Here is a 72089-nt window from a genome sequence, read left to right on the forward strand (position 1 = left end):
TCTTTTATGCATAAATTTATGTTTATTATTTATATCTATAGTTTTATTGTTTTTGATATTACAATGATCACCATTAGTAGCACTACCACCACCTTCATCAGAACAATTAAATCACTCTAAAAATCTAATTTGAGAAAATCAATCACAATAAAAATACCATTTCGAATACTCAGTCACCACCCAACCCCCTATTCCCACTCAATCCAATTCAATCAATGAAGTTTAAGCTGAAAGTCTAACCCATTTACGTTTAATCTTATAATAATTTTCAACGGCCCATTATAGTGCAGGCTTTAGTTTCCAACTTCTCATGGCCTCCAGGATCCGATATATCTCCTAGAAAATGGGTTTCATAGCAATGACACATTCTGATTCCTCATCTCACTTGTGAAGCAGCAAGATCAAACTTCTAATTCCTCTTGTTATAGGTCCAGTCGTCCCTGAGCCTGGAATTCGAAAGCTAAGTCATGCGTTGGTTTGGCAGCAAGTAGCCTGGCCATTTGCCTTTGAAAAACAAGATTGACTTGGATAATGTGTCTTGGTAATTGTGGCCATAGGAACAAGAAAAGGTAAGTCAATAAGAATGGTGAAAGTAAAGAGCGTTATTGTTTGTGAGTTTGTTGAATAGGGGAGGATGAGATGGCAAAGATAATTGTCGTTGAACCCATTAGCTCTATGGTTACACGACATTCATCAACAACGAAAACATTGTTTAAAATTTTAAAAATAAACATACAAACAGTACATAACCCTAACTAGGATCACTCTCTTAAAAATATTAAATCACAAACATTGCAATCAACCATAGGGAGTTCTATGAACCCGTGCATGTGTTTGGTGGCTTTTTCACTTTGACAACCTTCAAGGTTGATTACAATCACCCTCGAACCCAAGAGTAGCGATGCATCTTGGTATCCACATAAAACACAAACTTCGGGAGGCTTTGATCAACGCACCAATGCTTGTTGGAGTGTGATGCACAACTAGGTGTTTGAGACGCATGGGCATGCACTTTATATGTGAGTCAACGATTACAACATTACAAAATTACGTTTCTTTATATATAGACCATGTACAACCATACATCTATAATATACACCGGTACATCATTTAAATCCAATCCTATATGATTCGTGATTCATTTGGACTTTTGGGTGGATAAAGATATAAGATAATCCTTATCCAAGAGTACACCCATACATGGTCCATGTACGGTTGTACATCAATTCAAGTTTATCCAAACAGGTTTATCTTTATCCATTTGGATAATGCTTAATAACCGCAATTTCCTTTATACACAAACACCTCAATATTATTACAGTTTGGTTTCTAAGTGCAATAATTTACACTTTGAGCCCAAAAACTTTTCCAAGACTCAAAATCCTCAACTTGGGTTTAAACTAGATTCAACTCAGATAATCTTATGTCTCCAAAGTTTAATAAACTTTTTTGTGTATGTGACTTATAGACTCTTCATTAGGATAATAGTGATTAGATTCATTTCGAGTTTTTTGACTAGACATCTATTTGGGCACAAACCAAGATTGACATATAACAAGACATCACGACCAACCAACTAAAGGAGTGTCAGTACTGATTAACTTGTAACTTTTAACAATACAATCACTTGTATAATTTGATCTTTTTGTTATATAATATCTCTTTAAAGTTGAGACATAGATTCAATGTCTACCTTAGGGTATCCTCAATACATATAAACTGATGTTTGCATCAACATCTAGACAAAATTAGATTGAGCAACAACTTAGTCCTATTGTGATCGCAAGTTTTATAAATTATTGATATTAATTAGAATTGGCCTATCAAAGATATTAGCTTTTATGCTCAAAAAGTAAGGAATCCTATGTTGATTCATCATAACCTTCGTACATATCTCAATATGGTCAATTACCATCTTTTTGACAATTTTATATAACGATTACGTTGGGCTCATGTCAAACCATACCGATCCTTGCATAAGACGGTCCAGTGATCGCAAATCTAAGGATCACATGTATCTTTATTTGCTAAAGAGAATTTATTCCAAAGACACTAAAGCAACCATCCATGTGAATCTTCTTGGCAAGTCGTCTAAGGAACACGTCTATAAGGTGTATCTATATGTCATACTAAGTTGTTAACGAAAAACTTTAACACGTGAGATTTGTTATCATCTTTCAATGTGATCATTCAATACTATGATATTTTTTATCACTATCACTTGTGTCCTTGGTCATGGTAACATCAAAATTACGATGTTTGTAGAATGACCATATAATATGAGCATAAGGTCATCAAGATTAGTTGTCATGCATTGATTCTTTCATCACTGTTCAATCATTCTAAGGACATTTAACTAGACATAAATAAATGGTCTTATAGACAAAGAAAGTCACAAAATATTACAAATATGACCTTCATTAATGAACTTGTATCGTTATGAGGATTGACTCTAGGGCAACAAACCCAACACTAATATTTGGTCAAGCTAGATCAAAGTTGTTATCGATAAGGAAGAGGATGGAGATGGCAAAGATCATTGTCCTTGAACTCGTCAGAAGGCTACCAACAAATATAATTTGTCAAAACCGTTTGATCAAGCTGGATTGAAGATGTTGTCAATAGCAAAGAGGATAGAAATGACAAAGATGATTCTAGCTATTAGGATGGTAATGGTAGTGATGATGATGGATATGGAAATGATGAAGAAAGTGGTGGCGATGATGTTGTTGGAATTGATGATAAAGATAAAACTGGAGAATAAGGTGGTGGTAAGGATAACAACTAAAGAGGTGGCAAAAAATCAAAGTTTTCACACCACTCATAGGCACTGTGACTAGGGAGAGAGAAAATGACAACAAATAAAAGGAAAAGAATGAAAAGAAGGTAATATGAGATTTTGTAACTAGATTTTTATTTTAAAGTATTAAAGTTTGAATGAAAAATTGTAATTAGTGAAAAAGTGTTCAAGTTTAGTTTATTAAAATTTTCAGGATTGGTCATGTCTCTGGCCAAAACTAGACTTGTAATAGAAAACTTATAACACGTAATTACTTCAACCAAAGAATTTCATTTAGGAAATTGAAATAAGAAAACAAAACCAATAACAATTGTATTCAAGAAACAAGTAAAACTGTATTCAAGATCCTTTGATTTGAGATCATTGAAGTGTCTGTGTGTCAATCGACCTAATTTGATTCTAGGCTTATGTATATTTTTTAAGAGCTATTAATATGGCAGTTGTTGACTATGTTGAGAAATGTATTAGGGTTATTGTGCATTGACATGAGATTCATCACTCTCTAGCACAAGAGTAAATATCTCAACACACAATTTGGTTATGACAACATACTAAATCTATAGCCATAATAGGAACAAGTTGGTGTTTAATCCAATATTAATTTGGTCATCGCTTTAATAATCAAACACTAATATCAAGGATGATATAGGTAAACACTATTATGTGTCTTAATCTTGATGAGATATCGATTAATAGAAGGATTTGATTGCATGATAATTGTACCATTGAGAGGTATTATCAGTTTAACATTAATTCCCTATAAGTTAGATAGTCATGATGTTTTGTTATAGGTTGTTTATGGATTGGGAATAAAGAGATGATTAACATAGCAAGAGGTTATTGCTATGACTCAAAAAGTTTGAGTTTATTGCATATAGAGTGAATCACCTCAAGTTTTTTCCCAAACATTGTGAATTTAGATCTCTATTAATGTGTCTTGATATTTGGAATAAACATAAAACACGTTGTCGAGCTTAATTGTGAGAAACTAAAAGTTTAGAGCTAAAGTGTAATATCTCAAAAGTTAGGGGTATAAGTGTAATTTCTGTAAATTAGGGTTATGAGTGTCATATAAATTGGGCCAAAAGACTTATTCCCACCCAAGTTTTGGTGAAATCCTAAACTTCTACTCGTTAACTTTGAAAAACTTAAATACCCACCATTCTATTAAAATTCACTATTAGGGTTAAGCGTAAAAATATTTTAAAAACTAAAAATTTATCATTTTCCTCCTTTAGTTTAAAAATCTTACAATTTCTCTCTATCTAAAGTTTAAAAAGTGATCATTTCTTCTTAGAAATTTTTTTATCACCATTTTCGCCGAACATTGTAATTATCGGTGTGCTTTTACTCCCTCCTAGTCTCTCTCCCTCCTTTCTTAACAGTTTGTTTTCATCTCTAATTAAGTCAACTAGGGAGGAAAAGAGATAGAGCATGTCAATGATAGTTGAAAATAGTGATGAAAAAAACTCTATAGAAGAAATAGTCACTTTTTAAACTTTAGGTGAGGGGGAAATTGTTAGATATTTAACTAATTGGAAAAATGTGATAATTTTTTAGTTTTTTAAAATATTTTTAGCTCAATAACATTTTTATCCTTACCTCTAACACTGAATTTTAACATAATGATTGATATTTAAATTTTTGAAAGTTAATAGGTGAGAGTTTGGGATTTCACCAAACCTTGGGTGGGAATAAGTCTTTTGCCTATAGATTAAGACTATTCTCATAATCTAACAAAAACAGTCTAGTTGATTTTCTTAAGATATACTTTAGATAACCAAGTTCAGATGGAATATGAGCATGATTATAGAAAATGATAACTATTAGAAGCAAAAGATTAAGTTCTCGTACTTATTGAGTGACTTATCACTGTCTCCCTTTTCTTTTATATTTTGCAGATAACATGTTAGGATAGTGGCTACAATACAAGAGAGTCACCGCAAGTATGAACATGAGGACACTATAGCCATTTCAATTATGTTTATATATTTGTTTTGTCTTATGTATTGATGACAAACTCTTTATGAATGACTTATTACACACATTTGTATTATTTTGTTTTAAGGACATCATTTGACATTTTCGTTGGATGTTTAATAAGAAAGGTATCTAAGTAATATTATATGAGTTTTAATTTCTGTTTTACTGATCAAGTGTATGATGCTAAATTAGTCAAGTTTGCTAGCACTTCTCTTCAGAAGACAATATTTTTGGAGAGGAGTGTTAAAATCTTGACCATGTTTTCTCTCCTCTTCATATACCACTCCAACACCATAATGCTTCTATCGCATTTTAACATTATTTCGATCACATAACAAAAAAAAACCAAAATTCATAATATCTTCTTTAGATACAACAAGCATTCATTAGTGTGATCTTCATTGTAAATTCATAATCCTAATTCACATAACAATCAATGGGCAAACCAAAAATCAACTCCTACTTACCTTGAATCAAAGTTGTAAAGTTTAAAGCAAAACCTTCCTCTTTCCCTTGTTGTTAGAAATTCTCTAAAATTGACTATATTTGCACTATTAATCGAATAGGATTGATATTAAGTTTTAAAAATAGAAAATGAAACTTTATGGTAAATGAGCAACGTGTGTCAAGGGTGTTCAAAATTTTCCTAAAATTAAACCACGTTGGTATCCAAATCAAAAGATAGGGTATGTGTAAAACAGTTCAGTTATTGGTCAGAATATTATGAAAATAAAAAATTTGATTCGAATTTCAGTTTACTAGAATTTGAAAATCAGTTACCCGATAACCAATTTGGCTTTTAAATTAAAAAATTAATAAAATTTAAACATGCAATTATGCTTTTAATGTTTAAATAAAAGTCAAATACCTATTTAAGGAAAACATGTTTTTCATAATAGAAAACCTAATTTTGTAAGGTTATTTTAAATGTGACTTTCTCTTTTCCTTTCTTTGCACACCTTAACTTTAGCCTTGTGTCTAGATTGCACACTGCAGAGTTATAGGCTTGCAGATTACAACAAGCAACGAACACTCAACATGTGGTTTTTTATCTTCTCTTCTCTATTCTTGCAACAACATTCACCTTAGTAGTAAACAAACAACATTGTAAACTTACAACAACAAATTAACTTCTAGCTTCATCTTCTCTATTCTCATTCAGAATAATTTTCATTATAAGCCGACACTCATTGTAATAACCAATCTCTTGCCATTTTTTAACGACAATTATCTTACCTTTTTTTTACGACTGATAATTTGCCATTTTTTGACGACATTTATCTTGCCTTTTTCCAATGACATCAACAACGATCTCTTTCTCAAATCATATAATATTCACTTACTTTATTAGTGCCTTTAAGACTATTAGAACATTTTTTATGTTATAAGGAAAATAAGAGAGTTTGGATTCGTAATTTGATTCTTGGTTAAACTTTAATTTATAGAATTATAATTTTATGCTTATAGCCCTTAAAAATAATAATAATTCAACAATGTTAGTATTTAAGAATGAATTTGATAGTCTGATCCTTGTCGTATCATGTGTAGTTTATTTGGGTATAAGTTTGGTATTTGATAAATGTAAGAATAACGTTTGTAAAATCAAAGAATTTAGTAACTAATGTTAATTTTAAACAAGAAGTATCTGTTGCAAGCAATATTATTGCAAGTGCAAGGTAGTGTTGGCATGTTTATTATTTAAGTGAAGATTATGCCCAACTATAGTATTTAATTATACGATATAAGCTCTGGGGTTATCTGAATTCTTAGCTTTGGACAACCAATATGATATTAATGATAACTAAGATTGATCCAAATGTTGTCCTTGCAATTATGTGCCTTTTGTTATACTTTCAATGTAAAGCTTGGACAAAAATTTGATGGTTATATAATTTTTCACTTTGTCTCTACAAAGTTTGCATTTTGGTATATAATTATTACCTTAATGTCTAAGAGTGTAACAGATTGTTTAAAACATGTAATGTTTTTCATTTTCCTGATGATGTTGCTTTGTTGTGTTATATTATCATGATACTATTTCTATTGCATACTCACATGATATTTGTTGGTATTGTAGATGTTATCCATCGATGACAATAGTGGGAGTTTTGTGGCTCCACTACTAGCTAAAGACCTTAAACATGTAAGTTCTACAAGTATTAGGAAAAATGCTTCTGATATGTGGGATCATTTCACCAAAAAGGATTGTGAAAATAAAGATAATGTTACAACATCATATAATTATTGTGGGTCTATCCTTGTTTGTCTTAGCAAAAGTGGTACTAGTTCTTTACATACCTATAAGTAGATGCAAAAAATATCCTTTGAATGTGGCAGAAAAGAAACAAAAGATTTTAATATTTCAAAAAGACACACATGATCCCTTAAATGGTGTTGAAACTACTTCCACACATCCTTAACTTTATTCTTGGAAATTTGATCAAGATTCAATTAGATATATTGTAGCAAAAATGTTCATTATAGATGAGTTACCCCAGGTTTGTAGAGTGAGAGCGGTTTCATGAAATGATGAGTGTGGCATAACCTAGGTTTCAAGTTTCTTCACATATTTATTCATTTAAAATTTTTGTTAAGAAGAAAGAAAAGTTGAAGAATTTCTTTGTTAAATTCCCTTATAAAGGTTGTCTCACAACAAATACATGGATATCTTATCAAAACTTCAATTACATGTGTCTTACAACTTATTTTATTGATAAGCATTGGAAACTAAACAAAAAAATTCTCAATTTTTGTCCAATTTTGAGTCATAGAGGTTTAACTATTGACAAGATAGTTGAGAGTTATTTGTTTCAAAGGAAAATTTCTAAGATTTTTTTTCATAACTGTTGATAATGCAAGCTCTAATGATACAAGACTAAATTATCTTACACAAAGGTTAGAACGTTGGAATAGTAGTGTATTGAATAGTGACTTCTCCATATGGGATGTTGTGCACATATATTGAGTCTAACTGTAAAAGATAGTTAAAAGAAATGGATGAATCCATTTTTAAAATTCGTTCTGCTATGAGGTACGTAAGGTCTTCTCCAATAAGATTGAAAAAAATCTAAGAATTATGTGGAACAAGAAAAAATTGAAAGTTAAAAGTTAGTTGGCTCTTGATAGTGAAATAAGATGGAACTGAATTTACTTGATATTGGATGTGACTATAAAATTTCAAAGAGCATTTAACTTGTTAAAGCTTCAAGATAGTAAGTATAAAGCTAAGTTTCATAGAGATAAGTTTAAAGGTGTGCTGCCTATGTCATAGATTAGGAATATTCTCGTTATTTGTTGTCTTTTTTGAAAAATTTTTATGATGCAACTTTATGTGTGTCTAGTTCTTTTTATGTTACAGGTAACGCATATATGCAAGAAATATATGGCATTGGGTTGAAGATTATGACATGTTCTAAAAGCAATGATCCTAAATTATATCAAATTGTTATAAAGATGAAGAGAAAACATGATAAATATTAAGGAAATATCAATAATATTAACCTAATATTGTTTATTGTAGTGGTACTAGATCCTATGTTCAAGTTAGAGTATGTTAATTGGGTTATTAATCATTCCTTTAATATTGTTGATGCTGATAAGCTGAAAACAAAAGTGAAGGAGACTTTGTAAGCTTTATTTGAAGAATACAGTTTGTTTAATATTTCTCATAGTATCTAATCAATTGAAGAATCTCATGTTATAACCAATATTGATATTGGTAAAGTAAATCTTGATCTTGAAGATGTTATGATGGTTATATATAATGAGGAAAAGGTTGGACAACAAGCTATGCAACCTAAATCTGAGTTGGATAAATATCTAGCCAAAGGCATTAATGATGATGGAGATAAGAAGTTTGATATCTTGAATTGGTGGAAGATAAATTCACCAAGATATCAAATTCTCTCTTTGGTAGCACAAGATATCTTGGTTATGTCTGTTTCAACTGTTGCATCCAAGTCAACTTTTAGTATCGAGGGTCGTGTATTAGATCCATTTTGTAGCTCTCTTACTCCTAAAATGGTAAAGACTTTTATTTGTACACAAGACTGGATCCTAGGTACACATGAACTATTCATGATTGAAGAGAGCTTGCAAGAGATAACAGACATTCAATCAGGTAAAAGTTTTATTTCAATTGAAATGATCTATTTATATCTTATGTGTTGATTATATTTAATATTTTTAACCATAGTTAATATTATCTATTTTCCATGTTTTGAAGAAATTTCACCTTTGGCAATGGAAACTATCACTATTCATCTAAAGCATGATTGATACAATCGTTGTAGTCTCAATGCCATTTTGTTATCTTCTTAGTGAGGTGCTCAATTCAATCTCATACTCTAATCTCAAGTTTTTATTTCCTTATTTTTCTTTTGATTTGTGTGTTGTTCTTTCAGTTACATAATCATTGTTTTCCTTTACCTGGTTATTTGCTTTAGACACGATTACACGATACATTTGTTGTTGGTTTTTATTATTAACTACATCAAACTTTATGTTTTGTTTATTAGAGAATCTAATGTATTGACCATTGAGCTAGCTATGTCCTATTTTAGTGATGTTACTATTTGGAAAATTTTTTGAATACATGTGCAATTTCTTAGTATGTGAAAAGATATTGGATGTGTATTTAGGTTTAAGAGGATTTTCTAATGCAACAAGTTGAAGATGTTGTCGCAAAGTGCAAAAAGAATATATTTGGTAGTTCATGTCATCGGGTCATATTCATGTCGTTTCAGTTTGGGTTTCGTGTCAAAGACTTTCAACTCTAATCTAACTTGAATTAGAATCGTATCAAAAATTTTTAACTCAAACCCAACCCTTAAATATTTGAGTTGACCCAACTCGACCCAAATTGACCAAAAACTATTTAATGTTTTCACTCTCTAAAATGTTTTTACTATTTTAATTTATTCACTAAATTACCCCAACATATTATTAATAAAACATACAATATAATATTTTATCTTGTTTATAAATAGTTTAAAAATTACATACTAAAACCTTAAAATGTGTCAATAATCTAACTAATCAAATTACATTCTTAATTCGTACTATTTAATAATAAAATAAAATATTTAAATAAAAAAATAATATGAGTAATTACAATTATATAAAAATACAACTATATGTAATTTGTAAAGATTTCAACTGTTGTTGATCTTATCTTTCAACTTTTTTATGATTTATCTATAAAACTATGCATATACACTTTTGGTACACAATTTGGGTATATAGATGATATATCATCATATGATTGAATGATTTTAAATTAAAGATAAAGTAATACTCAATTACATAATAACACATCATTTGTGTACTCAAATTGTGTACTAAAAGTATGTACACATAATAGTGCTTATAATTTATCTCTAACGAATTCTATTAAGGTAACATTTCTTTAAAATATTTGAGCTAATTTGTCTTGTGTTGGGTTACTTTTGTGTAAACTTTAACACTATCCAATTTAATTTTGGGTCGTGTCAGGTTGATCCAAAATAAATTTTGTGTTAGAAAAATTTAACTCTAACATGATTTTCACATCATGTCTTGTCAAGTTAACAGGTCGTGTCGAAAATTGTCAACTTAAAAAATGAACATGTTACCGATCTATGCCAATTACTGTAGTTTTTTAATTTATATATATTAGTTAATTATCCTAATTTGTACTCATTTTGTAAATTAATTTAATAGTTGATTGAGTCATATTGTATGTATTTATATTAAACATAGTGTCATCTAAAATTCACTTAATTTTAATCTCAAATTATTTTAATTAATAAGTTTAGTGAAAGCAAAAATTACAAAAAAATGCAATTAATTAAAGTTATTAAATATTAGAAACTTAATTAAAAATTAAAATATTAATGTTAAAATTCAATTCAAAACCGGATAATCGAAAATTTGGTTTGGGTATCCGATAATTTTTGTTCGATTATAAATTGATTCAATTTCAACTCAAAATTTTGATAAAATTGAAAATTCAGATTGGTTTACCAAACCAATTAACTAGTTTTGTACATTTTTAATGTGCGTGATTAAGCCTCACATGTAGATTTCAATAAAATAATCATTGGAGTAGTCATGCATAATTGATGAATAGTCATTCAACCGATTAAATTATATGATATGACATAATATCCATATTATCCACCTAGCAAAGAAACAAGGGTCCATCATTCATGCACAACTTTTCAATAAAGCAAAGTTTAAATCTTTCAACAGTTAGCCAGTTTCTTAAATTCAAAAGCATAAATACAATGATTAAGATAACCCTATTACATGTCTGTGGGTGTTACAGAAGCATACAATATACATAATTAAAATGTAGAAAACCTAAACTAAACTAAACTAAATGTGTGCAGTATATTAAATAGACAGATGATCATAAAGAGACTAATCCCTAAAAAAAATTCAATTTATGGTTAATTAAATGAAATTAATCAAATTATAACTCAAATTACAAAAATATCCAAATAAAATCATTAAAAATAGAGAAACCTTGAAATTTTCTCAAATCACAATTTCACTTGAAAGTTCACACTTATTGCAACTTGACCACATCTAATGAAAAATGTTAATTAACCCCCTCAACATTGTCGCCCAGGCAAATTAATAAAAAAAAAAAACCATCATACCTATTATAAAATATCAATTAACAAGTACTAGGCATTAATACCTAGTATAATACTATATAACCCCCTCATTTTGCCAAAAGATGTTATATACCCCCAAGGCAAAAAATTGTCTTGTACAATTTCATTATATCCCCTAAAAAGCCTGCCTGTCAATAGGTGTTTCGTTCCCAAATATCGAAGTCAGATTGGTGTGGGAGATTGGCACACGAGACTTGAACGCAAGGCCTGGAGCGACATGTCGTGGCATGATTGGACAAGGTGTGAGATCTTGACAATACTGTTTTGCTAATGAGCCAAGTGTCGGGAGGAGATACTTATGACGTTGTTGGATGAGTCTAGCCTTGGGGGAGGCCAACGGAGATGGTGTTGGTGAGTTGACTTAGGGGAGTCAAACAACTAAAGTGTAGGTAGGCAGGATTGAGTGTGTAGGAACGGCGCACAACTGGGGAGTCGACATACGTGTAGAGCGGCACGTGATATTCTAGGAATGGGCTTTGAAAATGGCAAGGTATGCAAGTGATTGATTTATTAGAGAGCGTGAAATGAGTGGGTGTTTGTCATGCAATTGTCATTGAGGTACCGTGTGTGGGGGCAAACAGTGAAGTTTGTGGGACAATTGCCAGAGTTGGACGGCTCTGAGAGTGTGTCGGATAGCTGAACTTTGATAAAAAGTTGTGTTGATAAGTTGCCAAAGCGGTTGACGTTGTCTTGGATAGGGAAGTTATTTGGACAAAACTAATGAAGGGTGGCTTAAAGCGGTTAAGGAAGATAACTACCGGTTTGAATTTGAATATTGGATGGCTGTCGTACAACTATAAAAGGGCTGGAGATTTACATGGAATGATGATGCACAAGTGAAGTCACAAAGGCACAAGTGTGGGAACAAGTGTCACGAGAGAGTGCATCAAAGTGCATGTACTTGAGTGGTCTGCATGTGGGTTGTGCGGGACAAGTTAATGGGACAACATACAAATGGGAAAATATGTGTTTGAGTGAGTAAAAATGTGACTGCATACACACACACTAATCCTTCCTAAGTCATCTTTTCATCAACATTGAACCAACATGGTTTTATTGTAGGAAAAAACTCTCTTATATATTAGGATAAAATGGTCCTATTTTAATCGTTATATTTTATTATTTTTAGAGTATTAACTAATATCATTTAGATCCCTCTCAAATAAATTGAATTTAATTAACTAACGAAAACATTGTGTATAAAAGAGTGAATGGAAGAATAACACCAATATGTATATTTATTTATTTATTTATTTATTTATTTATGAAATATTAAAGAATGAATTCTAATTAGTAAATATGTATATTAAAAATGTTCAAAAAAATTTTTGAACCAAAAATATATTAAACAAATATTTTACATCATTCCTGTATTAAACATAAATTATGCATCGTATTTTATATTTGTTATATTTTTGCCATATTTTTGAAATTTTGACTAAATTTAAAATACAAAAATTGTCTATTCTATTTTTAATTATTTATAAAAATATCACTGTTATGAAAAAAAAAAACCCAACAACATACATTTCTTAATTTTTAGACTTAATTTTGTATTTTCCTTCTCTGTGACCTATATAAAGATTCACTTTAATTTAAAATCTAAAATTTAAATTGATTAATTTATTTATTTTTTCTAATTGATTGATATATTACTTATCGTATAAAATTTTTTGATTATATATTATATTATATTAATTTTAATAATTAATTAAATATCTTATATTTAAATCGTTATATTAATTTTTAATAAGAGATTCGTACTTTATATTTTTAAAAATATATTATTAATAGAGTAATACTATGTGTATCCACTTTGGTTACATAAATATATACATACTCATATGTGTCCTCATATGATTGATTATTGTTTTATTCTTAATTCAAAATCATCCAATCACATGATGACACATATAAATATGTATATATTTATGTACTCAAAATAAGTACATATAGTTTTATTGTTATTAATAATGTGGTATATTAACTTGTATATATATATATATATATATATTTTCATACGTAAATTTGGAAATTTTTTTATAATTATATTTTTTATTATTTATTATGTTATAGTTATATAATTTATCTAACGTTTTTTTCTCATTTTCTCATTTTCTAATTATGGTATGAATTCATATTTCGGGAACAGCGTACTGAAAACGACAAATATTTTTTGGATACTTTTGGTATTAACTGGCGAGTAAAAAGATATTATAAAAAAATGAATTGGGGATAATGTACGTGGACAGTAAAGATCACTCTCTATTTCCACACGTCACTGTCAAAGACTCAGTAAGAGTATTATTTTCTGGGCCCTACATCATGTCCCCTAACATGGTGAAAAAACAAGGGCGAAAAGACTGAGTCCCACCCAAAGTTTAGTGAAAATTTAAAAACTTGAATACCCACTCAAAATTTTAATTTTATATATATATATAAATTTTTTATTAAAATTAAAATTAAAATTATTATTTTATTAATAATATTAAAATAAATAAAATTACTTTAGTTTCTTTTTTAATTTAAAAAATTAATAATTTTTTTATAAAATTAAGTTTTAAAAAATTTACTTTTCTCTCTAAGGTTTGAAAAACAAATTTGGCCAACTAATCCGATGAATAATGACCTCGCTCTCCTACATTTCTTTCTCGACAACACTCTTTTTGGACGACTTTCTCCCACAACAACAAAGAACAAAATGTTCGTCTGTCAAATAAAGATATCATCTCCAAACAAGATGACAGTTCATTGTTCAAATTTGAAAGATGAACATCATCATTCATTGTCTTTTCATTTGCATTAAACGACAACGATAGAAGAAGAGAGAGATGATGACATAAATAATGGTTGGGTTTAGAGTGAAAAAAGACGGTCACCGATGGCCAAAGAAATGAAGTAAAAAATTTAGGGTTGAGGAGAAAATGTGAGTTTTTAAAAATTAAAAACTTTATATAAAAATAAAGTTATTAGTTTTTAAAATTAAAAAAAAAATAAGATAAAATTATATATTTTTTAATAATATTATAATAATAATAATTTTAATAAAAATTTAAAAATTAGTGAACGTTTAAATTTGTGGAGCCTCATGACCTTTGCAGCAAGCTTTGGATGGAAAAAGTCTTTGGCAAAAAAGAAAAAAAAAAATGATAATAAAAGTTACCTAGATTCCTTGAGAACGACTTTTCAAATTGTATTAAATTATTATATCCACAGCCTACCAACTCTTAATTCCAAAAGCGCATTTCCTACGAAAATTTAGAATCATTTTTCCACCTTTGACCAAGTTGAGAGCTCAAAAACAAAATTCTTCTCCAGGGTGATTCCCTTTGACAAGGTTACATGGGCAGTTGGCTGGTCGCATCTACCAAAACTCACAAAATATTATTAAGAATAACATTTTAATTATAATTTTCCCTAAATTATAGACTAAATGAAGGTCAAAAGACTTGTTTCCACCCAAGATTTTGTTTATTATTAAAGTGATATTTATTAATTTTAAAAAATTTAAATATTTATTTATTATCTAACTCTATTAAAATTTTATTTTAGTTATAAAAGTAAAAATATTATTTAGGAAGTATTTGGTTTTATAAATATTTTATTACTAAAATTGAAAGATTACTTTGAAGATAGATTACTTTAAAAATTACTGAATATAAATTATTATTATTATATTTGATAAAAATATTTGGTATAAATAATTATTGTATTTTATTAGAGATAATAAAAAAATACTAATATATTATTTTACTTAAATACCCTTAAGTATAATTATTCTAAAATATTTTTATATTAATTGAAAATAAGATTATTTTTGCCCTAAAAAAATTAATAAATAAATTATATATTATAATAAAATCAAGATTACCTTTATAATTTTTTAATACCTAAAGTGGAGGTGATAATCAAATTATCTCTTATATTATCTGTCACATCACTATTGATAATAGAAGATTATTGAAATATTTTATTATTTATAAACCAAATAAAGTAATGTAAGTAATAAAATATAGATTAACAGAGTAATCTTTAATTTTTCTCAACCAAACACACCTTTAGGGTGTAATATTAAAAAAAATAAATTTTATCCTCTTTTTTTAATCTTAATTTTGAAAACTGGTAATTTTTCTCTAATTTAATTTTAAAAACTTACTTTTTCCCTTTTCTTCTAGGGTTTTATTATTTTAGCAATAATGTAGTCCCCCTCAAATTTTAGAATATTGCATTACACCCCCACAAAATGCATTCTCTCTTTTCGATGAATATTCTTTCAGGTAATTCACTCCAATGTGTTGTCAACCATCTTGCCAGCATTGTGCAGCCTCCTCAATGGTTTTTTGATGCAAAAATCCAATCGAAATCCAAAGGGAGAGTACTCTCTCGCTTGATTTCGCGACATTGTCGACTTGCTCCTTCGGTGATTGATAATGTCACAACCCCCTCCTTTCTCTTTTGTTGTGACGTTATCAACCACCAAAGAATTAGGTCAATGACATCGCAAAATCAAGCAAGAAAGTTGAATCTCTCACTTGATTTTGGTTGAATTTTTGCATGGTTTCTAACCTAGAAAACCATCGAGGAGGATGCACGATGTCGACAAGATGGTTGATAATGTGCTGGAGTGAATTGTTAGAAAGAACGATTATCGAAAAAAGAGAATACATTTTATAAGGGTGAAATTGTAATTTTTTTAAATTTGAGGGGCCGACATTAGTACTAAAATAATAAAGCCTTAGAAGGAGAAGAAAGAAGTAAGTTTTTAAAATTAAATTAAGAAAAATTATTAGTTTTCAAAACTAAAATGAGGAGAAAGGAGAAATTTTTATTTTTTTAATATTACACCTTAAATAATGTTTTTACTCTTATAATTAATAAAAAATTTAAATAGAATTTTATAATAGATGAATAATTTAATTTTCGAAAGTTAGCAAATGTCATTTTAACAATGGATAACACCTTAGGTGGAAATAAGTCTTTTGGCCAAAATGAATAAATAAATCTAGCAATTATAAATTGGTTTTACATTTTAGTAATTATTTTCAAGCTCGACTAACTATTTTGCGATACAAAATTTCATCCCCTTCCACCTTTAGTTTTCTTTCAAGTGAATTTGTCGAAAATGGTTGATTATCCAATTTTTCTTACAAATCCTTAATACCATAATAAATACTTTTTAACCCAAAAACTAACAAAAATAGTAAAATAATAATCCGAATCTTAAAATTTTTATCAATACCTCTTTAATATCCATATCATAGTAAACACAACATGTGATAATTTTATTTTCACATTAAACATTGAAAAAGATCAAACTCGAAATTAAATATACAAAAAAGGGGAGTGGTGTTGGAAGTTTTGAGCAATGCTTTAAAACTTAGATTAAACCGATTGATTTAATCAAGAATTGGTGACAAATTCAATAATAAATTATAATTAAAATCTATTTTAGTTATTGTTGGGAAAACATATCAATTCTGCAAACTAAATACAATAAATAGACATATCTAGATTGTGATTTTGTATTCGAGATAAATGCAATCCGAAACGTGATTAGTTAATATCCACAACACAATTTGCCTATTGTATTGTGTTTCTTGATTTTGTGATTTTTGCTTTTCGAGGTTCTGCAACCTTTTATGTATTTGGTGTTTGTAGATTTTGTGCATTGAAGAAGAGAAAAATATTTACATTATATTCCATCGATGACAGTTTTGAGATATCAAATATGTCTTCAATTGCTTTAACTGTTCATTGATAGTTAATTGCAAACGAGTCAGGCTGATCTATTATGAGTGAACCTAAACCTAATATCTCTCGCTTACACAAGATGAGAGAATTGAATCAAATACCCAAACCCAATAGCTATCAAATTAGATTAATTCAGGGTCAAACCCAATGAATTGTGTTATGTGTGGTTCAATTATTGGATTAGATTGGTCCAACTTTCATATTAACATTAACATGACTAAAATTTATTTTAAAATTTTAATTATAGGCCAAGAGACTTGCTTCTACCCAAGGTTAGGTGTAATTTCAAACTCATACCTTTCAACTTTTAAAAACTTAAAGCCCCACCTATGAACAAAAATCTGTTAAATTTCTCAATTAAAGTTAAAGGTAAAACCATCTTTTAACAAAAAATTTTAAAAGCCAAAGTTTTATAATATTTTTCCTCTTAGTTTGAAAATCTAACAGTTTTTTCCCTACTCAAAGTTGGAAAAGTGCTTATTCCCCTCTCTCAAACCTAGGGTTTTTTCCTCTTCTCATCTCCAACAATCGACGACTTCCTTTTCTTTCTTTTTTGCCAACAAAGGAATACCTATAAACTAAGACGTCGATGATGATTAAGAACGAAGGTGAAGAATCGAAGTCCAATCTTCATTGAGTTGAGTTGACATTGATCGACAAGAATCGACCTCGTTTTTTGTCGGTTCTACTTCGAGAGGAGATGAATCGAACAATGAAAGCTTCGTCTGAAGTCAATTCTCATTGTTGACACCAATTCGATGAAGATTTGTCTTTGATTGTTCATTATCGTTCACCGATCATCGACATTTTGGTTCATAAGCCTTCCTTCGTCGGTGGTAGAACAAGAAAAGGAAGTTGTTGGTGGCTAGAGATGGTGACTGGAAAGGAGAAGAGGAAAAAACCCTATGTTTGGGGGGGAAATACCCACTTTTCAAATTTTAGACGAGGAGAAATTGTTTGATTTTCAAACTGAGGGAAGAAAATATGATAAAACTTTGGATTTAAAATTTTTTTTGTTAAATAATAAATTTATCCTTAATTTTAACTGAGAAATTTAATAAAATTTTATTCATAAGTGAAACTTTGAGTTTTTAAAAATTGAAAATTATGAGTTTGAGATATGATGTTCCGTCATCTAGTGAAAGATGATGAGCATCCTCTAGATCTAAATAACGCTCGTCATTTAGTAAATTTTGTGGCCTTCGGCCACCGTCGGTGGTCGAAGGGAAAGGTGAAAAAAAAAACCGAAGGATTTGAGGGGGAGTTAACTCACTTTTCAAATTAAGGTCTAGAGTTGAAATATTAATTTTCAAAATTTGAAAGAAAAAATGAGACAAAATTATGTATTTTTTAAAATTATTATTAAATGATAATTTTATCCTTATATGTAATGACAATTTTAAACAAAGTTTAAGAAATGGATAGGATTTATTGTTTTTATCAATTATGAGTGTGTTTTAAGGTTTAACTACAACTTAAATGGGAAATAATCCTTTGGCAACAAGGTGCAATCACATTTTCAGATCTCACCAAATTTTCAAGTTCCAATTTCAATTCAAACGCTACAACTGACGGTCAAAGAAAATTTTGGTCTTTTTATATAGCATATTTAGCTTCTAAAAGGGAAAACCTTTGGAATTCTAATCTTTTGGACAGCCATCTCATACCAAAAAAAAAATTCATGAACACGTGTTAAGTGTCTCACACTCGATAACCATAAAAAAAGACGCAGCCTTTTTGAAAGTCAGATTATTTCTATTTTGGTGGTCTCCTTTACACGCAGTAAACTAAACGTTCAAAACGTGGCGGCTGCAGGTTTTTATTATTGTCAAATGTATGGATAAGTTTTATATATAATTTTTTATATAAATAATAATATATTATTATAAGATTAAGTAATAAAAAATTAAAGATAAAATTATTTTTAATTATATGATGATATGTTATTATTTATATATAAAATTTTATATATTATTTGTGTATATAATTTTATTGTAAATAAATATATATGAAAATAAAATAAAATGTACTATTCTAGTATGGATTCTTTTAATATCTTTTATGTAGGGCCGAGTAAATTTTGTTGATATGTATAATTTAGTTTAAACTTTAAAATCAGATCGAATCACTTAAAAATTATGGTTTATAAAATTATGGTTTGGTTTAGTTTATAAAATGATTTAGTTTGAGTTGATAAATTTTTTAAAAACAATTTTTAGTTTGAGTTACGATTTAAGTGATTTTCAAATAGGTCTAAATCGTAAACCGTATTTTAAAAAAATACATTTATATAACTATATTTTACAGAATTTATTAATAATCAATTAGGTGTACAATTTATTTTTCATATATATATTTTTATTATTTTTACAAATATATTATATCTATATATATATACATATTTTATATTTGTTTTATATGTTTAAATTATATTTTAGAAAATTATAATTCAATTAATTTTATTAAATAATATATATTTAAAGGTGAATAATTATAATAAATTTAAATTGTAATTAAAATTAAATTAAACTATATTTTTTTAGTTTGATTTGATTAAAAAAAAAATTTTAACTTTTTTTTAAATTCTATTTAAAAAATCTCTTAAATTGTATCGAATCATACTATACAAACCTCTAATTTGCCTTATCTTGAAAGAACAATTATCCACCAAAACACAATGTCATTTCTATTTGAGTATTTTATACTCCTAAATGTTGGAAATTAACAATTAAAGGGTCAAGAATGAGTCTGCCTTCATGTTTTTGTGGTCACCATTGGGGTTGGCGAAACTACAATGTTGGAAAATGGAAACCTCGTTGGGGGTCATGTTGAGTGCCGTTGGTTTAGGGGACAAAAAATAATTGGTCATATCTTTAGGATAAGGAAACATCAAAACCTAGTCAAAACCTAGGCCACATACTTTTCATTTAAAATAGGGGTAGATCTCAATCTAATTAACTTGATTTAGCTCCATGTTTAATTTAATTCAAATTGAATTTAAGTTAGAATTTTAGTTTGACAGTTTGAATTCTCTTTCGATAATATTATTTATTTTATTAGTAATATTTTTTATCTTATCAGTAATATTATTGATTTCATTAACAATTATATGATAATTTTTTTTATCAATTTAAATGAATTTAAATTTGAATTGAAATTATATATTTAAGTAAGCTTAAACTAATCCATATTTAAGCTCAAGATGACTCAAATCCACCCCTAATTTAATATACAAGGGAGGATCGTGTCTTTATTGACATAGGAAGAGTCATCTTCATTTTTTTTAAAACATCGATTATTAAAAAAATAAATAAATTTAATTATAAATTGAGCCTAGTGTATATATATTATTGTAATACTTCAACATATATCTCAAGGGTAAAAACATCTTTTCACATGTTTTATGATTGAATATCAATGAGGCAAAAGTCAAGAGTTATAATAAGTGTTGACAATGAATTTTTAAAATGATAAATGAATGTATATGAAAGGTGTATACTCGTTTATCTAATGTTATATCAATAAAGTGAATAACGTGTCATGTAAAAAATTTTAAAAGGGGTGCCATGAAGGGCGCCTATACTAATGGAAAGATTGATATAGTATGTTGTTAATGTAATACTAAACTTGTCATATATGTGAGGTCTTCGTAGTTAGATCTAATTGATTTTGGTCGTTGATGAATGAATATATGATCAGTGATTGAGTCTTTTATGATAAGTTTGGTCAACAACGGTGATATATGATGAACAAGTTGTTGAGATGTTGATTATTATGATCGACAAAATGCTAAGCCTTATTTTCATGCACTTAGGCCTTTATTTTTAGAGCTTTACTATGTATGCATATTTTTTCTATATAATTTAAGTATATATATTATGTGTTATCATATGTTTAAGTGTTTATTTATCTTTAAATTAAAATTATCCAATCACATAACAACATAGTATTTATATAATCAAATTGTATAATAAAAGTGTGTATGTATAGTTTTATCATATTTTTATAAACTAATTGTGTATGTATCTTTTCTAGGGTTTAAGTTGGATATATCAATTTTTGTAAGTAGTGGATTTTGATTTTTAATCAATGATAATTGATTTAGCAATTGGGTTATAATTCATTTCCTGGTGTTAGAGCTTGATACCCTGCTTACTTATAGATTGATGTACGCTACAAAAAGATATATACATAATTAATTCATGTCTTTATTAAATCTAGAATTTTATTTTGAAATAAATAAAAATTCTTTGTGGATGAATTGATTATCATGGATCCTAATAGGTTTTGAATAACCTTATATCACGAAAGTATATATGCTTTTAATCTTTAAACATTTAATCAACTTTTATTTAACAACTAATCTTAATGAGATTGATATCTTTTTTATATTACTTAATTAACTTGTATAATTACGAATCAAAGACAATAGTAAGGTAGCATTACATATAACCATGTTCCACATTTTGCCGAAGATATACTCGTTTCAAATTTGGGGTGCAAAAGTATTGATAAATCTCTTCAGAAAGCAAGACATGTATAAGTCTATTTGCTCACATGTAAGAATTTGCTTCTTCAACCTTCTAACGACACAGTAGGAGAATTCCATCTCACACGTTAGCATAGTTTTTTTTTTTTTTTTATGTAGTTTTAGATAAATCAGATCAACTTGGGTCAAAAGGAAGGGTGTTATCTTATCTTAGGTGAGCCATGCATGTGCATTGTGCTCTTTGACCTCACATTGACCACTCACATACTTGTTATCACAAAACACTTATGAGATATCCCTACCACATTATGACTCTCATCTTCTATTGGCCATACACGTGTAAAAAAAAGTTATAGTAATAGTAAGATGCCTTTGAATCTATTGAACAACTTTTTGCTAACACCCATTGATTTTATGAACAATAGGTGTCGATAGAACCTTGTAGGAATGGGATCATGCCCTAGATTTGAATCTAATCAACAAGCAATCAACAAAGCTATGTTGGTTATAAAAACTAGCAAAATCAACAAGTAAACAAATTGCTTACAAAGTGAAGATTGATATGAAATGGTAATGGCAATAACTTGCTTCAGAGTTGCTCATATTTCACATGGCTCCAAAGTAAGTTATTTTTGACTTCATTAGTTGACATTGGTGATACTCTCTTCGTTAAGGTTTATAGTTCATCGTTAAAGTTAATATTAAGGTTAAGGTTTAGGGTTTAATGTCCAAGTTAAGGGTTTAGAGTTAAAGTCTACTACTTAGGTTCAAACATAATGTTTAATGTTAAGTTTTAGAGTTTAATGTTTACTGTTAGAGTTAAAGTTTACAGTTTTAAGTTAAAGTTAAAGTTTAATGTTAAGTTTAACACTTAATGACTCATACAAGTTAACTTGTAGTAGATTGATGAAATTTTCCTTCATCCGTTGTTCATTGACCTCCGAAGCCAACTAATATAGTAATATCTAACAATTTGATTAATCTTAAAATAATAATGTGATTTATTTAGAATAAATAAATATAATTTAAAAGAATTTGCAAAATCATGTCAAAATTTTATTACACATGAAATTTTGTATACACTTACCTTTCAAAACCTTACATTTACCTTCTAAAGTCTGTAAGTTATTCTTAGCTTTATAATCTTACAACTAGGCCCTTGAATGATCAGATTTAAAAGATATACGAGACTTTACTCAATTAGCATATTCAAAACGCTATAGTTTTTCAAATTTCATTCATCTCCAAAGTTATAAATCTTACAATTATCCCCCAAAAATCATCATAAGCCCTTGCTGGTTTTGAATTCATATAATTAAACCCTCGATTTGATACTTTGCATTCCAATACAAAGTTTGGTATAATCCCATATTATGAAATATTGCACTTATCCCTGGAATCGAAGTTTGGTATTCCTGTTATAAGTATTTTGGGAATACTAAGTTTCAGGAGAATATTTAGCTTTTCAAATTTTCACCTATGCCCCAAAAATGCTATTAATAATTCTTGTACACTTTATAGTTTTAAACCTTGCATTTACTCCCCCAAATCAAAGTTTAGTATTTCCCACGTGTATGCAAAACATTTGGAAAGTGTTTCATTTAGTCAAGATCTTGTAATCTTTGTCAATGTTTTTGACCACACAAATATCATTAAATTAAAATGAAAAAAAGTAAATAAATATTGACTTTTTTACATTGATTTAAAGATGTTTCTCATTTGAAATTGGCAACCTTTTGGTGAGATTCTGCAAGTTTGTTTTTCAATCAGAAGGAAATGATAATTATTTGACTATAGGTGTAGTTTTTTGACAAGCAGCATGTAATCTAGTTTTTTTTTTTTTTAATAATAAAATTATCCATACAAATTTTATATATAAATAATCATATATTATCCTATAATTAAATATTATTTTATTCTTAATTTTTAAATATTTAATTATATAATAATATTTTTTATTTGTATATAAAATTATTATGAATAAAAATTATGCACGTAACTCTTTTTTTTTTGTTTTTTTCCGATAGCCAAAACTCTGAAGGGGGTGAAGGTGGGAAAACAAATCTGTGTTTGACGTTTTCTCGTTCGTTCTTCCTTCCCATTAGTCAACAAACCAAAAAATAAAAAAGAGTATTTCTATACTCGCACTTCTACTTTCAACTTCCATCTCGATCTTCCTCACCCTTGGCCATTTCCTGCCTTTTTCACAAGTTATAATTTTTTTGATTGAATTTTCCATTCAAAAGCCGTAACCTTTCCTTCGTGGACTTTATTGTGACTGTTTGTATCTCTCTTTCATACCTCAACTTCATAATCTTCTTCTTCTTCATCATCATCCTATTGCCCTTCTTCCTTGTCTCTGCTCTTCAGGTCAGTTCTTCTCTTTTTTTTTTTTTTTGTCTCTCTTTTCTTTCCTTCATTTTCTGTTGTTTCTGCTTACGTTTTCTTTATGTTTTGAACCACCTGGGTGGAATTATGATCAGAATGAGATTAAATCCTTGTGGGAATTGGGATTATCAAATCCTTGTGGGATTTTTTTCTTGTCAAGTTCTTTGCTTTATCTCTGTTGTTGTTTAATTCTGGCTTCTGGGCTTTTTGGGTTTTCTTTATGTGTGTGATATGGTTTTTCTGTTCTGATATTTTGGTGCTTTTTTGGTATCTTGAACATTTCCCATAATTTGAATTCCTCTTGTTTTTGCTTATTGATTTTGATGTTTGAATGATTGTGTTTAGAATTATATGGGTTTGGTTTGACTGCAGAATCATTGCATTTGACCTGGATCTTATGAGTGTTTTAAAGACTGGTGCCGTTTTTCTTGTAGTTGATGAAATCGGAGTTTTGTGTATGTTGTATCAGTTGAATTCTCCGCCTAAACCCATTGGTTTATTGGGTCTCTGTAGTTTTTTCTTATTCATCATCAGTGACAATAGGAACATTAACAGAGCCAGAGTGTAGAATGAAAGACAATAACAGGTGGAGCCTTAGGAAAAGTACTATTCAGTCTTGTCCTTCTGTGAACTCAAATTCCTTAGACATTTTATGTGATTTTGTTGTTGTTATTATTCGCTGATTTAGTAATGCTGTGATCTGGGTGTTGCTGATTACTTGTAGTTTACATCTGCTTGCATTCTTTGGCATCTTTTTTAGGAAGAGTTATGTATCTGTATTGATATTTGTGTTTTCAATGATGCAATTTCACAGGGCGTAGAAGTGGCTTTATTTGAAGCATCAGCTTGACTGTTAGTAGATAAGCTGGTCACTGCTGTATCATAAAGTTATGACTTTATTTTCTTGCTTCTGCGGTGGGAGTGATTCTTCAAGAGAGCAGCCTTTTGAAGTTGATGATGGTAAATTGCAAAGCCTTTTATGTTTTATTTTCAATGTGTTTTATCATGCCAATGCAAAACTTCTAATCAGGTTTATTTGTTAACAGAACTTACCAGCATACACAATGCTAAACTCTACACTTACAAAGAATTAAGAACCGCCACTGAAGATTTTAGTGTGACTAACAAAATTGGAGAGGGTGGTTTTGGTTCTGTATATAAGGTAACCTCGTTTTTCATTTTAATGTTGTGGTTTAGTTTTGAAATTCCTTTTTTCCTCTTGTTCAAAGAAATGACATTTGGAAAATATATATATTGTTTAGGGACAGCTTAAGGATGGGAAACTTGCTGCCATAAAAGTTCTTTCAGCTGAATCAAGACAGGGGGCCAAGGAATTCGTGACAGAGATTGAGGTGATTTCAGAAATAGAGCATGAAAACTTGGTAAAGCTCTATGGTTGCTGTGTCGAAAAAAATCACAGAATCTTAGTCTACAACTATCTTGAGAATAATAGCCTTGCACAAACACTTCTAGGTAATTTTCGAATATAGTTTTTAATCGACCATTATTTTATTTAAGCAATGTTGGATTCCTATACCATGAACATAGATGGAGCCAGAGGGGGCCAAGGAGGGTCAGTTGACACTTCTTGACCTTGGAAAATTGTTTATATGGTTCATGTAAATTATCAATAAAATCCAACTTGATCACCCTAGATTTCATTGTTATTCTACCTTGACCTCTAGACATTTTATTATTATTTGAACTTGACCCACTTACTTTTGGTTTCTGGCTCCATCCCTGACCATGAAGTTGCATCTTGTGAATATAGTTTTTATTCAGAAAATGCTTGTGCTAAATTTTTTCCCATTATTATTCAGTAGATTTCTTAATTTCCTTTTCTGTTAAATGGAACTTGAGTGTCTAGAACCATTTCACTTTCAGGTGTAGGCCATAGCCAGAGTAACATCCAATTTAGTTGGCGAACAAGAGCTAAAATATGCATTGGTGTTGCACGAGGGCTTGCATTCCTTCATGAGGATGTACAACCTCACATTATTCACAGAGATATTAAAGCAAGTAATATTCTCCTTGACAAAGACCTGACACCCAAAATTTCTGATTTTGGTCTTGCAAAGCTTATCCCACCCAACATTACTCATGTCAGCACCCGTGTGGCTGGAACAATGTAAGTTCCATCTTGCCAGTTACCCTGTTGAAATATTGGATTGCATCTTACAATTATTGATAGTTCTGAGATCAGGACTACTATGGGATCTATATCTCCAGTGTCTAAGCTGTTTGGAAATGTTTGATATTATGTGTTATTGTCCAATAGTATGATGGAAATTTAACATTTCTATATGTTAATAAAATATTATTGAAATTTATCCCTCTCTTTATGATATTCAACAAATATTAACATCATGGTTCACATTTGCTTTGTTGTTTCAGAGGTTATCTGGCACCAGAGTATGCTATAAGGGGGCAATTAACAAGAAAAGCAGATATTTACAGTTTTGGTGTCCTTGTTGTGGAAATAGTCAGCGGGAGATGCAACAAAAATGCACAGTTGCCTGCCGAAGAACAATATCTTTTAGAATGGGTATGGATTTTTACTGTCAGTGTATCATTGAAATAGAAAAACTCAGGGTTTGCAATGAATGGGCATTGACCCGGCACTACCTCATTGTGAGACCTTTTTCCACAGAGAATGTCCTTTTTCACCACTTATGAAGTAATCCTGGTACAAGTAATGACAAAGCATATGACTTGTTCAAAGTCAAGGTTTTGGCATATGTGTCTTGAAGTAGATCTCTAGATATGCATATATTAATAACTAGGCTGATTCTTGATGACAACTGGATTCGATTCATTGTAGAAATAATGGAAAGGAAAAACATATTTTTATGGAGGTCTATTAAGAAAATTAATATGTTCATTTTATTTGGGATGGCTTATTCTGAAGTCTTGCAAATGACAGATTACGCTTAAATGGCAGATTTTTTATGACCTGTGGATTCTTTTTTCTGTAGGCATGGGATTTATATGAGCGAAGGGAGCTGGTTGGATTGGTAGACACTGCATTGAATGGGGATTTTGACACTGAGCAGGCGTGTTTGTTCCTAAAGATCGCCCTTCTCTGCACTCAAGACACTCCAAAGCTCCGGCCATCCATGTCATCTGTTGTGAAGATGTTAACAGGTAAGAAAGGAATCAACAAAATCGAAATAACAAAGCCGGGGCTAATCACCGATCTCATGGACCTGAAAATAAGAGGTCACCAAAACACTAAGATAGAACCAAAGAATATTATCTCTCCTGATAATAGTCCAGACAACCCAGCTACGCCAAACTTGTTATCTGAAGCCACAAGTTACTCAACCTTTAATACAAATGATAGAAGCACTGATACCTGGAGTGAAGCAAAATTTGTCAAGTAATTTTTTTTTCTCATATTGAGGCTTATAACAAAGCCATGTAAATTTTACAACCTTGTGCTTGTTTATATTTCTTCATGGCTCAAACAAGTCATTTAGTCTGAAGTACTATCTTGTAAATGGAACAAGTTTGGTGAATTAGAGGAAATTTTTGCTGTAGGGATATTTTCAGCTGCTCTTCACTGTTTTAGGCTCCGTTTGCCAGGCAAGAAAGGGTTGGATTGTATTAATGTTTTGTGATAGTAGTAGTACTACATTTTGGGTTGTCTTACCATCGGCATAATAATAACCGAACTGAATAAGAAAAAATCAATTACGAACTTCGTTTTAAGATATTGAATGTCTTTAAAATTTAACTTATAAAGTTCTATTTTACATTAGTTAAAATTTTTTATTTTTGGTATGAATTAAGATTTTAAATTAGACTTCATAGTCTAAATAAATACAAAATAATTAATATTTGATTGTAATTTATATAATTATTCGAGCAATCAAATTATGTGCATTTATTTTAATTATATAAATCGATATATATTTTATGTTTATCATTACGGGATTAGTTGATTTTGAATTAAAGATAAAATAATATCCAATCATATGATAACATATATAAATGCGTATGTATTTATATATCTAAAATGAATATACATAGTATTATTCTTATTATTTTGTAATTCATGTAATTGTTGGAGTGGAAATAATTATTGTAATTATGACATATTATGTGATTGTTGACAGATCCAGGGTTTCAAGTGTTCTAATTATTAATGACAAAGCCAAAAGTTCAAATAATTGTAAAAAAATAGGCTGAAATTTCCCTTCCTTCCATTCATTCTATCAACATTACATACATTGAGAGTTTAACAATTACAATTTCATAATTTGGTAAAAGAAAAGTGGTTCTCACTTTATAACCAATTCTCTCTTATATATTTCGTACAACTAAATTTGTAATTCTGTTGTCCCGGCTATCACAACCTCCTCATGCTCAAGAGGTCTTGCTGCTTAAATTTGTTGTTCTATTGCCCTTGCTATCACAACCTTTTCCTTTTGCTCAAATGGTCTTACCATTATTTGCATATAATCTTTGCTCCACATGAGTGGCTCACACATTCAGCTGAAGTTCTATGGTTGTTATGCTTTAATGGTTCTTGTTCTCTTATCATTTCCTATGCCTTCCAACACCACCTTGTCCTAAATGTGAAAGTCTGGATATATGGAGTAAAAGTCATCTAAGGTAATCCATGAAGCTTTTTCTAGGGGTAAACGTTCTCATTACACAAGTAGTTGAGTGATGTCTTGAGCATTTTGCTTAATGAAGATTATCGATATAGTTGTAATTTGACCAAAACTGGATCACGTACTTCAAATTGTAATTCACTTTGATGATTGTGAGCCATTTGCTTCATGCGATTCTGAGAGCGATATAAGTTGTCTTTGAGCTCACACAAGATGACATCCTGTTGAAAGAGATGTTGTTGGACTACTTCAACAACGGTATTGCCCAGCTCAAAAGGCAAAAGAGTAGGAGGTAAAAAACCACGCATGATTTGAAATGAAGTAACCCAATGGAAGCGTGATACGAAGTGTTATATGAGTATTCTACCCATGGTAGAAATCAGATCCAATGGTTGGAGTTGTCCACTGCAAAACACCATAAATATTGTTCTAATTCTCGATTCGTCACCTTAGATTGGCCATTAGTTTGTGGATGGTATGAACTACTAAATTGGAGTCTAGTACCACTTAGATAAAACAATTCATGCGAAAAATTACTTAAGAATGTTGGATCACAATAAAAAACTATTGCCTTTGGTATTCCATGGAGATGACAAACCATATCAACAAGCACATCAACAACTTTAGTAGCAGTAAAGGATGTTGGCAAAACATGGAAATGGGTATACTTAGATAGGTGGTCGACAATAATGAACACTACAGTATATCCCTTGGATGATGGTAACCTAATAATAAAATCCATAGAGAATTCTCCCCAAATCGCTGCTAGTGTTGGTAAAGGTTAAAAAAGACCAATAGAACGTAGTGGTTGATATTTTGTTTATTGACAAATGAGGCATGCGCAAACAAGTGAATAATATCAAACTTCATATGAGGCTAATGGAATTGGGTTGAAATACGAGCTTAGTCTTGTGCGAGATAGGGAAAAACTTGAGATCTGACTCCTCATATGATTAAGATATCCTTAGCTTGAAGCTTGGTCCACAGTGTACATAGTGCACTTTTATGATAGATATTTGGGATATCGTATTCTTTCACCAAACATTTGAGATACTGATGTATATCGTTTGACATTAGTCATCCAGGATGATATGATCGATGAAGGTATGACATGAGTGTGCAAAAATAGTTTGGATGGATATTTGTGATGGTGGGGGAGACATTTGAGAGTACCACATTGTGATTGAGAATTGAAACACTTTGGTTATGAGTTATGTTATATGTAAAGTGTTAAGAGGTCATTTACTTATTGAGTATTTTTTAATCACTGTGTTCCTCGTTGTAGTTTTGTAGGTAGGCAAGATAAGCAACGAGATGGCAGGAGAGCTAACAAGTTAACTCTGGATGTTGCATGAGAAGAGGGGCATTTTGGTCATTTTATTATATGGACATTATTATGTATTTATGGATTTACATTTATGCTATACAAGGTTTATTTAGGGATTTTAGACACTTCACTACTTATGGATGATTTATTATGGATTTATTTATGATATGGATGTAATGAATAAATTTGTTTACACAGTTTTGCATGCTGCATGTTTGAATGAGTTTAATATCATGCTTTTAATTTTTGCTATATCTTTGAGGGAAGTTTAAATAAACATATCTTTTCGAATCCATATTTTGGGTAGAGTATATATTTGGAGATGAGTGTTATAAAATATGTATTATTTTTTACTTGTATCATATTGAATCATATGAAACATAAGATACTAATACCCATGAATTACACAATTGGGTATTTATTGGGATAATTATCCATGATGTTTATCTTTTAAGCACTCTAATATGAAAAGTAACATTTCGGTCCCTGAAATTGAAAATGTATCCACCAGAGACCAAAGTGTTATGTCCTAATCAGGGGTGGATTTGAGCTAAGTTGAGCTCGAACTCAACTTGGTTACTGTTCACGCGAGCCCGAATCAAGCTAAAAAACAACTCAAACTCAAGCTCGTTAGCTTGCGAGCTACTCGTGAACTGTTCACGAGCTCAACTCAAATAGGCTTAACTAGCCTGAGCCTCGCGAGCTATTCACGAGCTCAACTCGAATAGGTTTAACAAGCCTGAGCTAAGCTTGACGAGCTCTAGGTATCTTGGAATGGAAAAAAAATATTATATCATATGCATCATAAGATTAAGATAACAGAAGATAATCCATTAGAACTAACATACACCAAGTATAATCCATGTGCATGGAAACTATTAGTTTGCATTTGTTCTGTTAACTTCTTTCCAAGTCAAAAATAAGTAAAATGGTCAAAACAATTACATGAGCTCCCGTGGTTCCATAACTATTTATGCACAAGAACACCAAGGTGAATTGGCATTACAACTTACAATATTGGTGCCAAAAGCCATAAAACATAATTGATACTTAATATAAATGAACATTTCTACATTTATGAGCTTTAAAAACCATTGTATGTATAATGAAAATCATGTATTCACATCCCCAACTTAATCATGAATCTTTAATAATACTTCCAATTTATTATCTTTTTAAATACAAATAATTTATCAAGAACACTGTCCAGGTCAAGAAAAAGTTCATTCAAATGCTTCTGTGCTTCATTTTCTCCCTCTCAGCCTTGTGAATTCTTTTGGGAGCTTTACCCTGATTCTTTTTGGTTGAACTAGGTCTGCACCACAAACAACTTTCAGACATCCAAATAAAGATAATAGTTAATTGATTTTAAACTCAATAATTATCTTCTAGCATCCTAAATTAGATGCTCTAGTAGAAGTATCTGTATCAACTTATTATCATTATTATTATTATTATTATTATTGTTAAACTTTACACTATTGCCTCTTGCAGAAGGCAGCAACAAGAATTCATGTTTAAATGCTATAGCTTTCTGAAATTTTACATATGTATGATCCTATGTTATTCATGTCCATTTATAATACAGTTCTCTTAAACCATACAAAGTTTTGAACTAGAACCTAACAATCTTATGTAGCTTTAATGGGCTAATAACAAAGACCACACAAGTTATTATGTTACGCTTACATGTGAACATTACAAACCACAACATCTAAGCAAACTGTTCAATGAAAGATAAAAGCCAGTTACCAAAATATACAAGCTGATGTTATGTGTTTAAGGTTTGAACACCCCAAAGTGAAAACTAACACTCTCAATCTACAGGACAGTAAACTCATTAGGCTTACTCCTTGATTTTGTCAACTCAGAAAACAAAGCAAACCCCTCTTATTTCCTCCCTTCCTCAAAATATCTACCAATCACAACCATCCATGAAACTACATCTCCATCCACTATTCTATCAAAAAAGTGCCTTGCTTCATTTATACTTCTACATTTACCATACATATCAGACAAAGCACTCCAAACTACCTCATCTAAATCCAACCCAATTCTCATAATATAACTATGAATCTCTTTACCTAAACATAAACAGTGAATGCAAAGTGAAAATGTAAGCATGCAAACTAAATCTGTAAACCTATTGGACATTGAATTTTCACATCTTTGCATACTTTTGTCCAAATCTAAAGCCACCATTATTTGATTGTAATGTACATAACCTAAAATCATTGTAGTCCAAGAAAAGTTGTCTCTTTGAGGCATTTAATCGAACACTTTTCCTGCTTGTTCAAGAAACCTCATTTTTGCGTAAGTAGATATCATTTGCATCAAAAACTTTCTAGGCATCAACTAAACTCCCACATTTCAATTACATATCTAGCAAATGATTAGATATGAAGACACATCAAATATTAACATAGTACACAGATTTAGTTTTTAAAACACAAATGAAAAAAGTACTAGCAAATACATAAAACTAAATAACACAAAACCCCCAAATTAGAAACTCTAATTCCAAAATTAAGGTTTCTATTTTGGACAAATAATTAAAAATTCAAGTAAACAAATAACAAACCTAATATGTCTTCTATCGTTGTTGTTGAACTTGTCACCTCCAAACGTGAATGCTAGACAAATAGAAGTGGCCTAGAACCGAAAGCATAAATGATTCATCATCGGAGTGGAACAGAGGAACTGCTCGATCTTGAAAGGGAGAAGGAGTCCACTGGCTATTGACGTTATCGATTGAGGCACTAAGTGATGAAGTTTTTTGAAACCTGAATGATGAAAAGTTTATAGAAAGTTAGAAGATGCGTGTGTGAGATGGTGAGAGACTTGAAAGTTGAAAGCAAAAGCCAAGGTGAAATAGACTTTGACTTTTGACAAAAAAATTATACTAAAAATCAAATTAAAAAAAGGGAAATTATCAAAAATGGCCAAAATACCCTCCCACAAAGCAAAAATACCCAAAATCACTATTTTTAAGCAAAAATGCCCATGACTTTTTCTAAAATGTCAAAATTACCCTTCCCTTTATTTATATAAACCTCCTCACTCACTAGAAAAGGTTAAATGAAATTTTATTAAAATTAGGGGGTATTGCGATATTAAACATCATAAGAGCATTATCAATTTCTCAATGAAATTTTAGGAATAGATAATTGAAAGGTCAAATGAAATGTTATTAAAATTTGGGGGGCATTTTGATATATCGACTTGTATTTTTCAGATTTCTGAAGAATTTTTCGATTGTTGTTATTCTAGGGTTTTTCAACTTTTAGAATTCGAATTTCAGTTCCGTTTTTTCCAATTTCACCGTTTTACGAGATATCAACTCGTATTTTTCAGATTTTCGAAGAATTTTTCGATTGTTGCCATTCTAGGGTTTTTCAACTTTTAGAATTCGAATTTCAGTTCTGTTTTTTCGAATTTCACCGTTTTATATAGATCGACTCGTATTTTTCAAATTTCTGAAGAATTTTTCGATTGTTGTCATTCTAGGGTATTTCAACATTTAGAATTCGAATTTCAATTTTGTTTTTTTGAATTTCATCGTTTTACGATATAACAACTCGTATTTTTCAGATTTCTGAAGAATTTTTTGATTATTGTCATTCTAGGGTATTTCAACTTTTAGAATTCGAATTTCACTGTTTTACGATACATCACTCAAATCACATATAGAATGAAATCAAATACATATCTATATATAATGACAGATAAAGTACATCGTACACATACGCACATACAATAAATATATACATACGAACATATGAAGAACGATAAACAAACAACGAGGTAACTAAATATACATCCGTGAGCTACTCGATACAGTGAAAATACAACTGCGACACTAAACATCGACGCATAGAGGTAGATGACTCTCGGGGAAAATCGTAGCTCCGTGACAACGCCAAACACTTAAAAAAACGTAACATAAATACGCTACAGTCAACGAAGGAGATACCCAAAACATGTCATCTCAAATAGTTGAAGTTGATCCGAGGTCAATGTAGAAGTAATCCTAGATAATGCGCTGCGCTGTGTATGACATATCGCATCTGCCCGGAAATGTCTGGACTCATTGGAGATTCGTAGCTCGCCGTCAACCCATTTTCTTTTGCGAGAATTATCCTGCACAAATTTTAAAAATTCGTTAGACATTTAAAAAAACAAATATGTAAACAAATGTATTCGTGGAAAAAACATAAAAAGAAGAAAAATACGAAATAATCAAAAAGGAAATGACAAAACTTAACAAATAAAATTGTTCGAATTCTATACGTTGAAATACCTTAAAATGTCAATAATCGAAAAATTGATCGAAATCTAGAAAATACGAGTCGATATAGCCAAAAACGGTAAAATACGGAAAAATTGCAATGAAATGTGATTTCTATAAGTTGAAATACCATAGAATGTTAACAATCGAAAAATCGACCGAAAATAAGAAAATATAAGTTGATATATCCTGAAATGATAAAAATCGAAAAAACGAAACTGAAATTTGAATTTTGAAAGTTGAAATACCATAGAATGGCAACAATCAAAAAATTCTTTGAAAATATGAAAAATATGAGTCGATATATCGTAAAATAGTGAAATTCGAAAAAACGGAACTGAAATTCGAATTCTAAAAGTTGAAAAACCTTAGAATGACAACAATCGAAAAATTCTTCAAAAATCTGAAAAATACAAGTCGATATATTGTAAAACGGTGAAATTCGAAAAAACGAAATTGAAATTCGAATTCTAAAAGTTGAAAAACCCTAGAATGACAACAATCGAAAAATTCTTCGAAAATCTAAAAAATACGAGTCGATATATCGTAAAATAGTGAAATTCGAAAAAACGAAACTGAAATTCGAATTCTAAAAGTTGAAAAACCCTAGAATGACAACAATCAAAAAATTCTTCAGAAATCTGAAAAATACGAGTCGATATATCGTAAAACGGTGAAATTCGAAAAAATAGAACTGAAATTCGAATTCTAAAAGTTGAAAAACCTTAAAATGACAACAATCGAAAAATTCTTCAAAAATCTGAAAAATATGAGTCGATATATCGTAAAACGATGAAATTCAAAAAAACGGAACTGAAATTCGAATTCTAGAAGTTGAAAAACCCTAAAATAACAACAATCGAAAAATTCTTCGGAAATCTAAAAAATACGAGTCGATATATTGTAAAACGATGAAATTCCAAAAAACGGAACTGAAATTCGAATTCTAAAAGTTGAAAAACCCTAGAATGACATCAATCGAAAAATTCTTCAGAAATATGAAAAATACAAGTCGATCTATTGTAAAACGGTGAAATTCGATAAAACGGAACTGTAATTTGAATTTTAAAAGTTGAAAAACCTTAGAATAACAACAATCGAAAAATTCGTCAGAAATCTGAAAAATACGAGTCGATCTATCATAAAACGATAAAATTCAAAAAAACGAAACTGAAATTCAAAAACATGAAACACTACCCTGACCTTCCCTGTTAAACCTTTATACCCTCTCCAAAAGGTCATTGACCAAACTCCAAAATCTAGAGCATTCAAATATGACCGATTTATCTTCCAAATCAGTGAAAAAGAAGAAAAGAAAGCTTTCCTCTCAACAAGAGGAAATAAGGCCAACTAAAGCCCACCGTATCAATTTATATTTACCAGAGAATGAGCCGGTAAAAGTTGAACTTAAAGTTGAGTAGAACCAAAAGCTAGAAGAAAGGCCTCCCTTAGAAGAATTTAAAGCTAATTCTTTTAATATGGAATAAAGATATTGATCTTCAGAAGCTTGGGCGAGCTTAACTGGCTCGTGAGTTGTGCCAAGCTACTCAGGTGATTATTTGGGCTCAAGGGCGACCCCGATCTCGATTTTAATATCAAACAGAGCTCAAGTTAGGGTTCGAGCTCGTTGTTATAAGATTTATTTTAGACTCATTCAAATTGAATTTAAGTTCAATTTGAATTGAACTCTGGTCCTGGTTCTAGTAAACCAAATTAAACCTAAATCTCAACGAATGCGTTAAGTAAACATGCGTGACCAACTCGAGCTCCTATTGGTCAGAGCACGCACTAACACAAACCCGAGATGCACGCTTTCCACACTCAAAACAATCTCGCGCGTCACTCGCTTCAACAGGCCAACACGTGTCACAAAATTTTCAACAATTGCCGCGTTGACAGCGAACCGTCACTGGCCAACGCATGTTTTTGGAGACTTTGATTATATCAGCTCGAAATTTTAACATTTCCTTGACTGTTGGCTAACGGCGCGTAGTTTCTGAATCTAATCTAATTAATTATTTATTTATTAGTACTAATACGTGTTATTGATATATCTTTTTTGGAGACTTTGATTATATCAGCTCGAGATTTTGAATTTTAGATGGTGAAGGAGGACATGAGTCGCGGTGAAGGAGAAATCAAGAAGACGACGGCGGTGGTGAAGAGATCATGGAGACGGTCTATGTGGACGATAGCATTGGTCACGGCGTTGATCCCTGTGTTGTTGGCTATGGCAGTGAAAACAGAAGTTTCGACGGCGCTGACGCTAGCATTGAAGACGGCTGTGACGTCCAGAGCTGCATCTAAATCTTTTCTGTTTAGTAACAATGACAAGTCCTGTCATTGTTCTTCTCAGGTATTCTCTCTTTATTCTTCATTACAAGTAAACAATGATATGTTGTAATTTTAAGTGTGCTTTGATAATCTTAATTATTAATTGAACTATATGAACTATCATTGCATGTTATGAAAATTCGTGCAGTTGACGGTAATGGTACGGTAGTTTGACCTTACTTTGAGCTTTAAGTGGCGTGGAGTCTGATTCGTTTTTTACTTTTATGAAATTTAGGGTTTAGTCTGGTTAAGTCGATCTTGTGATTCACTTTTTTATTTCAATATCAGAATGTGGTAACTGTAAGGTGAAATGATAATAATGTCATACTCATATTTCTTGATAAGATAGATCTGATCGCATTCTCATAATCTGGAAGTATAATGTCGTAGATCTCATAATTCATGAATAGAATCATATGTTTAAGACTTTCAATAAAGTGCAACATGTGTTTTAACTGTTTTAGTTTTTTGTTCCAAGCACACTATTTAACATATGTTAAGATAAATGGTTCAATTTTAATAGTTTCATTGGAGAAGTACATATTAAAAAACAATAGAAAGCTGTTAGTTGCATTGTAATCATTTCTTATTTAGTGCATGCATGAGAAATGATTCCTTTTGCAATGTGGAGATTTTGTATGGACTACTTAAAATTGAGTTGTGACTTTTTTTGTTTTTTTTGTAGGAATCAGGGAAGTATAGGGGCATTGTTGAGGACTGCTGTTGTGATTATGAGACAGTAGACAGTGTTAATGCAGAGGTTTTGCACCCTCTGCTACAAGAACTTGTTAAAACTCCCTTTTTCCGATACTTTAAGGTCTGGTATGCCCTGTTATTTAACTCTAATTTATGTAGACCATGTTTGAATAACATGCTTCATTGTTTCTTTTAGTAGAATGAGTATTATAGGACCGTGCTTCTAAGTTGATTTGTTGGGGATAAATAAATATGTAATGGAGAGGGTTTTGTCTCCACTAATCAAATGATTGAACAAGATGGACTGAACATAAACTAAGTGATTAAAGGTCCATTTTTACTGAATTATTGGGAATTCCAATCAATTAGATTGCTGAAAATAATTCATTTGCTGTGTTGAAAGTACTAAGAAAATAACAATGTGTGAAGCATCATAGCTTATTGACATTTACTAAGGCGCTGGAACATGTGTGGGTAACCTTATATATCAAGTTATTATCAGTTACAAGAGGATGGATCAATTTCAATGCAAAATGCCTCTCAAGGTGGCTCTTATTTTCTCTTGTGGTACAATATTCTAGCTACTATTGTGTCAACCAACGAATTGTGGATATCCATTCTCTTTCAGTAGCATCATTTTAGTTGTAGGCCAGTCTAGCAACCAGTTTGTTTATTGTTCTCTCAAAGTACTTTCCAAATAAACATATTTTATGGTCATTTGTTTTTTGGAGCACATGGTAAAATGCTGTGTCAGCATAGAAAAATTAAACATTGTAACATCCACCATAGTATTTATTTCTTTCTCAATGTAGTTTGAAATGGTATTGTGCTTAGGCAATTCTTTAGCCATGCAGATGTATTTTCTTTTTTTTCTTCACCTGATAACCTTGTGTCCCATGTAGGTTAAGTTGTGGTGTGATTGCCCCTTTTGGCCTGATGATGGAATGTGCCGGTTGCGTGATTGCAGTGTCTGTGAATGTCCAGAAAGTGAATTTCCAGAACCATTTAAGAAGCCATTCCCTTCAGATGATGTGATATGTCAAGAGGGAAAGCCAGAGGCAGCTGTTGACCGCACGCTAGACAATAGAGCCTTCAGAGGCTGGATAGAAACAGATAACCCATGGACAAGTGATGATGAGACTGATAATGGTATGGCTACATTTGGAATTTCTATTAAATTATATTTTCTTTGATGATTTATAAAGCAGCAGAACATATTTTATTTAGTGTATGGGACCACAAATTCATACAATTATTTCCTTTTGATGAAATCATGGGTGCAGTAGACTTATCTTTGTTACGCCTTGGGGTTCACTTTGGATGTAGTCTGGCTAAATTGCTTTTGTGATTATTGCATAACCAAAAGATGCTGTGTGGATACAATTTTCATCATCATTTTTGAGATTTATGCTGTTTGTTTCAGTGAGGTTCTGTTTAAAGAGAATTTTGAAGAGTGTGATTATCAAAATTTTAATTTGCAGGTGAGATGACATATGTAAATCTTCTGCTAAACCCTGAACGTTACACTGGCTATGCTGGTCCATCAGCTAGGAGGATATGGGATGCTATTTATACAGAGAATTGTCCAAAATGTGAGTTGATCTCTTTTTGTTTGGTCATTCTGCCGAATAGCATACTGAAATGACCTTTGTTATATACACTTAGGATGCTTTATCTGATTGTCATTGCTGATTTGACTATACAAAATGCATACAAGGTCATTTGACTGCATTATGAAGTAATCACTGGAAAGCTTCTTTCTTGCCTTGACCCTTTGCTCCTGCATTAGTATCTTTCTTTCTCCTTTATTGCTTTTCCTGATTAATGAATTAGGAAATAGAGGATAAGAAAAGATACTTGAAATTTAGCTAATTAGTACACTCTGTTTTTTTGTATATGTATATCTGCCTGCTACTTTGTTATTATTCTAATTGTAAGAAGCTCCATATTCACTATGTAATAATATAGAAGTTTGATACTTTCAATTAGTTCAGTTTTATCCGTTATTCTACATCTGTTTATAAATAGGTCTTTGTTGTGTGATTTAACAAAGGCTGGGCCCATTACTACTTTGTTTTTATTATCCTTCTCCCTCTTTTTGTTCTTTCCTTTTGTTATATTTTCCAAGGTAATATTGTGTTTAATGCTTTGTGAAGATTCGTCAGGAGAGATATGCCCGGAGAAAAAGGTTTTGTACAAATTAATATCGGGTCTTCACTCTTCAATTTCAATCCACATAGCTGCTGATTATCTTCTTGATGAAGCTACCAATCTGGTCAGTATTCTAAATAGTGCCATTTGATTTTATTGCTCTTTCTCTTTTTACTATAAATATTCTATGGTTAAAGCAATTTTAAATTTTTGAGGCAGTTTTATATTGTATGGTTTTCTTATTATGTGTTTTGTGCCTGGTTGAATGATCGAGATCATTTCTTCCATGGATAATTTTATTTATATGACATATGAAGGCATAGAATGACTTAGAAGGAATAGAATTCTAGCTACATCACTCAGACCTTCTTTTATTTTTACTCAAAAAGGGGGGGGGAAAACATCTCTGACCATGGTAAAATCAAACATTTCTCCCAAAGATTTCACTTTTCAAGTAATCAGTCTCACCTAGATTTCTTAGATTTTACTTTCACCTTGACTGTCCTTTCGGTGATAATAAAGACCCATAATAAATGATATTGGATGACTTGGTATTGATAACTTCATCTGCAATGTATGCAATTCTTCTATAAGCAACATTGTACTATATCCAAAATATAATCTGTAGAAGATTTTGTTTTTTTATAGATTGATTTGGTTCTGACATATTCTGTAAAATATTTCAGTGGGGTCAGAATCTGGAGTTGATGTATGATCGTGTTTTAAAATATCAGGATCGTGTTAGAAACTTATATTTCGCATTCCTTTTTGTTCTGCGTGCAGTGACTAAAGTGAGTACTTCTGGCCTAGATTTTGACTTTTCAGGTTTTCTACATTTAGATTGGCTTATCCGCAAGATTGATGTAATACCTTCAAAATGTGTTGTAGGCTGCAGATTACTTGGAGCAGGCTGAGTATGATACTGGTAACAATATAGAGGACCTGAAAACACAATCTTTGATGAAGCAGCTGCTTTACAATCCCAAACTCCAAGCAGCATGTCCTGTTCCATTTGATGAGGCTAAACTTTGGCAAGGTCAAAGTGGACCTGAACTGAAGTTACAGATTCAAAAGCAATTCAGGAACATTAGGTATCTCTTTTAGTCTCAAATCATAGTTAATTATTGTTATTTAACGATGGAAACTTCTTTATTGTTTGTGTGGCTCAACAGTCAATGTTCACTTCTAGCCACACTTAATATTTCGCCAAATTTTACTGTAAATCTGTGTATTCTTCCCAGTTCAATCTGTGAAAGCTGAGATTATTCTGTTGTTAAGTTCCCTCTCCTGCCATGTTTATTGCAGTGCATTGATGGATTGTGTTGGCTGTGAGAAGTGTAGACTTTGGGGAAAACTTCAGGTTCTTGGTCTTGGCACTGCATTAAAGATCCTCTTTTCTGTAGACGGTCATAATCAGAAAGCTCAACGTGTGAGTTTTTGCTTCTTTTACTTTTAGTATTGTCACATTGTCTATATGCTTGCAGATCTTAAAATTTTCCTTTGAATTTGAATTAACCTCTCTCTTCACAGCTGCTGTTGCAACACAATGAAGTGATTGCTCTGGTAAACTTGCTCAATCGACTCTCAGAATCTGTCAAAATTGTGCATGAAATGGGACCATCAATTGAGAGATTAATGGAAAAACAGACGGCTGACCCTTCTACACCAGAATTTAACATGTGGCGAAGAATACGGGAGTCAGTGTTGCAGCTTTGGTAACAACTCTGCTTAACAGGCATATCCATTTCATTGTGAAGGGCGCCACCCTAACAATTCTGAGAAGTTCAGTTAATTACTCAGAAGGATGAAAGAACTGTAGATCAGAGTATCAGAAACTGCTTCGTTCTGGAGGTGATACAAATGTACACATGCATACAAGAGTTAAAAAAGAGTGTAGAGGAAAGTAAGTAATTTGTCATCCAATTTTATGGAATCAAATATATTTTAAGAATTTTGGTGTTTACACTAGTATTTTAATGTAAATTAAATGAATAGTTTCAGCTGATTACAACTTTTATTGATTTAGTGAAATATCCAAGAGAAATTGCACTTCTTTTACTATCCAAAATAGCCTGCAAAATTGGAGCTAGTGCAGAAGAGGGTTGACGCAATGTAGGTGAGATTTGTATGTTAGCATAGACTAGTTTGAGTAAAGAAACATGGAATACATTATGTATTTGTGGGTCTGCAAAAAGCTTCGGCTTGTAGGTTATAGCACCAGTGGTATCTTCAATTTGCAATGGACCAAAGTCTACCTTAGTGCATGGAAACTTGTGGAATTGCCTCTTAGACTAATTCTTGTCTGTCAAAATTTTCATTCCTTTCTGAGCCTTTTGAAGATGGTGCGTGGTAACTTAGAGTAGCTTCTGTTGTTTTGAGAAATGTGTTTATTGCCTCAACCTTTGAATAATTAGGAAAATAAGGTACATGGATTGGTGGTGCGTAACCATAGGGAACTCTAAGAGGAGACATCTTAATACCAGTGTGATGACAACATTCCCTTTGCCCTTTTATATCTAATTTTGTAGTCAATTTGAATTGGCGTAGCATCCCAAGCTTGCTAAGGAGTTGTATCCATTTGCTTCAAGAATTATTTTAAGCTTTGGGAAATTAATTAAAATAAATAATTATATTTCCGTTTATACATTTTTAGGTCAACATGTAGAGGTTTAATCTACCTAAACAAACGATAAATTTTTTACTCATTTTACCTTTAAGTTGAAAGTACAAGTTAAAAAGACAAAGATAAAAAAACAAAAGTTACTTTTGCCCAAAAAGAAAAAGCGAAAGTCAAAATCGAAAATCTGAAAATATAATCCAGAATTCACAGGCGAACATCCTACTAGTAGCATTAGACAAGCAACAAAATATTGAGAAGCGACGATATATCGACAATGGTTTCACAAGTTAGTTACCATTTGCTATTTTGTTTATTTGATTTATGTCTATTTTTATTGAACGGATGTAAATAACCTATTATGGGTTTATGGGTATTGATCATTGAGTGTTGTTGGATTGAATGAAATAATATTTTTAAACAATGTGCATAGCTTATGGTGGTTCCCGTGGCAGTTAGGGTTTTAGAGTCTAACATTAAATTTGCCGATTTATGTATAAAAATGTTTTGAATATTATAAATGGTAAATAGAGTTGTAATTTCGCCGTTAATAGATGTTTGAAAGTGTAACCATCAAAGAGTCAAAAATCACACAAATTTACAGGACCGCGCTAACTGCGCCAACCACACCAACCACACCAACTACACTAACTACGCAATGTCATGCAACCGCGCAAAATCGCACAATGTCACACAATGACATTGTTCACAGAATGTCATATTTGCTTTGTACTTGTGAATTTTACCTACTTTATTGAATGAATAACATAACATAACATTTCATTTTAAATTTGTTTTTGTAGAAATGTTCAATTTATGAACAAGTGGGGGAGAGGCAATTTCATGATGCTCATGATTTTAGAGTTGCGATCAATATTTTTAATAATAAAGATACTATTTAGATAAACATGTTTTTGACATTTTTTAAATCTTGAAGTGTATGGATATGATTCGAGCCTTATTACATAGTGTTATTATTTCGGAAAGTGAATAAAGGTGAGTTAAGAAAGGTGTTTTGGTTTAGATTAAATGGGGTCAATTATAAATTTAGTCCGATTGAGTTTGCTATGATTATTGGACTAAAGGTTAGTAGAGAAGCGAATATAACTGAATACATAACAATAGATTCATCAAATTTTAGAAACAAGTACTTTCCAAGTGGTAAATCTGTGACTTATGGTGATTTCAATAAAACTTTAATGTCTAAAGTATGGGGAAACAATGATGAAGATGCTGTCAAAATAGCTGTATCATATTTGATACTTTATGGATTATTGGGAGTAAATAATTGAAAAGTGGTATCAGAACATATATTGCAGTTAGTTGATGATTAGGACAGTTTCAATAGATTTCCTTGGGGGCCCATAGTTTGGAAGTTGACAACGAAATCAATAAGTTGAGCAATGAAGAAACGATATGAAAAAGTTATGAATGAGCATTGAGCATACAATCCGTATATTCCAAAGTAAACTTATGCATTAATAGGATATACAGTTGCATTTCAAGTAACTTTAGAAATAAATATGATATTAAATTAGATTTATATTACTTTTACTTTTTGGGTTTGCATATGTTATTCATTTCACAAAATTTTTTTTATGGGATGCAGCTATGGATATATGAAGCTATCAGTAATTTGCAGCGTTTCGCAGCTTGCAAGTACAAAGATAGGATCTCTTGAATGTTGAAAGAAAAATCACTTGAGCGACCAGGGTGAGATCGTGTTAACAGTATATTCGGGGCTTCTCAGTTACGTTAACTTATATTGAACATAAAAAATAAGTAAATTTGTTATATCGTAAAAAATTGATACATTTACTGAAATATTTATTAGGACATTAACACTCCTGTGTTGATTCCATCTGTCAAGGAGAAGCAATTAGTGCGGTATAGAAAGGTTGTGGATTGCGTGGGGTACGCAGAAGAATCTGATAATGACTATAGCTCTATTCAATCTGACAATGCAATCTAATCTTTTTACCATGCATGTCAAAACACACCTGTACACAATCTAGTCGTGTCTGGATGGACTGCACCATTAGTTGCCAGGTCTAAGCGTCGATCCATATATTGATCGTCGATGTCCTTTCAACAAACAGCTAGAAGATCTCCTAATGTCACACATAATGGACCCCCATCAACTACTGAAAATGTTTGTTTTAAGGAAATGCTATGTGGGTTCATGGTACAATAAAGTAACGTTTTAGACAATTTGAAGAGCGACAAACATCGATTAAAACAAAGGTTGCAGAGATACAACGTATGTTTTATGCCACCCTTAGAGATGAGGTTAGTGTAAAAAAAGAAAAATAACATGTTTAATATTGCAAATGCAACGATGATAATGATAATAATTTTTTATGATAACACAGGATGAGTCAACTGAGGTCATTATTAAGATGGCCCAAGATAATGATGTATGTCTACGTGATGATTATTTAGTCAGACATCAAGATGCATAAAATTATTGAATGTAGACCTGTGGAGACACCAATACAACCTCGATTTGGTAGTCGAAGGATATTACGAGGCAAAATTATCAATAAAAGGCAGACACTACTCAGCCCGTTAATTGATCCTATGAGACAACATCGGTCATGAGAAGGAAACCAATGAATGTATATCTATTTTGGGCAGTGGTATGATAATGCTGATAGTAATGACACAACATTAACTTATTTGTATGACCCTTGCAAGAAGCTTTGATTAGTGGGACGAGATTTGCACAGAAAACAAGTGACTAACAAATGAGGTGAATATGTTATCAATATATATTATATTTATGTAATGTCGTTATTATAAACAATGAAATTATAATCTATGTTTTTGTTGTATTTTCAGCATATGAATAATTACTTAGTTATGTTGTGTCATTCATACCCCATTACTAATTGGATATGTGTTGATACGTTCTGGGATGGTTGGCTACCACGTATTTTATAAGATTGAAATGCAGCTACTTAAGAAAACTTTCAATGGCCTTGACTATTACTTAAATCCCATTAAAAGGATAAGTCCATAGGTGTCAGATCAGACAAGAGATATGGGATACATCTTATAGGCGAAAGTTGACAAAGTAGTACATATGTTCAACATTTTACAAACGCTAACATATTTTTAAATATGATTATTTTATACTAACTTTTGGTTATTGTTTTTACAGGTATATATTCCTATCAATTACGATTGTCAATATTAGGTGTGCGGTGAAATTAACCTCAAAGCGTAGACTCTGACTATATATGACTCTTTAGTTAACTTCATAACTTCCACAGATAGGTTCATCGAGATGATGGTGCGATGTCAACACCTCTCGTCTATCATTAGTGCTACTAGCTACTGGGACATTAGGAGTGATGACCCTAACATGATGTTGTTTACGCTTGCACGATGTATCGATGTTCCACAACAAGACATGACCTTGGGTGATTGTGGAGTCTTCACAATTATGATGATAAAGTACTTAGCCACCGATCGCCTATTTGACTATGCATCCTCTAACACTATTCGTTTGTACAGGATGATCATGTCTAAGATTTTGCTCATGGATGTAATGATTGATATATGATGTTTATATACATTGTTTATTATTATTTTATTGTTTTATGGTTGATGTATATTTATTAATTTTTTTGCGGCATGGTTAATGGTCAATGTATATTTATTTTATTGATTATTATGTTATTATGTTTTCATATTTTTCATGCTTTGAAACGAAGTTTGGGTGGATTGAATATATATATATACACATACTAGAGTGTATTTTTGGATTAAATGTAAACAAGAATAAGATATGGATAATGGAAATAATATAGGAAAGATTATGCCGTAATTTTTTTAAAATGTTAAAATACAATACAATAATCATTGAATGTTTAACAAGTTTATAATACACCTCGCAACAACGTCGGATGGCAAATTCACCTAGCCTCGCACATGTTCAACACCTGCAACAACACAAATAAAACATAATTATTTAAAAACACCATAATTTCAAATTTAATGTATAATAAACAATTTGATACCTGAAAGGCTACATAAGACCAGCACGTGATGTCCCTTGTCCTCTACTTATCTCAGATAAAGGGTTTGTATGTATTTCAAATATGTTTACACTTGTGACACTGACTATAAACAGGTTGACGTACTTTCTTCCCCTGCTATGGTTTCTTGTTGTATTTCAATGGTTGACCTGAACATTGACGTTGCATTAAGGGTGGAAGGATCATTGGAAGTTCCTCCAGATGTACCCATTTAAAAGGATCTCTGAGTGGTTTAGCACTATCTTTATATACTGTTTCCCAATATTCTGTTGAATAGTATTTACCACTCATTGATAATAATCAGAAAGATTCTGGAACCTAGTCACGGCTACAATGTGTGTACACGAAATGTGATAATTGAAATTTCTCACAACTGCACTCCCTCGCACATAGATCCACTATAGTGACTGACTGACCCACACCGTACATTTCATATCTGTGCACAATAATTGGTTTGACAATCATGTTAGCTAATGTAAGGATATGACTTGCTATTTTCTCCTCTGCTCACGGAGTAAGTTAATTACTATAAGCCTCTGCATGATCAAAAAAATATTATAAGTATACAATTCAATATTATGCATAGAAGTTGAAAAATTAGACGGACTTGTCATATTGTGTCAAGAGTAAAACCATTTCTGCATGGTGGAATGCAAAAACTCAAGTAACATCATAATCGGAAATTTTCGCGCGTGTCGTGCCAAGGCATTAAACGACTCTGCAATGTTTGTCGTCATTATATTATATTGAAGACTAAAGAAGTAAGCACAAGCCCAACATTGATAGTCAATGTTTTGTGAATAAGCACCCACTGACGGATTTTCATTATTAATCATGGGTATTGCCTCCTCAAAATCTGGTATCTAATAAGCTTTCGCTGCTCTCTTAACAATCCATTTATATGCTTTGTTTGTTTATACGTATTACGCATATTACCTTGTATATGATGGTTGCACCAACCATGATATGCATTTGGGAACACTTCTCACATGGAGTGAATGATACCATGGTGTCTATTTGAAATAATGGCCAAATCTGGAAGATCACCTATACACCCATGTAACGCTCTTAGAAAGGGGTCTAAGTTATTGTTTTTTCCTTTCCCTTCACAGCTAATGTGAAAGGATAATGTTTCTATCTTTATCCACAGCAACAAACAGTGTACCATAGTATCATTTTTTTAAAAAAGATCCATCTATACAAATAAGGAGACAATAATATTATCAAAATACTTTAATCGAGCAACTAAAGCCATAAAGACAAAATGAAACCGATTATTAATATCAGTGTTAATGTGTGTAACAGTGTCAAGGTTTTTTCATTCCAAATTGTAACAATATATTGGTAATTGTTTGAACGACTTTTTAAGAGAACCCTAATCTCATTCAATACCCAATTCTTAGCACGTCAAGCTTAAGTATAAGAGATATCTATTTTGTACCTATTTGCAACGTCTGTTATGATGTTTTTTCGGCTTATTGATACGGTCAGCTGCGGTAAACACAAATTGCAATATTTTTTCAAGTGTCTGTTTACCTGCTTATCTATGGTGAAGTATTATGACATCTTGAGGGCAAGTTTAAGTTTCCAACTTCCGCAACACAAAAATGTCTATGTTTTGTAATTTTACTCCTCTTGCCTTTCATTTATATTAAGCGTGTGCACATTTGATATCCTATCTTTTTTGTTTGAACTTGCCACCTTGAATTGATAACCCTTTTCCAAAGCATCCTTGTATATTGTATCTATCAACACCTGTTTACATGTAAATTGATAATTCACTTTGATTCTCTCACCTCGTGGTAAAGCTAAATGTAATGCAATACCCTCATTTTTCACATCTCTGTAAGGCTTTAAACCACCAAAAAAAGGATTCAGAACTTGTATGTTAATAGGAATAGGCCTGCCATACATTGTTGGAGTGTTGTGAAATGAATTTCTCCCAGCTAACCTACTTGGACCAACCCCTGCTTCATGACCACACCCATTATCACCTATTTTTTCACTATCATCACATTCATCATCACCACTATCATCACCAACATCATCACCCCAATCATTATAACCAGCATATTTTTCTTCATTCAATTGGAAATTATTTATTGGAACATTACCCATCTCATAACATCTTTCTGATGTACCTTGTAAAAGGTCTTACTGCCTTCCTATTTCATCATGTACCCTAACCTCAACACTATCGCCTTCGGGTATACTTTTCTAGTTATGTCTCACCATATATGTTATCCAAAGAGTTAATCGCATCATCCATGGCTTCAAATGATTAAACTCTTGGCTATGGTTTAGTTCGTTGTTATTACATGTTGGTTCTGACTTTTGTAAGCCTTGTAAACACTGTAAGAAATAACAGATCCTTTTTATTTGTTTTTAATAACCTAATCATAATCTAAATATCAAAATCATCTTTTAACAAATATGGTATATCACTATAGGTGGTCGGATTTTACATATAAGTTTTTGCAATATTGCAACTTCTATTAATGCACAAATAAAACATACTGTTTCTACAAATCCATCATAATTTTTTTTTTTATTAATTGATACAAATGTTTGAACTCCACTAACATATTTTAAACTGTTATCACCTCCATTAACCCAATATCTACCATATCTAAGTAAATATATTAGCTTACTCATTTTTCCTATACACACAAAATTTTAAGTAATTAAGTAACCTAAAAACAAAACACCTAGAAATAGAGACAAAATCTAGAGGAAGCGTCCACGCAAAACGCAAACCACGCAAACGCAACGCAAACCAAACAAACACAAACCACACAAACGCAAACCCCCGCAATTTACCAAAAAATACAACGATTTTCATTTTCCTTAGATCTATGCACCAAAACTATTGAATATACAAATAATGTAAGTATTTATAAAAAGATTCAACTCTTTCAGAAATCATTATTAAAGTTTTTTATTTTTTATCTCCATAAAAGTTAATCGATTCACAATTTTTTAAATACAAGTTGCTATTTATATAAAAGAAACTTACTTGTTATATGATGATGATGAATGACAAAAAAAACAACTAAAATATGTTATTGTCGGAATGTTGAGAGAAGAGGAGTGTTGAGAGAAGAGATGATGGTAAAAATAAGATGAAAACTATGAAAGTAGATTGGTTAAGTGAAGTGAAAAAAGGGTATTATTGGAATAAAAATATAGGTTTGCTTATAAAAACAAAAAGTATGATAATTGGCCTAAAAACATATAAATGAAAATATATTTGCTTATTTTAATTAATTTTCTTTAAGCTTTAGTGATCAGTCTTGATGGTGGAGTGTTGATTCACCAAGTAGGATTCCTATTTTTTATTGTAAACATGAAAGTTAGCATTTCCTTTTCATATCAATAAAGAAGCTGGTTCTTAGGAGATTAAACCTTGCTAATGAAGGCAATTGGGTGACCTCCTTGCATGAGAACAACTCCTATACCTCCCATTAAGCATCAGTAACAATTAAAAAAAGAAGTTCAGATAGGTTAGGTAAGGCTAACACAGGTGTAGTAGGCATAGCTTCTTTGAACCTTTTGAAAACTAATTGAGTTAGTTGCACTGCTCCACTGAAAAAGAATTCTTCTTAAGTAACTCAGTTAAGGGCTTAACAATTTGCTACCGTTTAACAAACCTTCTGTAATACCCTATGAGACCTAATAATCCACTTAGCTATTTAATTGTTCTATGAGTAGGCCTTTATTTAACTGCTTGGATTTTTAGATTGCCACTTTTCCTTTTCACATTCCAAGCTTCTGCCACATTCCCATTACTTCTCTTCCCCACTGCATGCAGATTAACTAGGACATAATTAGCACAAGATTTAACTTCAAAGTTCTGTGCGGGGACAATAAGGCATTCTCTCCACAAATAGCCAGACGTTTTGCAGCACGAATAAGAGGAAGGTATCTGTTGGTACTCCACTTTGGAAATTCCAAATCAAAACCATATGGGAAGCCAAGCAAAGAATCCATCTCAACACAAACTATGGCAAAGCTTATTCGACTCCCATCTTCCGTAAACTGATCCATATAAAGGGAGTTTTCCTAGGGCACTTGCTACATAACTAAGGCCTTTCGATGTCCATAATTCTAGAGGAACTCCATAGACGTTCACCCATATTGGAAGATTCTTCAGAGGACTTTGAGAAAGACTAAGGTTAGGAGACCATTTTTTAAGGATAAATGGATTTTAAGGAATTTCAGGAGAACAACCATGACCATTGGATTGAACCTCAACATTGGAATCCACATACCTTTTCACAACTGGAAAAGTAAGTTTTTTGTCTACAAACTTCCCTACCAAGCAATCTTCCCAATGCTTAATCCTAAGCTTAGTCTATTCAACAGGCAGAGTCACTAGAATACGGTTCTCAAAACCAGTAGATTTTGGTTTAAAGAACTCTAGAGGAATTTTGGCTTTAGGACAATCGAATAAAGCTTTCCAATTTTCCTTACCATGGGACGAAGACCTTCCCTTGTCAAAATTTGAAGAAAGAGCGCTTTAGCCAGGAGTAACACACTTAAAAGCAGAAGCATTCCTGAGATCAGGAGGAGAATTAGGGCAACTTCTGGGGCCAAAGAATCCAACCCGGGCGGGAGGAAATATCATTCAAAGAGCTGAGCATCCAGCTAGAAAACAAAGAGACTCTTAGAAAAGCAAAAAGGAGGAACCCAAGCAAAGGAAGGCACATAGAGAGTCGAGGTAGCTACAAAGAGAATGGAGAGCCAAAGGCACTGGAGCTTGAAAGCTTCAGAGCACAACAAGCAATTAAAAGACCCACACACGACACAACCACAGAAAGATAATGAAGAAGAAAACTAAAGAAGAAGCTGGGGATTAAAATCGGGATGATGCATGCATGCAAATGCAAGGACAAACCAAAAGTCCTTAAGAAAGGCCATTTAAGCAAGGTGGAAAGTGAAGACCAAGCCACGTCAGCAGCCACCTCACCCACAAACAAACAAGCAAGAAATCCAAGACAAGAAGTACACAACCATCCAAACTGCCTGCGACTAGAGCTACCAACCAAAGAGAAGGGAAAAGACTTCCTCGGTACACTGCTAATTTAAAGAAAATCACTTGCCAAAAACCAACACCGTTAAGACTCCACCGAGGATACCACCGCCACCACCTTGGGAAAGCTAGAACCGACTCGGGATCAAACTAAATCCTCTCTGAAGCACAAGTAAAAACCACCCAAAGATTAGGAAACCAGAAACCAGGTCTAAGAGGACCAACAGAACAAAACCAGGACCAATCCTCAGGAGCAAAGACATTGAATAAAAAACAGGAAGACACATTTTGCTTAAATTTATATTTGCTTAGAAATTTCTCTCAATTGTTGTCACAACAAGGTATATAAATAAAGCTTCTAGTAATAGAAAACTTAAGCTTGTGCAATGCATTGTTCCTCCATTGCATTTTGTTTTAAATTCAGTTTCTTCATCAAATGCTGATCATTTTATTAGATACATCCTTGCCTCCTCAACCTGAGTAAATAGAGCTGGTTTAGTCACTCTTGAAATATTAAATTTTCTGGCATTATGTGTTGTATATAGCAAGCACATGTCAGACTTTGCAGTTTGGTTGTTGTGTTAACTCCTTAAACAATTTTTCTATTGGCTCTTCTAGCATTTATCAGTTGTAGTATAAAAATTCAAGGATTTGCCTACCGAATCAATCATCTCAAGAACTGCTCACCTTTCAGATAATCCTACTTCTATTCATGAAAATTGAAGCTGGATCAGTTATATTGAATATTGGGATTCTATGACTCGACCAAGCTAGGGATGATTTAAATTGAGTTGCATTAAGAGGTGTGGTGGCTATGGTGATAATCATAATGTCATGTTGTGCCAACAGCTTGACCGTGTCTATCATGGGGATTGTATGCCCTTGTGCTTAGCGGTCGAATTTGCTATGTATCGAGGGTACACCCAGACCAATCCTCAAATTTTGAAAAATCCACTATTTTTTTCAAATATTATTTTCATTTTAAGTTTCATAAATAATGGAGTTTTAACACTGAGTCCAAATCCCCTTAAATCCTTAATTAATAGTTCACCTTCTTATTTCTAATATTGTTTGCTAAAACCTATTTTCAAAGCAAAACGTGTTGAGACTCTTCTTGTTTTATTGTTTTGTTTCATAAACACCACTTTCACTGTAAAATTTATACTGCAGATTCGTAAATGATTTGTGCATCTATTTTTTAATGTCTTTATTTATTTTTCATTTTTTTTTTCAAAGAATGTTATATATACATATATATATGTATATCCTAATTATCTAATTTGTGTAAATTGGTTACAGTGGTGTCTCATAGTTAATTATATCCTTATCTCTTCAAATTACCTAAGTTATATTTAAAATAAAATTTAAAATTTTAGATATATATTTGAAAAAAAAAAAAAAAAAAAAATACTTAAGTTGTATTCAAAATAAGAAATAAAGTTTTGGATATATCAATTGCCAAAGTTTTTATACAATTCACAATGAAAATATTATTGAGCACTTTAAAAAACTATCATAGTGAAAATAGTGTTAAATTAAATATATTTAGATATGTCATTTTACCTTACTTTTATATTTAAATAATCAATATTCAAATATTCTGATTTTAAAATATAATATTCTAATTTGAACTTAAAAATATCATTTTTTGGCTCCCTTCACATTAAAGAGGTTTTTATGTAAAAAAAAATATTATATGTTATTGAATTCTTTCATTTCTTATTTTTTATTAACATCGTATTAGCTTTTGTTCAATATTAGGTGGTTTTAAAAAAAAAATTATCAGTAGATTGACAAATAATGACTAGAGTTGAATCTGAATCAAGTTGGTTTAGTTTTGAAAGCTATTTTAAAATAGTTTCACTTGACTTGAATTTATTTCAATCAAACTCAAGCTAAGTTTGAGTTGGAAGTGTCAACTCTTTTTTAAATCAAACTAAACTCAAGCTAAACGAAGTTAGATTCGATCCAGCTCATGAGTCAAGTAGATGACTCAATTCATTTTGAACTTAGCTCATGACTCAATTGAAATTATAGTAAATAATTATTAAAATGATATCATTTTGCTCATTATTAAATAAAACGATATCCTTTTATCAATGAACTGCAAGCTCGAGTTATAAATTCAAACTAAACTCTAGTTGAACTATTTTTCATTCAAACCAAATTCAAGCTATATCTTTAACCTTAACTCAATAAACTCATGTCAAATTCAAACCAGAGAATATTTGAGTTCGATTCAATTCGTATCCATCCCTAATAATAACCCCTCAATAAAAATGCTTAGTTTGCAGTTGCAAAGGAAACAAAACAAAGTCAAATTTGTTTTCTTTAGATGCATGGCAACATCGAGTGTTCAATCTTGTAATATATAAAGGCGTCTGTGATGTAAGTGCATACATATGAATTTTTGTTGGTTTATCTACAATGAATATGTGTGGTTCATAAAGATGAGAAACTAGTAGAACATTGAAGATAATCAAAGTTCTAGTCAAGAGATCTTGAAAGAAAGAACTCTATTTGTTCACCTATCTCTTTCTCAATTATTTTCTCTTTTTGTTCACCTATCTCTTTCTCAATGAGTTGTACTTGCCATCAAGTGTGCATAGCCTCCAAACCATAGAAAGAAAGAAAGTAATCTTTGGTTAAGAATTGGTAGACCACAATTGAAAGGGATTTGAATATTTTGTTGAAAAGGCCAAAAGAGTTATTCCCACCCAAGGTTTAGTGTATTTCCAAACTTGCATTTGTGAAATTTTAGAAACTCAAACACCATCATTCTGTTAAAGTTCTCAGTTAAGGTTAAGGTAAAATTGTCATTTAAAGAAAAATATTTAAAAAACTAAAATTTTATTACATTTTCCTTTTTAATTTAAAAATCTAACAATTTTCTTTACCTAAAGATTGAAAAGTGACTATTTTCCCCCATAGGGTTTGTTTATTCTTCTCTCCAGTGACCCATTCCTTTCCAACCATCAACTAACCTTCCTAGATCTCTTCTTCTCCCTTGTCTGGTCTCTCTTCCTTCCTCTCCTTTCATCATCGTCTTAAACGAACCAAGTCTCTTCTTCTCCCTTGTCTCGTCTCTCTTCCTTCCTCTCCTTTCGTCATCGTCTCAAACGAGGATAAATATCTTTGTCTGAGTGTCTTCGTCTTAGAAAAAGACAAATGGTCAGCTGATGTGTAACTACTTTAAATATATAAATAAGTATACATTTAATATGTATCATTATTTGATTATTAACATCCAATCGAATGACAACACATATAAGTGTATATATAAATAGATATCTACTTTGAGTAGTATTATGCGTACCTATTTTGAGTATACAAATGGATATATATTAGAGATGTATCATCATTTGATTAATAACACCTACTTTGAACAATATCATACATACCTACTTTGAGTATATAAATGAGTACACTCTTAATATGTGTTATTATTGAATTAGTAATATTCAATTGAATGATGATACACATAAGTATATACTAATTTATATACTCAAAATAAATACATATAGTAATGATCATATCCTCTAATTATTGATGATAGTTTGTGGTTCATCTCTGCACCTTAACTTTTGTTCTTAAGATAATAGCTGTTAGTTTTTAGTTGACCTTACCGAATTGATGATTAATGATAAATATATATATATATATATATATATTTGTAATACATAAATAATTTATCATTGTATAATTAGGTGTTAATTTGTCTTTAATTCAAAATTGTCCAATTATATTTGTGTACCTAAATTATATAATAAAAATATGTATTTATAGCTTTATTGCTGAATTAATTAGCTCACAGAAGATTTCAAAGCGAAAAATTAAAGATAATATCCCCAAATTATTTATGTGGAAAACTGAAAAGTAAGCACTAATAAACCAGAAACGATGTACATACATAATATGCACAGACCTTCAACTCAAATTAAATTTTAGTTTGGGCTACAACAATTTGCTTGTTGCATAATGTCTTGGATCAATAATGCCATGTTGATGAAAGAAGATCCCCCTTCTCCTATTGCTCGGTTTGCCATCTCTGCCAATTCAGTGGCTCTTCTTCTTCTCTCATCTCTTTCCTCTTCTTCATCCATGAGTATGTTTACAGCTTTTTCAACATCTTCTTTCTTTACCAGCACTCCGATCTCCTCTTCTTTCCCCAGGGTTAAAGGAACTTCCACCCCAATCGACACACCAATCTTTAGAACTTGAACAATTAGCTTCTCATTACAAAATTGGTCTGCGAAAAGTGGCCAAGTGATCATTGGTACCCCGGCAGATATCCCTTCTGTTAAAGAATTCCAGCCGCAATGTGTTAAGAATCCTCCAATGGCAGGATGTGACAATATTAGTATTTGAGGAGCCCAACCCCTTATCAAAAGACCTCTCTTCTTGATTCTTTCTTCAAACTTTTCTTCTAAAAGCCACTCCTCTAACCCTCTTGATTTGATTCCTTCTCTTATAACCCAAACGAAAGGTTTCTTTGACGCTTCTAAGCCCAAGCCAAGATTTATAAGCTGTGCAGTTGTTAAGTTACAAAGACTTCCAAGACAAACATAGATGAGAGAGCCGGGTTGCCAAGAATCAAGCCACTTTAAACATTCAGCTCCAACAACTGACGCTTTGTTGCCTCTGTTAACCTTGTCGACGTTGTCTTTATTACATGCTGAAACAGGCCCAATACACCAGACCTTTCCCTTTTTGGCTTTCTTGTATTCATCGACATAAGCTGACTCTAGTTCCTCAAACGTATTTATAACAACCCCGTACGATGCCATTTCAGCTGCAGAAATTTTTTCACTGAAATCATTTAAACGTAAGGCCTCTGGTAATTGAGCTTTAGTTATTTCAATTCTATCAGGCAAGCCAGGAACAACGAAGCATTCATTATCGGAGATAATATTCTCATGAACCTCGGACCTCCGCAAGTTGAACATACACAGGAGACAGAAGCAAGAAAATCCATGGAAAGTAATCCTGGGAACATTGAACTTGCAGGCTATTTTCATTGTCCAAGGGTAGCACATATCAGAAATTAGGCAGCTTGGCCGAGGGGTTAACTCTTTGAACAAATTTTCAAAGGGCAATTCAAGCAAGCCAGTGGCATTGAAGAAGTTAACAGCTAAGTCGATTGTTGTAAGCAGATCAAAATTTTCGCAGCCTTCGGGTAATCCAGCTTCTTCACAGGGAAACGAGAGTTCAATTAGCTGTATTTGTTGGCCGGATTGTATGGCACGAGCAAGAAATGTTTGAAATCTAGCAGCATTGATTGGGGTGGTGACAATGGTAACCATCACACCTTGCTGTGCCAATAATTTTGCAATGTCTACCATGGGAATTAAATGGCCTTGAGCTAAAAATGGTAACAATAAAAAGTGAAGCTGAGAAGACTGATGACCCATGCTTCCTATCTAGGAGATGAGGATATTATGGCCTAGATTGGGCTTTCTTGTTAATATAAAAAGTAACAGAGATTATGCAAGGGAATGCCATGTTCAAGCTGATATGACGTAGCTCTAGGTGAGCATGTTTGGTTTGTCCAGCTATAACGTGGCTAAGAGTAGAGGCATAACTGTAAACTTGGCTGAAAGTCAAACCTGTGTGGATAAGGTTTTGTCTTCCTTGCCTGAGTTTTATATTGAAATTAACTGTCGTAACAACAATTACAGAAGGTAATGCGTCATCCAATCTGCAGATAGAGGACAAAACCTTATCCACACAGGTAGAGGACATGACTGCCATCAAAACTGTACAAGGGCAAAAAAAAAAAAGCAAAAACTATTCCTATGTTAACAACCACCCCACAAATCATACAATAAACCACGCAAGTGTAACACAACCATGAATGCGACGCAAACAACATGACAAAGAAGCCATTGCAAGGCCGACTGGGAACACAATTGAAAGAAGCAGGCTTGAATGACCAGCCTCCAAGCTATCCGATGGGAAAGGGCATTAGCATGCGGCTCTTACTGGAGAGAGAACAGTAAGTCTCTGGACTGGACGCTACAATTTGAGCAGAGAAAAAATATATAGATACAACTCATAGCATAAACATGTCAGCAACAACTAATAGAAGTAGCAGAAAACTATGCAAGATGTCATTTGAGTAATATGCCTTTTTGGCTAAGTAGAGGGAAAAAATCTGAACAACATAGTTGGGGCAAACTTCAAGACGATTAGCAACAAAAAGTCTTCAAAGAGATGGCAAGGGAAACTTTCCTTTGGCCGGAACCAACGAGAGGAGAAGGAAAGAACCTAGAGCTTAATTATATCCAAAGCACAACCAATTGTAGAGGAGTCCTGAAAAGTTCTCCAACAGATGAGCTGGTGCCAAAGGAAAATTCTTGTTCTCATATCTGTTAGTATACGCCTTATGAACTTTTCGTGTTGTTGGTTCCGAACATTTCATCTTGTATATTTGTAATTATGATTTATTAATAAAGGAAAGAATTCTTTTATTCATATACGTAAACTAATTCCTTTATTTGTTTTAATATAAAGTATGTATGTAAACAATCAAGATAATTCACTTAATAAGTAAAAATTAAATTATCAAATTATCAAATATTATAGAATGATGTTAGTGCAGGTGGCAATAGTGGTTATATTATTAGGGCATTAGTGTGACTTAACAATTAATGAACCGTTTTTCGAACGTGACTAATAACGATAAGTCACATTGTCATTGAAACGTAGTTAATGATTTATTGTATGATTATATTAGTTATGAAGTAATCATTTGACCTAAGAGATCATTGTCGAATCTGATGTAGATGTGAGTGGTTCATATTGTGTATAAATATAGGGCTAGTCATGTTCCATACGAAAAGTTGTGTTGGTCATGTTTTGTTTGTATATGGAGACGAATGATAATCAAAACGGGATCTATTGACTCAAATTTATTGAATTTAGAGTATTCGCTAACTTGAGAATCATCTAGTTCTAAGTTCCTGAACGAATGTTGATTAGTATTGGAAACCAAAATCTCTTATCAAAGTATAATATAAATCATACGAAAGATGCTCGTGATGACATGTTTCGAATATATCGATCGATTGTCATAGAATATCAAGATTAGGCCATGAGCTCGAATTTGATCAGGATTGGACAATGAAAAGATCTTACCTACATGAAACATACGATTAAAAGAATAGGTTCAATGGAGTGTTTCTTTATCATGATTTAGGAACTATGATATATTGCTAGATGTTTACCACAGTTGTTGAGTTTTTAAACATGGTTTTCGAATCATCCAAGAAGGACTTATGGCTACGCTACGATAAACCTAAAAAGACTTACACCAATAAACCAAACATTTTAGAAAGTGAGGGGTAATTGATTATTCAAGGTTAGCTAACACTTTCTAAGAGGTAAGAAAGGTAACATCATATAAAGTGTTATATGGGTGTAAATGTAACATTTTAAGAGTTAAAATGTTTGTGAGAAAAGTTGAAGTGGCTAATGTATATATACGAAATAAATGCATAACCATTAATTAAATTAAGAATTTGCAAAGGACCATGTGACTATTAACAAATTGTTAATTAAAACCGCTAATGTATAAACAAGAAGTTTAGCTCATTTTTCATATCAAAAGCTCTTTTGATCTAAAAGCTTTTCTCACTAAAAACTGTTCTCTCCTTTTCTCTAACATTTGGCCAAGGGTGTTCCATGCTTGGTGGCTAGACTTTTTTGGAGGCTTGACAAGTGTGAAGCTCTACTCCATCATTCTACATAAAAAATTCAAGCTTAGAGTAGGTATAATCACTAACCCTTCTCCATGTTTTTCCATAGCATTGATTTTTGCATCTTTGTTACATACATGTTGATTTTTTATCATTTTCTTCACCATATTCTTTCAGAATCATAGGGGAGCTACTCAAGATTCCTACAAAAATGGCCATTTTGGATGAAGGGATAAAACATTAGGGACCTTATATGCGTTGTCAAACGGGAAACACTAACTACCCAATTTTGAAGAAAAATTCTTGGGAAAAAAATCTGCATAAGAAACAGAGTTAGTAAGAAAAAAAAAACCACTTTTAGATCCAATGAACTAGCAAACTATAACAACCATTTTCAGACAGATACCTCTAATATAGAATATGGGCCGAAGAGATGTATACAACTTAACTACTTAACTTAATACAATGGAAAAGAGCATGTGATGAAACACTTAACTAACATGCTTGTGCTAAAGATGTAATAAATAAAAACCTTGATACGGCCATTAATAATAACAATAAACTCCTTAGTACATGTGTCCGATATACTCAATCGTAAAAATGCAATGCATAGACTACATAAAATAAAGTAATAATAGCAAATGGCTTTCTGGTCCCTCTACCTCATGCAATGAACTAAGTTAGAACATTAATTCCCCTATATGCCTCGCTACTCACCTCTATCTGCAAAATCACAAAAGAGAACGAGTGAGTGATAAAACACTCAGTAAGTAAGTGACCTTTCGACACTTAGCAAAATACATAAACTAAAACTTGTGTTCTATCACTAAGTTGTTATCTGGTTACATTCAACACCATTGTGCCCTATCATAGGCCATACACACAGTCTAATAAGTCGAAGTTAAACTCGACATATATGATGTCTAGTGAAAGTAATCGACACCTCACGTGTCTATTAACTAACTATTGTGTCTTACACATATGCTGAGCAGATTATCAGGTTGACTAACTATGATGATACCTTAACCACTGGTTCTTGGTCCCTTCAACTCACTTTTTGTTCATTACCATGAATGATTGCACATCTCTTATAGAATGGTCACGCACGTTGAATTCCTCTACTAGACATTTGAGCCATGCACAAACAAGATTACCTGTTATTAAAAGGGCAAACAGACATTACCCTTTATGGATACCAACCGTTCATGACGTCTAGAACTTATGCATCTTACTAGTTTCTACGATATTCAGACAATACAACACAAGTTCAAATCTCTATTTCATCAAAAATCCAACTCTAAACATGCATGTACATGATTCCAAAGCAACACATTCTTTAAACCAATACGAATCCAAAACACATGAATCAAACACACACACACACACACATATATATAAATATTATTTGATATAAGCATAATTCCTCAGGATTTTCAATCATTAACTTACCTGAGTATTAAACGTATATATCTATTAGATATTGTAATACCCTCAGGTATGTTTCAGGGGCATTTATGTTTTTTAGCTCTATTTTGAGACATTTTCAATCTTAAATATATATGCCCAAATTTATGTGGGTATATATAGATATATAAAAGAAAAACAAAAAAAATAAGGAAGAACTACAAAAAAAAAAGATGTCTATATAAATAAGCCAAATAGGCTCAAAGACAAACCAAAAAGACATTTTCGTCTTCTTCTCCCATCATTTCCAGAAGCTTAAGTAGGGCCACCACTGAAGTAATAGTCAGCATCTTCTTTAACTCTTGGAAACTCTTCTCACTAGCATTTTACCATTAAAACCAAGTTTCCTTCTTTGTGAGAGCTGCGAGAAGTCTTGCTAACCTAGCAAACCTCTTAACAAACTTCCAGTAGTGCCCCACTAGACCTAAAACTCTTAATCTGTTTGATAGTTTTAGGCCTTTACCAATATAACACTACTTCTATCTTGCTTGAATCCACTGATATACCCTCAACATATACCATATGCGCCAAAAATGCAACTTTGTTGAGCCAAAGCTTGCATTTGGAAAATTTTGCATACAACTGCTTCTCTTTCGGCCTTTGCAAAGTAAACCTTTAATGCTCTTCATACTCCTTGTGACTCTTGGACTACACCAACATATCATCTATGAACATTACAATGAACTTGTCCAAACAGTCTTAGGACACCTTGTTCATCAAGTTTATAAACACTATAAAGGCCTTCGTCAGTCTAAATGACATTACAATAAATTCAAAATACTTATACCTTATTCGAAAAACTATCATAGGTATATCTCACTTAGCTACCTTTACTTGATGGTAGCTTATCCGCAGATAAATCTTTGAGAACACCATAATTCCTCTCAGTTGATCAAATAAATCATCAATTTTGTGTAAGGGATACTTGTTCTTGACAATCACCTTGCTCAACTTTCTATAGTTTATACACATTCTTAGGGATTCGTCTTTCTTCTTAACAAACAATATAAGAGCTCTCCAAGGAAAATGACTTGGCCTGATAAACTTATTCTCAAGCAAATCTTGGAGTTGTTTCTTTAGTCATTCTCAAGCAACAAAGACGAAAACTCTAAAACCAAAATCATGAATCATAAATTATAAACTGTAAAACGAGAATCATAAACTTTAAACCATTAACCATGAACCATGAACCATAAATCCTGAACCATGAACTTTATGCTATAAACAAACAATGGTGTATACAACATATATACAAAGAATAAATTAGATAAATGAATGTAGTATACAAACATATGTACAAAAGATAAAACTGTATAGGTATACAAAACTAATTTGTGTAATTTATATATGATAGTAGAACAAAAGGTTAGCCAACGTAGTCCTCATGCTCTTTGATTCATCCAATCTAGTTGTGGACTCTATCAATGATAAACTATTGATAGTGACTTCAACTCCACCAATCAATCAAGCTATCAAGTGTCTCATATATCCAAGCCTTCAAACCTAATGTTTGTTGTTGAAGTTAATCAGAATGTATACCTACAAACATGTAGATAATGCCATATAACCTTATTCATTTCACTTTTCAGTAGATAAGTATAAAACCACTTTAAAATTATGTTAAGTATGATATCTTTCCTTTTTTATATGAAAGGAAATGCAAATCTTTATTAGAGTGCAAAGTCTACTCATGTCTAAAGGATATCTTCATATGTTTGAATGAGTGTCATTGTAGTGATCTTGTTACATTGATCTTATTATGAAGTGGACTTCTTTTTAAAAAATTACTTCTTTTGTGTGAATGGTAGAAAATATTAATTTGAAACTTTTTTTCTTAATTAATTTAAATGTCAAATCACTTATTTAAAAAAACCCAAACCATACTTTATAATTAAAAAAATAAACAATATAAATAATAAAATATTAATTTTATCCCTATATAAAAAATATTAATTTACCCTGATATGCAAGGCATATAACAATTTTGCCCTCTTCCATTAAAAAAAAAAAAACAGTATTGGCGTATTGCCTACTAAAATTTTTGCTGAACGTATTTTTATGATTTTTTGTCAAATTTACTTTTATTTGTGAAAAATCACATCGAAATCACTTTCAAATAAACTTATCATCAACATTAAGACAATTTTCTTAATCCATTGAAATTCTAAAATTCATACTGCAAAAATAAAATATAATTTTAAACAATAAACATTTAAAAATTAATACTAAACTATAAAATTCATCCATTTAACACTTAATACTAAGTCCTAAGCCTATTTATAAAACAAGTTTTTGTTTAAAATTATGATTTTTTTTTTTTTTTTGGATATTTCTCTGCCTTCATTCGATTCATGGGTTGTGTCCTTTACACAATCATAATTTTTGTTTAAAAATTATGATTGTGTTTGTTACAAAATCTCCTTTACATAGCAGTAAAATGGTGCAACCCTATTTTAATAATTATACCTTGAAGGGTTGCTTAAAATTGTATAAATTCCATGAAAATTGTTAATTTTGGAAATGTTTCAAGGACAACGGAATTTGTCTTTCAAACAGGGACTCACATTAAGACAACTATAGATAAAAAATTTATATCCCGAATTTACTCATTTAACTAATACAGGTAGAATCTTAATTATTAAAAAAAAAAGCAATTATCATAAATAATTTATCTAAACAATTAGAATTTTGTTCAACATTTTAAACCCATCGATTCAAGTTTTTTATTCCTCCCAAAATTTAAGGTCGTACCGTAAATTCGTACCATTTAACTAAAAGTGGGTAAATGCTAAGGATTGATGCATTTACTTGAGAGAACTCAAAAATTTTTCAAACTTTCCGGGATTCAATTTTCTTTTCCTTTGGATTTTAGCATTCTGTGTTACAAAATAATTCCCACAATGGAAAATACTGAGCAGCTTGAGTGTTCTCTCTTTACAGAAACAAGCTCTAATTTGGCATACATTATTATGTACAACAATTTTATAAAGTTACTCCAGCCTTGAATCCTCAGCTCACCACACCTGCAAATAAATCATGTGGCAAAAACTGATCCATATTTTACCTTTCTGGGAAAATTCGTATCACCGACTGGACTTTGTCAGCGTTATTCCCCGTTCAGAATGAGGGCATATGAATTCATTGAGCAATAACAATTTTACTTAAACCCACATGACTTTCTCTACACTTCAATTCCTGCTCCTTCTAGTGCAGCTGCCATTGAAGCTGATGCCTCTTCAAGGGTCCTTTTCCTTTGAACAGAGTTGAAGGCCTCGATAATGTCTCCTACCTCCCAATCATCAAACTCTTCTGCCCCAATACCACACTCTAATCCAGTACTTACCTGTTCAGGAGGAATTAATGAATGAACATGCATTTAAATGAAACACAAAATGCACACTGATATTTTACATAAGCATAAGCATGTAAGTATAAACTCATACCTCTTTTACAATTTCCCTAACCCGTCTCAAAGAATCAAGCACACCCACATAGACTGACTTTCCGTTTCTTGTGACCCGAATGCCACAGCCCTTCGTTACTTTTCCCTCTGTTATCATGCATCCAGCAACACGACCACTGCCACTCCTGAAGATGGCCCGAACTTCAGCTGAGCCAATTGGTACTTGATCCTATCAATAAATAAACAGCAACTTTCAACTGTAATTCATCACTGAGAACAATTTCAGAGAAAAAAACAGCAAAATCCAAACAAGAACTAAAATTCAAATCCTCAACTCCTAAGATTCTTGGATTGCATCACTACAGACTACAAGAACTATCTATTCTTAAGACTGTCTTAGAAGAAACAACAGTAACAAGACAGCCAGACATTCACATAGGGAATACATATGATCCACCCCACATTTGATTATCAAGTTTCCCAGTCACTTCATCATCTAGAAGTTGCCCAATTAGATAGAAGTAAAAGGAAATTAATGAATATTTTTAACACTGGAGTTGAACTGACCTCAACAGGTTCAAGCAGTCCTTCCATTGCATTTCTCACATCATCAATAAGATCATAGATAACTCTATAAAGTCGAATCTCAACACCTTTGTTATCTGCATAAGACTTAACAGATCCAGGTGCTTTGATATTAAAACCCAAAATAACAGCGTTGCTTGCTACTGCAAGATCGACATCACTAGAGCCAACATCCCCAGTTGCTTGCAAGAGAAACTTCAAAGTGACATTATCGTGTGGGAGCACTTGCAGGGCTTGTCTGACAGCCTCAATGGATCCCTAGTCAAGATTAGGACAAATTAATTTACTTGCATGGTCAATGACCTTTTTAAGATTTTTATTTTTATTTTTTATTATTAGTATTATTATTTTTTGCTTTCTAGGTTAATGAAAAACTTAATTCACAAGTTCCAGAAAAATTCATAAATTTTCCAATTGGGTATTCCGTACATGAACTATATGGAAAATTCCCATGTTTTGATGAACTTTTTTGTTTACTCACAAGCTTTGATGCAATTCATACATATCCAATGTAGGTTAACTGATAATTATATATGCACTATCCACTGTTCAAATATCGTACAATTTTTACAGAGACACATTTCTTTCTAGAAATAAATTAATACAATGCCTATGCTCACCTGAAGATCAACCTTCAGAATGATATTCAGAGTGTGCAAGTCCAATCCAGACAGCTTTCCTGCTGAGACTGCAGAAGCCAAGGAAGAAAGTGTGACCTTCCCATCCCCAGCTTTAACTGAAATTCGATCATTATGCAGTGCCTCTGCACGTGCTTCTGCCCTTTCACGCGCTATATCAAGTTCATCAACAACCTCGAATTCATCACCAGCAATTGGAACACTATTCAGTCCAATAACCTGCAGATGTACACACCCAGATATTTCAACAGAATTTCTGAACCAAGGATCATAACTTCAAAGAAAATAAAACACTGGGCAAATCACATGATTGTAATCTAAGCACAACATTTCACTAAGAAAATGTTATTCTTATCAAAGGCGAAATAATTGCACTTTTAAAATTTCTTCCATTCGTTTTAATTTACACTCTACATGATGACACCATTCATTACTCCCAAGCTAAATTTATTACATACCTCTTTGAAAACTTCATACATCAAGCAAAAATTCAACGACATAATATTGGATATTTTCGCACTAACATTTTGAAAAACTGATAGAGGTTGAGAACAAGCTGGACATTTTCCAATTAACGAAAAAATTAAACCAAACTTCAGACTGGGTGAAAATTAAAATATATTCAATACACAAACAGTGAAACTTTAACAAATGATTAGTTCATTCAAACCAGTAGTCTCCAAAACACATGTTCAACAACACAAAATCCAATGTAAAATTATTACAAAATTCATGCAAAAATACAGAAAAAAAAAAAACAGCACCAAAGCTCCACAACAGTTACAATGTCTTTGACAAACTTTCCAGGCCAGAACAACACCTTGAGAATTTTCAAGGTTAAAAATGCTTGAATTACTTTAGATTATGCAAGCTACATGAAAAGGTTTTTCCACAAAGATTGCGCATTAAAAATATAGTCAAAGATAATGTCATGCATTCATAAATAAGAATAAACACAAACCTGTACAGGTATAGAAGGCCCAGCCTCATCAACACGACTCCCACCATCATCGAACAAAGCACGCACCTGATCATAGGTACAACAAAATAAATGAATAAATTCTTTCAAGATGAAATAAAAAGTCTGTATTTTAGCATTAAGTCAAAAGTAACCTTTCCAAAGGATTCCCCACAAACTACAATGTCCCCTCTTTTAAGAGTCCCATTTTGCACAATAAATGTTGCAACTGGCCCTTTAGATTTATGCAGACCAGCCTCAATAACAGTGCCCTTTGCATTTCTGTGAGGATTAGCTTTTAACTCTTGTAACTGAAAGAATCATGCACTTTATCAGAATACATGGAATCGGATAAGAAGCAATAAAAATATTAAATAGTTTGAAACACTGAAAATTTTTCATTCAGGAATGTATGCCAAAAGGCTCATTAAAAGATATGGGAACCTATTGACTTCTTTGCATTTCTATAATAACCAAGTACATCTCTGTGTGTGTGTGTTTATGTGCCACATGAATTCAAAATTATGGCATTTGCACCAAACAACCAATCTGATAGCACATATATCATGCTTATTCAATGAAGCTGTAACCAATCCAAACAACTAAACAATTAGAAAACAGATGTAGGAATTCAATAAATTAGTAAAAAACTTTCTTGATATTGATAATTTAGAAAAGAAGAAAGAAAAAAAAAGGAAAGAAAGAGGAAAAAGCAATCCATTAAAGACGAGCCATATGTGCAGTGAATTTCACTAAACCAGCCAAATACTAATTCTTCCACTGATAATCTGGGTACATGTTGAAAGGTAGTCCATAAAGAATACTGCTAAGTGCTGATGAAAAGAATCTGATTACCAGTAAAAATGATGAAGTCAAGGTTCACCAATGAATTAAGCTTTCACGGGCAAAGAATTGGAGACAAAAGAAATATCTACTAGCATTTCCCAGGTGTTGTCTGTTATTTGCATTAAAAATAGAACTCTACGTTGTTTATCACTCATTCAAGCAAATTGTGTCATCAAATAACTTTCAGTTCAAAATGTGAAACTAAAAACAAGATCACTCCTTGATTCTGTATGTATGTATGTATACACAGAATGCAAAGATAACTTAAGCAAGCCAATACAATTATTTTGTTCTAATTGCAAGAAGGATGGCAAAGCCAAAATGCAGCACAACAAAATAATTAACTCACCTCTGCAACAAGCATTATGGATTCCAACAAATCATCTACATTCTCACCCTTCAAAGCACTGATCTGTTTAAAATAAAAGAAAGTATAGGCATTGAAAAGAGGTATAAATCACCAAACAATTATTCATATGTTAAAAGATAAAGGACCTGAACCATTGGGATGTCACCACCCCAGTCTTCTGGCATGAGACCAATTGAAGACAGATCTTGCATGACTCTTTCAGGATTAGCTCCATCTTTATCAATCTGTAGAGTAGAAACAATAAGACTGAGTGTTACACAAATATTGAGCTAAACACAAGTTGCCAAGTTCCAGTGGTTTTCACCTATATAACTTTGAAAATAGAGAATCATTAGATTCAACATACCTTATTTATAGCAATTATAATTGGTACACCAGCTGCCTTTGCATGTGCTATTGCCTCCCTTGTTTGAGGGCGGATCCCATCATCAGCAGCCACTACAATGACATGCAATGTCTGTAACTTGCTCCACGAGCTCTCATAGCCCCAAATGCCTACAGCAGTGGACAATATATATACATATCATCAAGAAAGGAATGAAAGCACAAAAGTTAAATTCATAGTTGAATTTGAAATACAAAAATGGTGACAATCTATTAAGTAGTCAAATGAACAATTAATCCAAAACAAATTTGCTCCAGCAGAAAGGATAAGACAAGACAAAACAAAACAAAAAATTAAAAAACTGCTCACTTGGCAAAGAAAGTAAAGTCAGAAGAGCTAATTGAGCAAAGAAATTTACCTCATGCCCAGGCGTATCAAGGAAAACACATGGTTGTAGCTTGCCATCAACAGGTATTAACACCTTGTATGCTCCAATTCCCTGTGTGATCCCCCCTGCTTCCGAGGCAGCCACCTGAAAAAATCTAGCATTCAGGCTTCTGTAAATAATAAGCAAATCCGGACATCAACAACTGCAGATGGCCTCGGAAGCCCATTAATCCAATTTCATTTTTAATATAACTGCATAGACTCTCAATCCTGACAGATTATGTCACCACACAGATAAAAATAAAATCACGTAGCCATGAATCACCTAGAATAACAAACCACAATCAGACCCTAAACTTTCTGTGCAAACAAATAGAAAAAGAAATAAAAACAGGATGCCATAAATCACCTAGTATAACAAACCACAATCACAACTTAAAATTTCAGTGAAAAGAAATAGAAAAAGCCACATTAAGATAATTAAGCTTAGCATACCTTGGTTTTACGGATATAATCCAAGAGGGTTGTCTGCAAATGTATAAAACCAAACAGAGATTAGCAAAATCATGGAACTGAAATATAATTTTTATATTATTTTCCACTGACATTCTAGTTAAAGAGACAAAAATTAGAGAAACTAATAAAAAGATGCACAAGGTTTAATCAACAGAAAATTTGCAGAAGTTTTACAACTTACCTTTCCATGGTCCACATGGCCCATAATTGTAAGAACAGGAGGCCTATCTTCCAGTTTGTCCAGATCTTCGTCATCAAGAATCTCCTTCTTCCTAGCCATTTCTTCCATTTTAGAAGGATCAGCATCTAAGACTTCCACTTCATACTCCTTACATATCATCTTCACTATATCTTTGTCCAGTGTTTGAACCCCATCAGGCTTAATCCCCTTTGAATACAGGTACCCAAGAATTTCACCCTCACTGATTACCAAGTTTTCGGCTAACTCCTCGATCAGCATACCTTTCTCCCCAACCTCAAGAATTTCAACTTTGACAGGAGCCGCCTCTTTGGCAGCCTTAAGTTTAGCTGCCTTTCGGCTAGCTTTACTCCACTTCCTCCCTTTCCTTGCAGCACCTGGAATGGAGACATTGAGTTCAGCTGTCTCCTCATCAATAATCTCATCATCATCTTCAACAATCCGCCTCCGAGCTCCAGCAGAAGAATTTTTCTTACGATAATCATCCTTAAATTTTCCAGGGGCAGGACCCTTTCCAGGTTTTGTTGGGGCCAAGACCACCTGAGCAATCACAGGATCAACCGCTGGTTTTTTTGTGGCAAACTTGTCAATCAGAATTGGTTTCCGCTCCTTACTTCTCACAGGCAATCCACTCTGATCACCAATGGACAAATTTGGAGCAGCTCCCATATCTTTCAAGACAACAGGTTTCTTTATGATGGGCGAAGGAGCTACTGATGGCTTTGCTTGTAGTTTGGGTTGAGGTCTCAAAGGTGGCTGTGCAGGCCTCAAAGGAAAATTTGACGGAGACTCCACCTTTGCCTTTCCAGCCATTCTAGGCTCCTCTTTCTTATTATCTATCTTGGGTTCTTCCTTAACAACCTTTTGTACACTTGCAACTGTATCACCTTTCCTCCACACACTCTTCAGTGTCTTAGTCTTCCGAGTTTTGGCTGAATTCACAGGCCTATCATTTCTTCTATTATCACTCACATTAGACGTTGTCATCTTATTTACATTCCCATTCCCACTCTCTTTCCTAGTCCCTAATTTCTCAGCCTTCTCCAACACTTCATCCAACGACTCAATAACCTTATTCCTCTCCTCCTCATCTGAATCCCCACTCACTCTCGACACATCCCAACTGGCTGGATTTATCCCCAAAACCGGATCACCCTTAACCCCCAGCGGCAACTTCAACACGGGTTTAGGAGCAGGCTTAAGAAAAATGCCACTATCACTATCACCATTATCATTAGCACACTCATCTTTACTAGTACTAGTTCCTCTGTAAGTGTTAGAAGAATCAAGAGACACAGACCCATTGGCCTGGTCAGCAATAAAATCAATTGCAGTAGTTGTTGTTGTAGTGAAAGAATATCTACAAACCAATCTCTTTTTACTCCTATAATTTCCTTTAGACAACAAAGAAACCCTCTGAACTAACGAATAACACGAGGGTTCCGATGAAGAACCACTGATGCCCACAACACTTATGCCTCCTAAACTAACCAAAGAAGCTAAAGAGGGCATACTTGCCACAAGAACCAACATGCTCAAAACAAAAACATACAAAAATGATTCCAAACTCTAAATTATCATTCTAAAATAAACTTAATTGATGGGGTTTAATTTGAAGAACAAAGAATAATAGAATGAGAATAAGAATAAGAAGCTTACCAAATAGGGAGACAGAATGAGAGCGAACTCAAAACGGAAAAGTTTTATTTTATTTGTGTTTTTGTTTTTCGTTCATGTGGTGATAAAGGGAAATTGGGTGGGTTGGGCATGTGTGGTGGTTCTCGGCCTGTCCAAATCTTGTTTTTGTGATGTCTGATAAGGTATATTTCCAACGTTTTCCATGTTTGTGTGTTTGTGTGGTGTTTTTTTTTTTTTTTAAATTAAGTTTTTATATTCAACCTCTCTGATTTTATTTTTATTTTCTTTTATTCCTTAAAAATTAGGAAGAAAAACCTCACTTTTGTTTTGAATGGTATGACAGACCAATTTTGTGATAAATAGTATTATACACATAATTTTATATTTAAATAATGATGTGTCATTATATAATTAGATAATTAAAAATTAAAAATAAAATAATACTTAATTATATGATAATTTATCACTGTATATATACAAAATTTTGTATATAGTTTTATTATTTTCCAATTATTTTTCCCTTTTTTTCTATTTAAATTTGTAAGATAATAAATAGCCTATGAGGGGTTTAATGATTTAATCTAACAATAATTTTTTTTTCAAAAAAAATATATATTTCCTCGTTGTGAAATTGATTTATATTAACTTTTTTATATTCTTTCTATATATTTTTTAATAATCCCTAGAAATACCAGAAAAGTTAATTTGAGTTTTATTAGTTTTTTTTTTTCTTTAAAATTGAATATTATTCAGGGAAAGTGTTTTTTACCACCACAAAATTGCTAGTTTCTCACTTGTTTATATATGTTTTTATTTGGGAAATTATAAAAAATAGCCAAAATTAAGGGGGTCTAAGCGAAATTGCCCAAAATATTCAGGTTTAAGCAAAAATGCCCAGGTTTTGTGAAATGACGAAACTGCCCCCATGTATAAACTCAGCAAATTTCGTTACTCCCCACGGTAATTTTACTGTGCAAATTCAAAGAAAATTCAAAATTTCCCACTCTCCCACGGTCATCCAGATTTCCACCGATTCTCTTGGTTTCCGGCAATTGGAAATGGCAAAGAAGGTTAGTATATCTCTCGTAATCTTGTTTGAATCAAGTTATTGCTCATATTATTGAGATTTGATTGAGATTTTGCGGTTTGAAATTTTAGGGTTTTGATTTGAACAATGCTTAAAATGTTTTGATTCTTGGTTGTTTTGGTTGAATTGATTAAGGGGTTTTATGTTATACAACATATAGATTTGATTTATGTGGAAATCGGAGGCCGAAACAACAAAATTTTGGCAGAAAATGGCTACCGAAGAGATCGACAGTCCGACGTGGGAATAGTGTTTCCCACGTCAAGCACGTTCATCCCACGTTCAAAAGACATTGACCATTTTTTAGGGGGGTAAATTAGCTTTTTTTAAATATTGGGGCGTCGTGGGAGAGTCCTTAGCCCACGTTGGGTTTTTTTGAAATTTGTCACGTCAACGTGAGTTTGGCAAAATTACGAAAATGCCCCTATATATAAACACAGCCAAATTTACTCATTTCCCACGATAATCTTTGCGATTTTACTGTGCATTTCTAAGAAAACTCAAAACTTTCCACGCCACCACGTTCATCCCACAGCCGACCAGATTTTCGCCGATTTTCTTGCTTTCCGGCATCCGCAAATGACAAAAAAGGTTAGCATATCTCTCGTAATCTTATTTGAATCAAGTTATTACTCATATTATTGAGATTTGATTGAGATTTTGCGGTTTGAAATTTTAGGGTTTCGATCTTGAACAATGCTTAAAATGTTTTGATTCTTGGTTGTTTTGGTTGAATTGATTGAGGGGTTTATGTTATACAACGTATAGATTTAATTTATGTGGAAATCGGAGGCCG

At 31.9% G+C, this 72089-nt stretch overlaps 4 protein-coding genes and 1 long non-coding RNA gene across 7 annotated transcripts; 2 read left to right on the plus strand and 3 right to left on the minus strand.

Moving 5' to 3' along the window:
- The first annotated feature begins 23745 nt into the window (after nt 1-23745).
- LOC123201370 (cold-responsive protein kinase 1-like) lies at nt 23746-27612 on the plus strand. 2 transcript variants are annotated; one of them, XM_044616845.1, is made up of 7 exons: nt 23746-24055; nt 24888-25033; nt 25120-25235; nt 25342-25546; nt 25958-26201; nt 26468-26618; nt 27049-27612. In XM_044616845.1, exons 2-7 carry the CDS (start codon nt 24964-24966, stop codon nt 27454-27456), a joined length of 1194 nt encoding a protein of 397 aa, XP_044472780.1. In that variant the 5' UTR covers nt 23746-24055; nt 24888-24963; the 3' UTR covers nt 27457-27612. The 2 variants fall into 2 exon arrangements, with proteins under 2 accessions (XP_044472780.1, XP_044472779.1); XM_044616844.1 differs by having other exon boundaries at nt 23748-24055; nt 25336-25546.
- Nucleotides 27613-30884: 3272 nt separating this feature from the next.
- LOC123201561 lies at nt 30885-32935 on the minus strand. Its single transcript, XR_006498845.1, has 2 exons — nt 32601-32935; nt 30885-31334 (listed from the first exon to the last, which is right to left on the minus strand). It is a non-coding gene; the product is annotated as an uncharacterized LOC123201561 (long non-coding RNA).
- A 3339-nt stretch (nt 32936-36274) lies between these two features.
- LOC123201271 (endoplasmic reticulum oxidoreductin-1-like) lies at nt 36275-42001 on the plus strand. Of its 2 annotated transcripts, XR_006498796.1 has the most exons (10): nt 36275-36663; nt 37327-37458; nt 38240-38486; nt 38819-38929; nt 39494-39612; nt 40175-40279; nt 40377-40579; nt 40794-40917; nt 41019-41391; nt 41515-42001. XR_006498796.1 is itself a non-coding variant. In XM_044616698.1 (9 exons), exons 1-9 carry the CDS (start codon nt 36409-36411, stop codon nt 41205-41207), a joined length of 1485 nt encoding a protein of 494 aa, XP_044472633.1. In that variant the 5' UTR covers nt 36275-36408; the 3' UTR covers nt 41208-41505. The 2 variants fall into 2 exon arrangements, 1 of the variants encoding a protein (XP_044472633.1); XM_044616698.1 differs by lacking the exon at nt 41515-42001 and having other exon boundaries at nt 41019-41505.
- Nucleotides 42002-55013: 13012 nt separating this feature from the next.
- On the minus strand, nt 55014-56710 carry LOC123201601 (UDP-glycosyltransferase 73C12-like). The gene has a single exon (XM_044617175.1). It carries the CDS (start codon nt 56589-56591, stop codon nt 55125-55127), a length of 1467 nt encoding a protein of 488 aa, XP_044473110.1. The 5' UTR covers nt 56592-56710; the 3' UTR covers nt 55014-55124.
- A 6471-nt stretch (nt 56711-63181) lies between these two features.
- LOC123202057 (translation initiation factor IF-2, chloroplastic-like) lies at nt 63182-70136 on the minus strand. The gene is given in 13 exon segments (XM_044617776.1): nt 63182-63684; nt 63785-63973; nt 64312-64587; nt 64950-65186; nt 65929-65994; nt 66081-66236; nt 67121-67183; nt 67267-67365; nt 67488-67606; nt 67609-67636; nt 67885-67998; nt 68349-68381; nt 68551-70136. Coding segments are annotated over 13 exon segments (3093 nt in total). The 5' UTR covers nt 70102-70136; the 3' UTR covers nt 63182-63522.
- Nucleotides 70137-72089: the final 1953 nt, after the last annotated feature.

Source organism: Mangifera indica, chromosome 18 (assembly GCF_011075055.1).
Source record: "Mangifera indica cultivar Alphonso chromosome 18, CATAS_Mindica_2.1, whole genome shotgun sequence".
In the NCBI taxonomy this organism is placed as follows: Eukaryota; Viridiplantae; Streptophyta; class Magnoliopsida; order Sapindales; family Anacardiaceae; genus Mangifera; species Mangifera indica.

Bases quoted from the DNA above. Each gene is read 5' to 3' on its own strand.
- LOC123201370 (XM_044616844.1), top strand. From the start codon at position 24,964: ATGACTTTATTTTCTTGCTTCTGCGGTGGGAGTGATTCTTCAAGAGAG. The intron at 25,236-25,335 runs GTAACCTCGTTT...TATATTGTTTAG, and splicing joins GTTTTGGTTCTGTATATAAG to GGACAGCTTAAGGATGGGAA. The intron at 26,619-27,048 runs GTATGGATTTTT...TTTTTTCTGTAG, and splicing joins AACAATATCTTTTAGAATGG to GCATGGGATTTATATGAGCG.
- LOC123201601 (XM_044617175.1), bottom strand. From the start codon at position 56,591: ATGGGTCATCAGTCTTCTCAGCTTCACTTTTTATTGTTACCATTTTTA.
- LOC123201271 (XM_044616698.1), top strand. From the start codon at position 36,409: ATGGTGAAGGAGGACATGAGTCGCGGTGAAGGAGAAATCAAGAAGACG. The intron at 36,664-37,326 runs GTATTCTCTCTT...TTTTTTTTGTAG, and splicing joins CCTGTCATTGTTCTTCTCAG to GAATCAGGGAAGTATAGGGG. The intron at 40,580-40,793 runs GTATCTCTTTTA...TGTTTATTGCAG, and splicing joins AAGCAATTCAGGAACATTAG to TGCATTGATGGATTGTGTTG.